Raw genomic sequence first — 72089 nt, 5'->3', positions numbered from 1 at the left:
TATTACAATGGGTGTAATATTACATATTACAATGGGTGTAATATTACATATTACAATGGGTGTAATATTAAAAGGGTGTAATATTAAAAGGGTGTAATATTAAAAGGGTGCATGCTTCTGGGACTGCAAATTGGTGCAACTATTATGGAAAGTAGTATGGAGGTACCTCAGAAAACTTGGAATGGAACCAATATCTGACACCGCTATCCCTTTCCTCATTTTATACACAAACAACTTAAAATCAACATATTACAATGACACAGCCACCTTATGTTTACAGCAGCTCAACTCATAACAGCTAAACTATGGAACTAACCTAGGTGTCTTTCAACAGATAAATGAATAAAGAAAATGTGGTGTGTATGAGTATACATATACGTGTGTGTCTGTGTGGGTGTGTATATATATATACAAAAAAAACAATTTTACACACACATATATGATGGAATGAAATTATGACATTTGCTGGTAAATGCATGGAGCTTATCATGCTAAATGATAAGCTCATCCCAAAAAAAAAAGGTTGAAAATTTTCCCTGATATGCTTATGCTAATCAGTGTATGAGAAGGTGGGGGAGTAGGAAAGTATACAGTTGCTTTATATTGCATAAAGGAGTGAAGAGAGAGGAAGGAGTATATTGGGTAGAATGGATAGTAGAATGAATCAGACATTATCATCTTAAGTACATATACAAATACATGACTAGTATGATGCTACATCCTGCAAGACCAGAAACATGAGAAATCATACTGTATTACGTATGATATGTCAAAGTGCATTCCATTGTCATGTAGAATTTAAAGTTGATTAAAGAAAATATACCAATTTGCAGAAAAATATGACTATAGTATCTGCCCATAAATGGATTCACCTGGAGACAATCATGCTAATGAAGCTAAACCAGTTTACAAAAAACAATGGACAAAGGTTTTTTTTCTGATATGTGGAAGCTAACTCACAACAGGAGCAGTGATAGGAACAGAAGTACAGTAGATTAGACGATGGGGAAGGGAGGGAAAGGAGGGGGCATAAGCAAAGGAAAGACAGTGGAAAGACTCTGACACAGCTTTACCATGTATACATAAGGAAACAGTGAATCCCACCTCCATGTACATCCTAAGAATGCAACTCTAAAAAGATAAAGTATAATTATACAAATAGGGACTATATCAAAATGAGTTTTATGGGCCAGGGTTGTGGCTCAGTGGTAGAGCACTTGCCTAGTATGTGTGAGGAACTGGGTTTAATTCTCAGTACCGCATATAAATAAAATTAAACAGTTCCATTAACAACTTTAAAAAACTTTAAAAACGGATTTTATAACTAAAACAACCAATAAGTGAAAATTAATAAAATGAAACATTTCCTCGGTCCCTTTAAACATTTTAATAACACTCAAATCAACATCAAATGAATGGAAAGTAAAAGGGCTTTTAAGAGTGGGTATACTCTCTCCCACTTTTCTGCCAAATGACGACACAACTATTGGGACAGACTTTTTCTGGCTTCTTACCTCCAGAACTGTGGGAAGTAATTTTCTATTCTTTATAAATCTCATAATTTTCACTATTGGAAATTAAAATTAACAAATTTCAATATTTAGACTAATTATCTAAAATATAACAATACCTTTGAAACCGGAGTTCGAAGACGAAGCTCCATGGCTTCTGCTGGCAGGTAGGCGCTGCCCGCGAGGGGCAGGGAGGCCTAGCTCTTCATGGCGGGCCATTCCATCCAGGGCTGCAGCAGACCCCAGCAGATCCTCAACCATTTCTTCTTTCGGCAGCCTCTACGAAGTCGAAGAACCATCTCCGGGAAACAAAGCAGGCTGGAACTTCCTCGGGACTCCGGCGAGGCGAGGCTCCTGGGAGGCTCCTGGGAGGCTCCGGCGAGGCGAGGTGAGGCGAGGCCCCGGCGAGGCTCCGGCGAGGCGAAGCGAGAGTCCTGCGAGGCGAGGCCCCGGCGAGGCGAGGCTCCGGCGAGGCGAAGCGAGACTCCCGGCGAGGGCCTGGCGAGGAGAGGCCCTGGCGAGGCCCCGGCGAGGCGAGGCCCCGGCGAGGCGAGGCCCCGGCGAGGCGAGGCCCCGGCGAGGCGAGGCCCCGGCGAGGCGAGGCCCTGGCGAGGCCCCGGCGAGGCGAGGCTCCGGCGAGGCGAGGCCCCGGCAAGGCGAGGCTCCGGCAAGGCGAGGCTCCGGCGAGGCCCCGGCAAGGCGAGGCCCCGGCAAGGCGAGGCCCCGGCAAGGAGAGGCCCCGGCAAGGCGAGGCCCCGGCAAGGCGAGGCCCCGGCTCGGGCTCCGGCGAGGCAAGGCGAGGCTCCTGTGAGGCGAGGCCGAGGCGAGGCTCCGGCGAGGCGAAGCGAGGCTCCGGCAAGACCCCGGTGAGGCGAGGCTCCGGTGAGGCGAGGCCCCGGCGAGGCGAGGCGAGGCCCCGGCGAGGCGAGGCGAGGCCCCGGCGAGGCGAGGCTCCGGCTCCGGCGAGGCGAGGCTCCGGCTCCGGCGAGGCGAGGCTCCGGCTCCGGCGAGACGAGACGAGGCGAGGCTCCGGCGAGACGAGGCGAGGCTCCGGCGAGACGAGGCGAGGCTCCGGCGAGACGAGGCGAGGCTCCGGCGAGGCGAGGCTCCGGCTCCGGCGAGGCGAGGCTCCGGCGAGACGAGGCTCGGGCTCCGGCGAGGCGAGGCTCCGGCTCCGGCGAGACGAGGCTCCGGCTCCGGCTCCGGCTCCGGCGAGGCTCCGGCTCCGGCTCCGGCTCCGGCGAGGCTCCGGCTCCGGCGAGGCTCCGGCTCCGGCGAGGCGAGGCTCCGGCTCCGGCGAGGCGAGGCTCCGGCTCCGGCGAGGCGAGGCTCCGGCTCCGGCTCCGGCTCCGGCGAGGCGAGGCTCCGGCTCCGGCGAGGCGAGGCCCCGGCTCCGGCGAGGCGAGGCCCCGGCTCCGGCGAGGCGAGGCCCCGGCGAGGCGAGGCGAGGCCCCGGCGAGGCGAGGCGAGGCGAGGCTCCGGCGAGGCGAAGCGAGGCTGAGGCGAAGCGAGGCTCCGGCGAGGCCCCGGCGAGGCGAGGCCCCGGCTCCGGCGAGGCAAAGCGAGGCTCCGGTGAGGCGAGGCTCCTGTGAGGCGAGGCGGCCCCGGCGAGGCTCGGCTCCGGCTTGGCGAGGCAAGGCCCTGGCGAGGCAAGGCTCCGGCGAGGCGCGGCGAGGCTCCGGCAAGGCGAGAGGCGAGGCTCCGGCGAGGCTCCGGCGAGGCAAGGCTCCGACGAGGCAAGGCTCCGGCGAGGCGAGGCGAGGCTCCGGCGAGGCGAGGCGAGGCTCCGGCGAGGCGAGGCGAGGCTCCGGTGAGGCGAGGCGAGGCCCCGGCTCCGGCGAGGCGAAGCGAGGCCCCGGCGAGGCGAGGCGAGGCCCCGGCGAGGCGAGGCGAGGCTCCGGCAAGGCGAGAGGCGAGGCTCCGGCGAGGCTCCGGCGAGGCTCCGGCAAGGCGAGAGGCGAGGCTCCGGCGAGGCTCCGGCGAGGCTCCGGCGAGGCTCCGGCGAGGCTCCGGCGAGGCTTGAGGGCAGTAATCTGGACGGCCTCACAGCTTCTCTTCCCAGAAGAACCTCCAAGGGGTTTATATAGCACTTGGTCCAATGCTATTGGTCCAAACTTATGCTAATTAGGACTTGAAGGAAGTACCAATGCTATTGGTCCAAACTTATGCTAATTAGGACTTGAAAAAAGTACCAATGCTATTGGTCCAAAGTTATGCTAATTGGGTTGGACACATACTAATGCCATTGGTCAGTCTCTTTTTAATATTCATAGTAGATTCATTCATAGAATCAGCCCCAAATTCCCACGCTGACAATGAATGAATGGCTGGGAATTGATCAATGGCAAAGCCAAAAAGTGCTTGCCTCTCATTCCCAAAGCCATGGGTTTGATCCCTGTTCCAAAAAGAAAAATGAAAAACAAATTACAGATAAATCTACATCAGCAAAAAGGAAATAAACAAACTATCAATACATAAATCTTATTCAAAAACATACCTGCTCTGAATTCTGCAGATCTCTGTCAAGTGTCGCCTTACCCTTTACCTCTTCAAAGCAATTTTTCCAAAAACTTGAGAGTCATGGACCATGTCTTAGTTATGTCTCTTTTGCACCTATGCCAGAGGCGACGTGGATGTGTGGGATGTAATCCTGCTGAGGATCAAGGTCTGATTTGGGGCCAGCTTGGGAAGCATTACTGGTGATATCAAATAATAGTTATTTATTAAAATTCAAATTCATGCATGAAAAAAGTGATATAGAACAAAAAGATGGTATGATTAAAGGTCAGCAAGAAGCAAATAGGGCTGAGGTTGTGACTCAGTGATAGAACCTTTGTCTCCCACGTGTGAGGCACTGGGTTTGACTCTCAGTACCTTCTATGAACAAATGAATAAAATAAAGGTCCAGAGATACCCACCGGAGCTCAGGCCCTTCCCAGATGCACTGGAGCTGCAGTGGGATGCTCAGGCCCAGCCCAGAATGCTTCTACTCACTTGCAGACACCAACCAGAGCTCATGTACAGTCCAGATCTGCCCCCGCTGACCTGGGCAGGAGGCCAGACACAGGGTAGGCCAGCGTCCATCCCTCAACTGGGAGACCTGCACCGAGCTCAAGTCTGGCCCAGGACCACGTCCCCACACTGGCAGACACCTGTTGGAACTCAGGCTCTGCCCAGATCAGCCTCACAAACCTGCATGGAGCCCAGGAAAGGGTAGGTCCAGGTCCATCCTAACACTGGCTGACCCTCCCCAGAGCTGAGCCTTGGGCCATGACTGCCTCTGCCCACCAGCAGACCACTGCAGGAGCTCAGATCCAGTCCAGAGTCACCGTGAGGACCTGTGAAGGAGACGGGGCCCAGGGTAGCCCTAGTCCATCCACTCATCTTGAGACTGGCACCAAAGTTCAGGTTCTGCTCAGGACTGCCTCCACCCTCCAGCAGCTACCTCCAGAGCTCAGGTTTGGACCAGGACAGACTGCCCACCAACAAACCCTCGCTGGTGGCCAATCCTGGCCCATTTCAGCTTCGACGACCTGAGTGGTAGCTGAAGCCCAAAATAGGCCCTGGTCCATCCCACCACCAGCAGACCCCTGCTGTATCTCAGGCACCCACCAGATTAGCCTTGTAGATGGGCACAGGAGCCCAGGAATAGGGTAGCCCTGGGAGCATATGTCCAACGCCACACCACCACCAGAGCTCAGACTCGGCACGGGACTGACTCTGCCACAGGCAGAACCCTGCCAGAGCATATACAAGTCCCAGATCAGCCTCACTACCCTGCACAGGAGCCCAGGCAAGGGGAGGCCCTGTTGCAACCCGCCACCTGCAGAACCCCACCAGAGCTCCAGCTCTGCCCAGATCCAACTCAAAGACCTGGCAGGACAAAACCCGAGTCCAGGGTTGCCCTGTCCTTCCAGTCATCAAGAGGCTTGCATTGGAATTCAGGCTCTGCCCAGGACCTACTCTGCCCACTGACAGACAGCTGCAGAACTTCAGCCCCAACCAAGATCAGCCTCACTGACAGGCACGGGAGCCTAGTCCAAGGTAGACCTGGTACCAGCTGAAATAAGCAGGCCCCAAGAAGAGCTCAGGCCAGACACGGGACCACCTCCGATCAACAAGTGGAGCTCAAATTCGGCCAAGATTGGCCCCGCTGACCTGCTTGAAGGCAGAGGCAAAGATAGGCCCAATGTCATCTCGCCACATGCAAAACCCCACCAGACCTCCAGCTCTACCCAAATCCAACTCCATGATATGGCAGGAGATGAAGTCCTAGCCCAGGGTAGCCCAAGGCAATCCAGTAACCATGAGACTAGCATTCTCTGCCCAAAGGCCTACCCTACCAAAAGTCATTTTGGCAGCCACCCAGATCAGCCTTGCTGACAGGTGCAGGAACCTGGCCCAAGGTAGGCCTGGACCCAACTACCACAAGCAGGCTGTGAGCAGAGCTCAGGCCAGAAACAAATCAGTCTCTGCCCAAAGGCCCACCTCTGCCAGAGCTCATCTGTGCCCCAATCCACCTTGCTGATCCACTGAGAAGTCCTGACAGGGTAGATCCTGTTCCCTCCTGCCAACAGCTGACACCCTGCTGTATCTCAGCATCCAACCAGTTAACCCTTGCAGATGTGCACAGGAGCCCTGGCACAGGGTAACACTGGGAACATATGGTCACCGCCAGACCTTCACCTCTGCTCAGGCTTGGCCCAGGACCGACTCTGCCCACAGGCAAGACACTCTCCAGAGCTCATTCCCAGCCCAGGTCTAGCTGGAGCATCTGCAGCAGAGCCAGGGAAAGGTTAGGAATGTTCCATTCCTCTACTGTCTGAGCCCTGCTGGAGTTCAGGCTTGGCCCAGGACCACCACCACCCTCATGCAGTCCCCTGGTGCTCATAAATAGCCCATATTTTCCTTGCTGACCTGCACAAGAGCCCAGGCAAGGGGAGGCTGAGCTCCATCCTGACAGCTGCAGACCCCCACCAGAGCTCCAGCTCTGCCCAGATCCAACTCGACAACATGGTAGGAGACAGAGGCAGAGCCTAGGGTAGCCCAAGTCCATCAAGTCACCTTCAGACTGGTACCTGAGCTCAGGCTCCTCCCAGAAATGACTGTCCACTGTCAGACAGTCACCAAAGTTCAGCCCCAGTCCAGATCTCCCTCTGACAGGCAAGCAAGCCTGGCCCAAGTGAGGCCTTGGACCACTGCAACAAGCAGGCCCCAAGCAGCCCTAAGGCCAGACACAGGACCGTCTCTGCCCACAGGCAGAGCTCAAACATGCCCAAGATTGGCCTTGTTGACCTGCGCAGGATCCTGTGCAAGGGGAGGCCCAGTTCCATCCCGCCACCTGCAGAATCCCACCAGAGCTCCAGCTCTAACCAGATCCAACTCAGTGTCCTGGCAGGAGACAAAGCCAGAGCCCAGGGTAGCCCAAGTCGATCCAGTCATCATGAGACTGGCACCAAAGCTCAGGCTCTGCTCATGAATGACTCTACCCACTGACAATCAGTCACCCAAGTTCAACCCCACCCAGATCAGCAGTGCTGACAGGTGTGGGAGCCTGGTCCAAGCTAGGCCTGGGATCAACTGGCACAAGTAGGCCCCTGGTAGAGCTCAGGCCACAAGTTCTACAGCCTCACCCCACAGGCAGACACATTCTGGACTCTGGTTCTTCTCCGATCAGCCTAGTCCACCTACTTGGGAGCCTACAAATGGATAGACACAGTGCCATCCCCCCAGTGTCTGATCCCCGCTGGAGCTCAGACTCAGCCCAATACCACCTCTATCTATGGTCAGATGCACACCAGACTCAGGCCCGAGCCAGGACTGCCTCTGCTCACTTGCTGACTCCTGCTGGAGCTTGGGCTCAGCCCACATTATCCTAGTACACCTGTGGGAGTCCAGTAGTAGGCCTGAGTTCATTTCTCCACTGCCAGATAGCAGGTGGAGCTTAGGCTTGGCTCAGGATGGCCTCTCCAACCTGCACGGGAACCTTGGCAAGTGTAGGAGTGGTTCCATCCCACCACCTGCACACCTCACCTGGACCTCAAGCTCTGCCCAGGAGCCAGGCCCCAGGGAAAGCCCTGGTTCTACCTGCCACCACCTGACATCGGTGGTTCTTAGGCTCAGCCCAGGACTTCCTCCACTCATTGCCAGACATCTTTGGGAGCTCCAGATCACCCCAGATCTGTGAGGATGACCTGCAGTGGAAGCCTGGGCACAGAATGGCCACAGGTCCATTCCCCCACCAGCCAACCACTGCAGGAGCTTATGCCTAGATCTGATCTGCCTGGCCAAACTCTCCTGAGCTCATGCTCAGGGTAAGCCTAGGAACATCCCGCCACTGGATGACCTCTTCTGGAGCTCAGGCTCTGTCCAGATCAGCCTATTGCAACCGCATGGGTGTCCTTACCTAGGGTAGGCCTGAGTCCAGCAGACCCTCACCAGATTTGAGGTTCATCCCAGGACTATCTCAGTCCACTGGCAGACACTTTCAGAACTCAGGCAGGGCCCAGGACTGTATGCACCCATCAGCAGACTCCCAATGGAGCTCAGGTAAGGCCAGATCCTCCTCATGGATCTGCATGGCTGCCAGAACCCTAATTAGGTATGGATCAATCCCACCAGGGGAAAGCCCCCAGGAGCTGATGAATAAATAAATAGCCAAAACAATAAATAAATAAAGGAAGGAAGGAAAAAGAAAGAAAACTAGTTTATTCATATTTTTGATTTTATTCACATTTACTTTCAGTAGGACATCATGGATTGACTCTATTCTTCAATGCAAGAGACTTACTTATATTACCTAAGCCTGATTTGGGTGACCCAAATGTTATCCATGCAAAAATTAAACATAATTGTAAAATATTGAAGATTTCTTCCCTGACTTTCACCAATATCAATCATATTCACCAGAATACCCCATCTGAAAAAATTTGATTTCACATCTGAAATTTGGAAATAGAACCAGAATTCCCAAGCTGGCAAAGGGCTCTCTACATGAGGCAAAATTGTTCCCAGTTGGTAGAAAACAGTATTTTGATGATGTTCCTTTGGGTTTCCGAACAACTCACTAGAGGTTAATCATATACAAAGCTCGTAAAATTCAAGAAAAAGAAACAAACACCTTAATAAAAATGGGAAAAGACAAATGTAGGCTGTTTATAAAATATCACATACCATACACTTGAGATGGCATTTCATGTCAATATAGTAATCCAAAGAATATATAAAGTACATTTGTGTGTGTGTGCATATCACATAAAAAGAATAAAGAGAATGAGAAAACCTAATGTTGACAGTGTTGGAAAACGGAATTGTCATGCTCTGATAATTGCAATGAAAAATTGTCATAACCCTTCTGCAGAGAAGTTTAAAATATATACCAAAATTTGAAGTGCACACTTTCCTTTAACCCAAGAATTCCAACTCAAATAACTTATGTATAGTTATTATGGCAAATTTTTAAATTTTACCATGAAATTGATCATTATAATCAAGGTCCCCATTGGCTAGGGATCAGACCTCAGGTCCCTGGGGAAAATCATTGGGTACCATTGCATTGCTCACACCCATGCCTTTCCTGGGGGTTGCTTACAATCATAAACAGCCCTCCTTCCAGAGATGTCTCTCTCAGCTCTTGGGCCATAGTTTCACTGGATTGGTAACATTTTTCCCATTAAACTCTAGGACATTCTTATATATTTTGGAAATTCAGATTCAAGTGTTTCCTCACATCTACAGGTTGTCTCCTGCGCTGATTTTTGTCCCCTTCTGTAGTATGGGCAGATGTTGTCCATTATCTATTCTTGCTTTCGTTGTCTGTGCTATAGATGTTGTATCAAGAAAGATAGAAAAAAAGAAAGAAAGAAAGAGAGAGAGAGAGAGAGAGAGAGAGAGAGAAAGGATGGAAGAAAGGAAGGAAGAAAAAAAGAAAAAAGAAAGAAATCATTGCCAAGACTAATGAGAATGACTGGACAATGAAGGTTTTTTTTCTCCTGTTTTTTTCTAGGAAATTTGTAGCCATAGGTCTCACACAGGTCCGCCTTGCCGACCTGCACAGGAGATGGTGCCCAGGGTAACACAGGGTCCATTCCTCCACCAACTGACCCCTGCTGGATCTAAAGTTCTGCCTAGATCTACATTGCCAACATGCCCAAGAGCCAGGGGATAGGGTAGCCCGGGTCCATAAAACCTCTGTGAGACCTCCACCAGAGTTTAGGTTTGGTCTGGACAACCTGCACCCACCAGCCAACCATGCTGGAGCTCAGGAATGCCTTCGCCCACTGGAACTCTCTCCAGAACTCAGGCATGGCCCAGGATCTTCTCTGGCCACAGACAGATAGCATCTGGGGCTCAGTACTGGCCCACATCAGCTTCTATGACCTGAACGGGAGCAGGAACACAGGGTAAGCCCTGGTCTTTCACACTACTTGCAGACCCCAGCAGGAGCTCAGTCTCTGCCCAGATTGACCATGCAGGTTTGCAAGGGAGCCTCAGCACAGGTTAGGCCCAAGTTCATCCTGCCAACAGGATACACTGCCTGGAGCTTAGCATGCACCCAGGATTGCCTCTGCCAACAGGAAGACATGTTCTGGAGCTCATACACAGCCCAGGTCCTCCTCAACAACCTGTGCAGGAGCAAGAGTTCAGGGTAGGCCCAGGGTTATCCCACCACCTGCAGAACCCCACAGGAGCTCTTGCTCCTCCTAGATCTGCCTTGCTGACATGCATGGGAGCCCATTGCACAGGATAGCCCTGGATCTATCCCGCCACCAGGAGATCCCCTGCAGGAGCTCACGACTGGCCCAGATCTTCTTTGCCAACCTGCATGGCTGCCAGGGCTCAGATAAAGTGCAAGTCAATCTCTCTGCCAGGAAAGTCCCCAGGAGCTCAACAAGAAACAAATAGCCTAGATAGATAGATAGATAGATAGATAGATAGATAGATAGATAGATAGATGAATCTAGATTATGCATATTCCTGATTTTTTTTTTGCATTTCCTTTCAGTAGGACTTCATGGATTGACTCTATTCATTAATTCAAGAGATTTATAGAACCTAATCCTGAATTTGGTGGGCCAAATGTTGTCCATGTAAAAATAAATCATGATTGAGAAATATTGAAATTATCTTCTCTGACTTGTCAACAATATCAACCATATTCACCAGAATATCTCATCTGAAAAACTTGATTTCACTCTGGAAACTTATAAGAAGAACCAGAATTTCCAAGCTGGCAAAGAGCTCTATACATGAGGCAAAACTGTTGACAGTTGCTTGAAAACAGAATTTTGGTGATGTTCATGTGGGTGTCTGCACAGCTCACTCACCAGAGGTTAGTCATACACTGAGCTCCTATAATTCAAGAAAAAGTAACAAACAGCCTATTAAAAATGGGAAAAGACAAATGTAGGTCATTTATAAAATATGACATACTATAAACTTGAGATGGTATTTCATGTTAATATAGCTATCCAAAAAATATATAATGTGTATGTTCCTTTCTAATAAAAGAATAAAGAGAATGAGAAAAATCTAATATTGACAGGGTTGGAAAATGGAATTTTCATGCTCTGATAATTGCAATGCAAAATTGTCAGAGATGTTTCAGAACATTTACCAAAATTTGAAGTGCATGCTTACCTTTTGGCCAAGAATTTCAATTTAAGTAACCTATTTATTGTCATTGTGGCAATTCTTAAATTGATCATTGTAACCAAGGTCCGAACCAGCTGGGAATCAGACCTCGGGTTCCTGGGGAAAGTCACTGGACACCATTTCTCTGCTCACACCCATACCTTTCCCAGGAAGGTTGCTTAGGTTAATAAAGACAGGTCTCTTTGCAGAAATGTCTCTTCCAGTCCTTAGCCATGATTTCATTGGATTGGTAACTCTTTTGGCTATTAAACCCTAGGACATTCTTATATATTTTGGAAATCCACAATGTGAAAGCATTTCCTCCCTACTGCAGGTTGTTTTCTGCCCTGACTTTGATTGTCCCCTTCTGCAGTATGGGAAGATGTTATCCAATATCTATTCTTTTTTTTTTAAAGAGAGAGTGAGAGAGTGAGAGAGGAGAGAGAGAGAGAGAGAATTTTTAATATTTATTTTTTGGTTCTCGCGGACACAACATCTTTGTTGGTATGTGGTGCTGAGAATCGAACCCGGGCCGCACGCATGCCAGGCAAGCGCGCTACCGCTTGAGCCACATCCCCAGCCCAATATATATTCTTGTTTTGTTGTCTGTGCTATAAATGTTGTAACAAAAAAAACAAAACAAAAAGAAACAAGAAAGAAATCATTGCTGAGACTAATGAGAATGACTAGACAATGAAGGGTTGTTTTCTCCTGTTTTTTTTTTTCCCTAGGAAGTTTACAGCCATAGATCTCACATTTAAGTCTTCCACTCACTTTAAAGTGATTTGCATGTGGCATAAGATAAGCATCTTGTTTCATCTTTTGGCATGCGGGCATATTATTTCTCACTAAATTTTTTTATGGAGTTGTTATGGTTTTATATCCATAAGATCACCATATGCAAATAGAGACATTTTTTACTTCTTTTCTGATTGGGGTGTATTTTCTTTCTTTTTCATTCCTAACTACTCTGGTTAGGGCTTCTAGTACTCTGCTGAACAGAAGTGGTGAGCTTGGGCATTCTTGCTTTGTTCCTGATCATACATAAACAGCTCCCACCGCCACTGAGGATTATATTATGAGGTTTTCATATACGGCCTTTATGGGGTTGAGTTAACTTCTGGCTCTTTCTAGTTTATTGTGTATATTTGTTATGAAGGTGTTGAATTTGATAACCATGTGATCTTCATCCTTGTTTCAGTTGATTTGGTGTGTGACAGATGACTGTTATGAGGTGCTCAGGGAAATGAAAATCAGAACCTCAATTACACATCACACCACATGCTACAGCTCTGTGTTTTCTTATCAAAAACCCACAAAAGACATCAAGTGCTAGTGGAGACTAGGGGGATTGGAACCCCTCTATTGGTGGGAGTGAAACATGGTGTGGCTGCTATGGAAACTAGTATGGCAGTTCCTCAAAAAAATTGAACTAGAACTCTCAGGAACTGGCCACACCATTTCTGTGTATTTATTAAAAAAAACCTGAAATTGAGTTTTGAAAAAGGTATTAGCACTTCCACCTTCATTCTAGCATTAGTCACAGGAGTTGGGATGTGGAAACAATTCTAGATGTCTATCAAAAGATGTATAGGTTTACAGATTATGGCTGATCACACATGAAGCTTCAAATAAAGAAATAATACTTTCAGTCCAGGACAACACAAGGGAGTCACAGATGACCGAAAGAAGTGGGCCAGTTCCACAACAAACACTGCGGGACTCCACACACATGATGTCTGTAAGATGGTCCAACTCATATACACAGAGAGTAGAAGGGGAGTTGCCAAAGGTGGGGCATAAGGACATGTTAATCACCAGAGATAAAATTTCAGGGATGCAGAGGATGCAAATCTAGAGAGCTGGGCTTGTAGATATCCAGGCCGCACTGTTGTGACCTGGAAGTTAGTGAAGGAGGCTGCTTCCGTCTTCAATATTCTTACCAAATTCTAACAATAAATAAATAAATTGAAGTACATTCACTTCCACAGAGGCCTTGGAATATTTTCTAAAAAGAACCCACTATCTACTTCAGAAATTAAGTTCCTTCGTGTATCCATTGGTGTCTACGTATTTTCCCCAAATTTAACAAAGATGTTTGGTTATAAAAGATTGTTTTTACAAAAGTCATACTGTGCATAATTTTAACTGGGACACACATCAGGCTGGGCAAAGCTTTCAACAATGAGAAGATACCCAAGTCTGAGTATTCAGAGTGCAAGGGTTACAGGGAGGGCAAAGATTTGTTTGTGACCTTCCTGCCACACACACCATTGAGGCCATTATGTTCCCAGCCAGGGGAACCAAGGCATGGGACACATAGAAATCCAATTTGGCCTGATTGGCTCAAGTGTCCATATGCAGAGGTTTCTAGAATTTTCTTAATTATTTTCAGTCAGAACCAACATGGACCTGGGATTGGTTATGGCCAGATCCACTCCATCCATCAAGGCATAGGATGTGTCATCATTGTTGGTCACCCAGAATCCAGCAGATCCTCAAGCACAATGTCTCCCATGTGGAGCCATCATGAACAATGGCAGATGTGCACGCCTTTACCATTTTGCATGTCGTTTTCTCCCTGTTTGCTGCTTTTGTGAAAGCAGGGATTGAGTTCAATTCATCTCAAAATGTAAGAGCCTAAAAAATGACCAACCTGTAAGTGTGGATAAATAGCATTTTTGTTGATTTCTTCCTGAGCAAGACTTCATCAAAGCTCATTCTGAAGAGAAAATATTATAACATTGGGATGTGCTTGGCTGCAGTTATAGAATATCCAACAAACGGTGTTAGGATTTACAAGATATCTTTTTGTCCTATATGAACAAGACTCCTGAAGCCCTGAGTTCCTAGGGATGGGGTGGTATCAGTGTGATATCACTGTAGATTCAGGGTCTTTCAGCATTCTGCTCTTGTCTTCATCTCTTGCCTGCATCCTCACAGTCACAACATGGATGCCGCACTCTCACTCTTCAGTTCCTAGAAGGGAGAGTGAGGCCTCTTTAACTCAGCTCAACATGCAGACTGGTCTTAGTAACTTCACCAGTGAGACCAATCACCTTTCCCATCTGAAAGCACCCCTCATTCACCTGCCACCCTGTTACCATCTACCACAACTCCTGATTATGTCCTTCACCACATAAATCTATCCCAATGTGAAGTTAATCTTTTCAATGTGAAAGAGGTTACTAACCCAAAGGGATCCTCTCTGAAGGTGAGTCTTCAGCCTGTGACCTTTTCATGGAGAGGTAGGTGATCAGAGAGGCCATTGTGCCACATCTTCACAGGCAGAAGTGGAAGGCTGGTGGAAACCAGGCCATACCAGTCCACAAAGTGAAACTATCATCATGAACAAATTTTAACACAGATCTTTGATCCAATTTTAGAAATTCTGAAGTTTGACCATGTTTAGTCCACATACCTGTGCATGGTGGCAATCAGCTGGAGCAGAGTGGCAGATCTGTGTGCTCTCCAGTTTGCCACAGTCCCCACCTGCCTGCTGCCCTGTGTGCCATCTCATCCCTCTGCTCATTCATGTTCCTGGTCTGGCCCTGAAGGTGACTGGGCTTATGTTCCTATTTTGGTGTACAAAGAATGTTTTTCAAATTAATTTTCCTTTACTCTTTTGATCTGGGCATAGTGAGTAGATATAGTTTTGTGATGGGAGCTATGAGGTTAGAGAGGTAGAAACATCCCCAAGGTCAAACAGGTCACTCCCCATCTGCAGGGGTCCTAAGCATGTACTTAAGTTTCCTGCAATTGCAGGCTCCTTCCACCATGTGCAGAGAGACAAGAGTCAGAGCCCAGGTGGAAGACTATTTGGTTTTGCAAAAGGGGCCCAGTAGAAAGGAGCAAGGGACTCACAGGGAAAGATCATGGTCAAAGACAACCAGGAGCAGCCAAGGTCAAAGCCAACTTTACCCAACTTCAACAATTCCAAGCAGCTTCTGCTCCAGCTCCTAACACAACTGATCCCTGTTTGTGGCAGTATGTGGGGCCCAGAAAAGTACAGAAACAAGACACATGAAAAGAGAGTGACAGAGACAGAGAGAAGTGCGCAAAGGAAGACAGGCTGAAAGGGACAGAAAAAGAGACTGAGGGTGGGAGGGAAGAGAACACCAAAGAGCAGGGGGAGAGAGATGGAGGTTGGCATAGGACAGAGTTAAAGAGCTTCAGAGAGCTGGGTGAAATTATGCTATTGGGACCGATACTCCAATACAAGAAGCTGCTTCCATCTCCCAGGAACTCATGGACCTTTTTCCTGGGTTCCCAACCCCTGACTCACAGGACTGAGAGTTTTGTGCACATTGGATACCACAGGCCTATGTCTTCCCAGGGTCCCGTCTGCCCATCCCATCTTTGGCCTCATCTCCAAGGCTGTCAGGGATTCCCTTGCTGGATAGAACAGAAATCCCTTTCTCCCGCACTCTCCCATGGGTAGAGGGAATCCCTGGGAGGTGCTCCCCACAACCCGTGACCATTACACAGGCTCTGGGTCCTGCATTGTGGATTCAGAGCAGATGCTCTGCCTAGGAAATGCAAGGGAACATATGTGCATCTGTGGTCTCCATGGAGAATTGTGAGCAGGGCAACCTCCTGGGTACCTGGGCAGTAAAGCCTTTTTTCCCCTTTTGTAGTAGGGACTGAAATCAGGGAAACTCAACCATTGAACCACATGCCTAGCCCTGTTTCATATTTTATTTAGAGACAGCTTCTCATTGAGTTTCTCAGCACCTTGCCTTTGCCTAGGGTGGATTTGCACTTGCTATCCTCCTGTCTCAGCCTCCTGAGCCACTGGAATTATAGGTGTGTGCAACAACAACAAGCTAAGATTTTGTCTTTGCCAAGTCACTTGTTGAATGCAAACACTATAAGTAAATCTGCAGGTGTCCTGAGGGAAAGAAGCTGCCCTCCTGGCCCCATGGAGCCTAATGGGCCAGAACACCCTTTTGGAGCCCTTGATGAAATCTCTGGGAACATTAGGCACAGGATTTGGTTGACTGAGGCTCAGCTCCCGCTGCTGTTTTTAAAATAGGCGAACACCAGCTAGGGTTCTACTATGAAGGCACCACATTTGCCCTGAGGAAAGGAAACAGTCCTGGGTGGCTGGAACAAGAATCAGATAGCATGTTATGGAGGCAGAGACAGGAGACTAGGCTGTGGGAGCTTGTTTGTTTATCCAGGAAAACCCAGAGCCTTGCTATGAATCAGCAGTGAACTTCCCACACTGCCTCTCCTCTCACAGCATTCACTGGGTCCTCAGCATGTTATCAAGTAAGCAATATGCTTCCAGCCTAGGAGACAAGCCTGTACACTGAGTTCAAGATTCGAAAGGGTATGTGCCATTGGAGCATGCAGAGAGCAAAGATAAAGGCGTGGGGAGCTGAAGACAAGGATGACCAAATTACAGCACAGGGAAGAGTGGCCCAGGAGGGAACAATCAGGGCAAAGGTTCAGATTCCACCTTATGCAGAGTCTAAGGCCTTCAGGATGGTTCCCAACCTCTCAGGATGCTTCTTGGCTTCCAGAAGTTGGAGGACAGCATGAGGTGACCTTGTAACATCTGCTTCCTCTTCCAAAAGCAGGGTGGGTGAGGGGTGCAGAGAACTCCTAAAGCCCCCCCTTGAGATAACTTGTCCACAGCCTGGTGACTAGGATCTTTGTGCTTTAAAGCCACAGAGCAGAAGGCTCCATGAAGGTCACTTAGGCCAGTATTTCCCACACATGGGCATCCACCTCTTCCCACAGTTTGTGGTGCTGCTTCCTCCCAGGGCACATCACCTACATTCTCAGTCTTAGGCCTCCTCTCTAGTTAACCTGATCATGACCTTGTTGCCAGTTCTTTTGTTCTGACAGTTAATAAAATAAATGCTTTTGGACAACCCCATGAAACATTCCTGTTTTAGTCAAATCTTTGTTGTTGTGACCAAAATATAGGGCAAGAACAACTTAGAGGAGCAAAAGTTAATTTTGTCTCATGGTTTCAGAAGTTCAGTCTATGGTTAGCCAACTCCATTGCTCTAGGACTGAGGAGAGGCAGAATGTCATGGTGGAAAGATGTGATGGAGGAAAGCGACTCTGGACATGGAAAAAAGGAAGCAGGGAGAGAGCTCCATGCACCAGGGACAAAATACGATTGGCAAAGGCACACTCCCATTAACCCACTTCCTCCAGCCACACCATAGCTGCCAAGAGTTAAGGCCTAGTTAATCCATATCAGTGGATTAATTAGTCCACAACTCATAATCCAATCACTTTCCTCTGACAATTCTTGCATTGCTTCACACATGTCCTTTGGGGGAACACCTCATACATAAACTATAATAGTGTCCAGAATGGACCCTTGAAAAACTCTTCCCTGGACCAGTCCCTGAGTTTAGGCACAACTGAGGCCCAGAAACAGGAAAGGATTTACACAAACCACGTGATTAGTGAGCCACACACTGTCCCAACTTCCCTCTGTCCTCTGGGCTGTATCATTCCATAGGCACTTGACCCTGAGGGTATCCAGTCTTTGTTCTTCAATTCCTCTGTGAAGCTGTCTCCTCCCCTTCATCTCTCCTCTCTGTCCCTCTCTTCCTATAGTCCCCCTCTTCATCCCCCTACCTCTGCCTTGTTCACAGCTTTAAAGTCAAGTTGGTTTGGAAGCTTGGTTCTTTCTTATTTCAAACCACTTCCCAGGTCAAAGAACAGCAATCTCACCTTCTGCTTATGAAGGGGAAGAAGATCCTACCTGCTCGTGAATGGTTTTAAGCAGCTCATCATGTCAGAATCCAGGCACTTCACATCCCTCAGAGCCCAAGGCAGGCTGTGTAGGCACTTAGGGACTCTCCAGTTACTCACTAAGGGAACAGGTATATATGAGACCTTATTCAAGTCCCTAGAGAAGAGGTTTGAAGATAACAAACTTGTGTTTGGGTGAGCTGGGATTCCCCTGGAGCAAAAGGATAATTCACAAACAAGCAAATGAAGGCATCACTTACAGCAAAATGAATAGACAAATACTCTTCACAGCTGTTTATGAATGGATTTCTTGTCATGCTTCAGGTCTGGTTTCCCTCTGCTTTCTTCCCGCAGCCCTCCTCAGCTCCTGAACCTGTGATGCTGCATGCTCTGGCCCGTCACTGAGAGCTGCCCTGCATGGGTCACCAGCACCTCAGATTCTCCATGGATGAAAACATATGTTTATGTTCAGAAAGAAGCACACTGTGTATGTGTTTCCTGCACTGCTGAGAAGCCAGTGTGTCCTGTGCATGCTGCTGATGGGATGTGTGTGTGTCGAGTGTGTGGTGAAGGGCATTGATTTGGGAGTTGAAATTATGTTTTCTTCTCCAGGATAAAGTAGTGATTGAGTGGCACTTTTGTGTGCCTATGCTTCTTGTATGTGTTATGCACACATTGAAGATGAACATATGTATGCATTGAAGGGTGTGTATATGTGGTTTTCTTTTTTTTTTTCTTTGCTATGCATGTGTACAAGTCTGTGTGAGCAAGAGAGTATGATTGTGTTGACATTTTTGTAATTAAAGAGGGTTCAGGCTTCTTCTGGCCACACACACCCAGTGTGCCCCCCACCTGGGACCAAGAATGCAGAGCCCCCAGGTCTGGGGGTCCACACGCCTTCACATCTCTTTGCCTTCTTGGTTCGACATCACTGGTGATCTCCTCCTCCTCTTTCACCATAAGATTCCCTAAACCAAAGGAAAAAAAGGAACCAAGTCCATTCCATGCATATCCATCTTCTGCCTCTGCCTTAGTGATGCATGCTCACATGACACTCTGGCAAATCTACTACTATAGCCCTAGTCCCTGCATCCAGCATGGTGTGTGAACCTCTTCCTTGCACTCCCCAGGCCTGGATAAACCCCCTCATTCATCCCCTTAACCAGCAGCCTACTAAAAACTAACACAATTTATGTATTATAGGCATAGGGCATCATGCCCAACACATACGTATCATTTTGGAAAAAAAAAAGTCAGGGATTTAGCATCAAAAGGTATCTTCACACAGTGAATTGTAAACTCTGAAAGATGGCAACTGGGAACAGAGTGACAGAACTCAAAAGAGAGATAAGGAAAGACTTGCATAGATAAAACACTTGATAATGTTACAAAGGTCACATTTCTATTTTTTGGAGAAAGACATATGATTCCGTAAAAGGTAGTGGGAACATTGTGAAGAGGCCTAATGATGTAGTTAACAACATGAAATCCAATCCCTATCTCAATCTTTCCATCCAAAAAAACTCCAGATGCTCTGATACACTAAATGTATAAATCATCAAAGTCCAGGAACAAAATAAATGAATGTTTACACAATGGAGGAAGATTTCTAAACCTCAATGTGGAAAGCAAGAAGGCAAAGTTGGTTACTAATGCGAGTTTTGTATGTATCTGGAGGTGTAATGTGTGTGGACATGTACAAACATACACCAGCACACATTGCTCTTGTACTTTGGTGGTGTTAAAATAAATCTTTGAAATAATCCAATTCCTACAGACAGGAAGTAGAACGGTGCTTACTGGGATGAGTTACAGGGAAAAGTGGCAAGAGAGTATTTAATGAGGACAGGTTGAATTTGTGAGTAGAAAAGTCCTGAGGATGGACAAATGATAGTGATGGCTGTATCTTAATGAGATTCTCTTTGGTGCCATAGAACCATACTCCTTTTTAAAAAGTTAACATGTTAAATGTCTCATATAATGAACATGTACAACTGCAACTGTGTTAATTTTGTTTTTAAAATACCAGGTACAATCTTTTTCTGAAGATTTTTTTTTCTTAGCTGTTGTTAGATCTTTATTTTATTTATTTATCAAAGGTGCTCAGAAAGGTACACAGGGCCTTGGACCTGCCAGCCAAATGTGCTTCGGCTGAGCTGCAGTCCCAGCCCAAGTGGTAACTTACTAAAAAATAGAGTCTGAGATATAATCACACAGGAATATGTTTACAGATATGTAAAAGTATTTTTAAGAAATAAAACACCAGAGGGGATAGGGTTGTAGCTCAGTGGTAGAGTGCTTGGCTAGCATAGGAGGGGCTCTGGGTCTGATCCTCAGCACCACATCAAAATAAATAAATAAAATAAAGGCATTGGGTACAAATACATCCCCCACTGCCCCCCACCCCCCAAAAAAGCCCTTTAAAATATATAAAAATCATATAAAATGATTACAATGGACCACATCAGGGTATAATAAAAAACTTTGCCACAGTCACAATGAATGACTTGTTTAAATTGAAATTCTTGGGCTAAAGATAGGCATGCACTTTAAATTTAGGCATATTTTCTGAAACTTCTCTACAGAAGTGTTATGGCAACTTTGCATTTCAGTTCTCAGAAGTTGACAATCCATTTTCCAACACTGTTGAGATTCGATTTTCTCCCTCTCTTTATTCTTTGTATTTGACAGGCAAAAACACACATGTACTTTGTGTTTCCTTTGTATTACTAGATTGTGACGTGGAAAGACCTCTGGATCTTTGGTATGTCATCTTAAAAACAGTCAATATTGGGTTTTCCCATTTTTCTCAGTTATTTGTTTCTCCTCATTGACTTGTATGAGCTAGGTATGTGATGAAGCTCTGGGGAGCTGTGCAGACACCCCCAAGGAACATCACCAAAATACTGTTTTCTAGCAACTGGCAACAGTTTTGCCTCTTGCATGGAGCCCTTTGGCAGAGTGAGAATTCTGGTTCTTCTTATCCATTTGTTTTCCAAGAGTTTTCCAAGGCTCCAGCGGGTGTCTGCCTGTGGGCAGAAGTGGTCCTGGGTAGAGCATGGACTCAGGCTGGGTTCCAATGTGGCAGGATGAACCCAGGCCTATACTGGGCCCTGGCTGCATTACAGGTTGGCAAGGCGGATCTTGGCCAAGCCTGAGCTCCTGCAGAGGTGGGCCGGTGGCGGTAGGGACCTGTGGTATCCTGTGCCAGGGTCGTCGTGGAAGATCTGGAAGGGATCCTGAGCTCCTGAGGTTGTCTGGTGATGAGTGGAGGTAGTCCTGGGCCGAGCCTAAGGACCTACAGACTTCAGCAGGTGGCAGGTAGAACCTGGGCCTTCCCTGAGGCCCAGCTCTTGGGCATAGTTTCAGTTGCAGCAGGGGTCGGCCGGTGGTTGGATGGAAGGTGGTGTACCCTGGGCATGGTTGCCAGGCAGGTCGGCGAGGCCTTCCTGAGCCAAGCGGAAGCTACAGCAGCAATCTGGCGGGGGCAGGATGAACTCTGACCTACCCTGTGCCCAGGCTCCCTTGCAATTGTGGCAAAGTGAATCTGGCTCGAGTCTCAGCTCTGGCAGGGGTCAGCAGGTGGCTGCATGGATCAAGGCCCCTCTAGAACTCCCGCGCAGGTGGAAGAGGCTGATCAGGGCAGAGCGGTGAGCTACAGAAGAGGTCAGCCAGTGGTGGGATGGACCCGGGCTTACCCCTGAGAACGAGCTCCCTGCAGTTCAGCTGGGCGGATCAGGCCTGGGCCTGACCTGTGCAAGGGTCTGCAGGTGGCCGGATGGAACTTGGCTTACCCTTGCCCAGGCTCCTGAGCAGCTGGCTTGGCTGATCTGGAAGGAGCCTGAGCTCCGGAAGGTATTCCCTGTGGGCAGAGGTGGTCGTGGATCTGGCCTGAGCTCTGTTGGGGGTCAGCCTGTGGCAGGATGGAGCCAGGCCTACCTTGGGCCAGGCTCCCATGCCTGAAAGAGAGGCTGAGCTGGGCTGGGGCTGAACTCTAGCAGGTGTCTTCCAGTAGGCAGAGTCAGTGCAGGGCGGAGCCTGAGCTCTGGTGGGCCACTGAGAGTGGGCGGAGTCATTCCTGGGCTGAGTTGGAGTTCCAGCAGGGGTCAGCCTGAGGCGGGATGGCCCTGTGACTACCCTCTGCCCAAGCTGGCCTGTAGTTCAGCAGGGCGGATCAGGCCTGGGCCTGATCTGCACGGGGGTCCCCTGGTGGTGGGATGGAACTGTGCTTACCCTTGCCCAGGCTTCTGCGCAGCAGGACCTGGCTGATCAGGTAGGAGCCTGAGCTCGGGTAAAGTAGGCGGAGTCAGTGCACAGCTGATCCTGAGCTCTGGTGGGCCACTGACAGGGGGTGCGGAGTCATTCCTGGACCCAGCCTGAGCCCCAGGAGGGCTCAGCCTGAGGCAGGAGCTACCTTTGACTACCCTCTGCCTCCTCATGTCATCCTGGGAGGTCTGGGCCAATCTTGAGCTCCCAAGGATGTTTGCTGATGAGGGAAAACAGTTTTCCTCTGTTGGATATCCTTGAGGACTCCTCAGCACAGGAAGAATGACAAGGCTGTTGCAACCAGCACGACCAAACTTGACATTCCAGCTAGGGGTCAGAAGAGAGAATCAGCAGATCACAAACACACTCTGGAAACCAGGGATGATGTGATGGTAAGCAGAAGCCCACAGGTATGCTTGGGCTCAGTCCGCCAGCCAAAAATCCTTGTGAACAGGAGGACAGTAAAGAACACTAGGTGGTTAACAAAGGCAGAATATTTAGGAAAAGCTCGCTCCACCAGATTGGTGTTGATTCTGGAAAGAAGACAATGATGACAGGAGCATGTGGATGCACAAATTCATGTGTCTTGTGTGTTATGAATAAAGGGCTTGAACCTGGTGTCCTGTCACGTGGAGGCTGAGGCAGAAGGATTATGAGTTCAAAGCCGGCATCAGCACTTAGCAAGGCCATTAGCAATTCAGTGAGGCTCTGACTCGAAATAAAATACAAAAAAAAAAAAAAGTGCTAGGGATGGGGCTTGGTGGTTAAGCACCCCGGGCTCCATCCCCAATAAAATAAAATAAATCATGTGGTTGAACCCAGAGAGGAAGATCCCACTGAAATACATTCAAATAGCTATATGCAGCATTCAGATATTGTTCTCCTAAGTCTTTGAGTTCTAAGTAAATAAAACTAGGAAAATAAAGAATCACATCCTAATAGGTAAAGTGTATTCTTTCAGAGAGAGGCCAGTGTTGACCAGCTATCTACTTTCCTCATTTCAATTTCTATAAAATCTTACTTCCTGAAGGTATCATGAGAGAAAACAAGGTATAAAGTCATGTTGCAAAATTAGGTCACAAAGTATACATGTGTGAGATGTGTGTGTGTGTGTGTGTGTGTATGTGTGTGTGTGTGTGTTCAAATTTGTTATTTGGTACCAGGGATGGAAATTCAGAGGCACTCAACCACTGTGCCATATCCCAAGCCCATTTTGTATTTTATTTGGAGACAGAGTCTCATCTCACTGAGTTGCTTAATGCCTCACAGTTCCTGAGGCTTGGTTTGAACTTGTAATCCTCCTGCCTCAATCCCCCAAGCCACTGGGATTACAGGCATAGGCCATCATGCCCAACACATACGTATCATTTTGGAAAAATAAAAGAAGTCAGGGATTTAGCACAAGAGGTATTCTTCACACAGCGAATTGTAAACTCTGAAGGGTGGCAACTGGGAACAGAGTGACAGAACTCAAAAGAGAGATCAGGAAAGACTTGCATAGATAAAACACTTGATAACATAACAAAGGTCACATTTCCATTATTTGGAGAAAGACATATGATTCCATAAAAGGTAGTGGGAACATTGTGAAGATGCCTAATGATGTAGTTAAAAACATGAAATCCAATCCCTATCTCTTTATGTATGTCAAAATAAACTCCAAATGCTGTGATAAATTAAATGTAGAAATCATCTGTGTTTTGGAAGAAAATAAATGAATATTTGTACAATACTGTATGATTTGTAAGCATAGATGTGGAAATTAAGAAGGAAATGTTGGACTGGGGATGTGGCTCAAGTGGTAGCGTGTTCACCTGGCATGTGTGCAGCTGGGGTTCGATCCTCAGCACCACATACAAACAAAGATGTTGTGTTCACCAAAAACTGAAAAATAAATATTAATAAAACTTTCTCTCTCATTCTCTCTCTCTCTCTCTCTCTCTCTCTCTCTCTCTCTCTCTCTCTCTCTCTCTCTGTCTTTGTATAAAAAAAGAAATAAATGTTGGTTACTAATGCATGTTTGTATGTATATTGATGTATATGTGTGATGTACATGTACACACATACTCCTACACATATTGCTGTTGTACTTTTGTTGCATTAACATAAATCTTTGGTATAATCATTTCATGGAGACAGAAGGTAGAATGGTTGTTACTGGGGTGAGAAACAGGGAAAAGTGGCAATTTAGTATTTAATGATTTCAGGTTGAGTACAATAGTACTTAGGATGGACAAATGAATGTGATGGCTGTATCATAATGGGATTCTATTTGCGCCATAGAACCACACTCTTTTGTAAAAAGTTAAAATGTTAATTTTCTCATTTCATGAACAGGAACATGTACAACTTAAGCTGTAATAACTTTTTTTAAAAAAATGTGCCACCTATATTCTTTTTTTAGATTTTTTTCTTAGTTGTTGATACATCTTTATTTTATTTATTTATAAGTGGTACCAAGAATCAAACCCAGTGCCTCAGACATTCCAGGCAAGTGTGCTACCACTGAGCCATAGTCCCAGCCCATGTAATAACTTTTTAAAAAATGTGTCTGTGATATAACTATATAGAAATATGTATACAGATATGTAAAACTATTATTTAAGTAATAAAAATCTAGAGGGGCTATGGTTGTAACTCAGCGGTATATTGTTCGCCTAGCACATGTGAGGCCCTGTGTTCCATCCTCAGCACAACATTAAAAAAATAAATAAAATACGGGCCTTGTGTCCAACTACACCAAGAAAAACTATAATGAATTGTATTTTATATATACCTGTAACATGATTACAATGAACAATTTCATGGCAAAATTTAAAAATTTACCACAATATATAAGTTATTTAAATTGAAGTTCTTGGGCTATATTTAGGCATTTATTTTAAATTTTGGAATATTTTCTGAAAATTCTCTGCAGAAGAGTTATGACAATTTTGTATTGCAGTTATCAGAGCAGGACAATTTCATTTTCAAACACTGTTGACATTATATTTTCTCATTCTCTCTATTTTTTGTATTTGATAGGCAAAAATACACATGTACTTTATATTTCCTTTGGATTACTGTATTGTTGACATTGAAAGTCATCTCAATCTTTGGTATGTCATCTTTTATAGCAGCCTATATTTGGCTTTTCTGATTTTTATTGGGCTGTTTGTTTTTCCTTATTGACTTGGATGAGCTCTGTATGTGATTAAGCTCTGGTGAGCTGTGCAGACACCCATAGGAACATCACCAAAATACAGTTTTCTAGCAACTGGCAACAGTTTTGCCTCTTGCAGAGATCTCTTTGCCAGTTTGGAAATTCTGGTTCTTCTTCTAAATTTCCAATTGAAGTCAAATTTTTTCCACCACCCCGCAGGGGTCTGCCAGTGGAGAGATGCTGTCCAAGGCAGAGCTTGGGCTCAGGCCTGGGTCAGTTGGCTGAGGGATGGACACAGGCTTATACTGAGCCTGGGCTTAATTGCAGGTAGGCAAGGTGGATCTTAGCCAACCCTGAGTTCTGGCAGACATATGCCTTTGGGGTGATGGACCTGAGACTACCTATTTCCGGGGCTTCCACCACAGGACATCCTTGTAGATTTGGGTCCATCTGGAGTTCCCAAGGATGTCTGGCAATGAGCAGAGGCAGTCCTGGGCCCAGCCTAAGAACCACAGATATCAGGTGGTAGTAGGTAGAACCAGGGCCTTTCCTGGGGCCTGGCTCCTAGACAGAGTTGAGCTCCAGTGGAGATGTGCAGGTGGTGGTATGGAACCAGTCCTACTCTAGCCAGGGTTCCTGTGAAGGTCTTTGAGGAAATCCTGAGCCAAGCCTAAGCTCCACCTGCTATCCAGCAGTGGAGAGATGAACTCGGCCTACCCTGGATCTGAATAGGTGTACTAGGATAATCTTGGCTGAGCCCGAGCTCCAGCAGGTGTCTGCGAATAAGCAGAGGCAGTCCTGGCTTGGGCCTGAGCTCCCGTGGGCATCTGATGATAGGTGGAGGTGGTATTGGGCTGGGTCTAAGCTCCAGCAGGGGTCGGACGGGTAGCGGGATGGAACTGTGCCTACCCTTGCCTGGGATCCCACGCAGGTGGACTAGGCTGATCTGAGCTGAGCCTGAGCTCCTGAAGGTGTCTGACTATGGGTGGAGGTGGTCCTGGGTCTATCCTGAGCTCTGGTGGGGATTGGCCAGTAGCAGGATGGTCCCAGGCCTACCTTGGACCAGGCTCCCATGCTTGTCAGCGAGGCTGACCTGGGCTAGGGCTGGACTCTGGCAGGTGTCTACCAGTGGGCTGAATCAGTCCTGGGCTGAGCCTGAGCTCTGGAGGGGTCTGACAGTGGGCAGAGTCAGTACTGGGTGGAGCCTGAGCTCCTGAGGGAGTCTTCTGTGACTGGAAGCACCCAGGCTATCCTGCGCCTCAGCTCACATGCAGGTCAGGAAGTATGATCTGGGCTGAGCCTGAGTTCTGGAGGGGTTTGCTGCTGGGTGGATTCAGTCCTGGGCTGAGCCTGAGCTCCAGTGAGGGGTCTGGAGCTGGCGGGGATGGACCAGTGCTACCCTGTGCCTAGGCTCCCTTGCATGATGGCAAGGCCTATGTGGGTAGAGCTTGAATTCCTGTTTAGGTCTGCTGGCTGGCGGGATGGAACCTAGCCTAATGTGGGTTCCAGCTTCTGCAGAGGTTGCTGAGGTGGATCTGGGCCATGTATGACCTCTGGAGGGGGTCTGCCAGTGGGTGGAGTCAGTCCTGGGCCTAGCCTGAGCTCTGGTGGCCTGGCGGTAGCAGGATGAACTCGGGCCTACCCTGTGCCCGGGCTCCTGTGCACATTGGCAAGGTAGATCTGGACTGGGCCTACCCTGTGCCTGGGCTCCTGTGCACATTGGCAAGGTAGATCTGGACCCATCCTGAGCTCTGGCGGGGGTCTCCCAGTGGCGGGAAGGACCTGGGCTTACCCTGTGGCATTCTGCCTCCTGTTCAGGTTATTGAGGCTGTTGTGCTGATGGACTGAGCCCCCCCCCCATGGGTGTCTGGCGGTGGGCCCAGGTGGTCCTGGGCTGAGCGTGAGTTCTGGCGGGAGCTGCCAGTGGGTGGAGGCAGGCCTGGGTTGAGCTTGAGCTCTGGTGAGGGTCTTATGGTGGCGGGCGTTTGGATCCGGGGCTACCCTGGGCTGGGGATCCCATGCATGATGGCAAGGTGAATCTGGGCAGAGCCTGAGCTCTGGCTGGAGTCTGCAGGTGGCGGGAAGTACCAGGGTTTACCCTTTGCTCCTGCTCCTGCTCAGGTCCTGGATGCTGGTCTGGGTCTGGTCTGACACCCCATGGGTGTCTGATAGTGGGCAGAGCTGGTTCTGGGCGATGCCTGAATTCCAGCGGGAGCTGCTAGTGAGTGGAGGCAGTCCTAGGTCAAGCCTGATCCCCAGCAGGGTCTGCGGGTGGGCGCAGGCATTCCTGGCAGAGCCTGCAGGCTGGTGTGGGGGGGTTCCACTGTGGCAGTATGGACCCAGGGCTACCCTGTGCTTGGGCTCCTGTGCAAGTGGGCGAGGCAGATCTGGGCAGAGCTTGAGCTCCAGCGGGGGTCTGTCGGTGGCAGGAAGGACCGGGGCCAACACGGGGCTCGGGCTTTGCTCAGGTTTTTGAGGTTGGCTGGTGTCTTCCAATAGACAGACTTTGTCCTGGAGAAATCTTAGCTCCAGTGTTAGTTGCTGGTGGGCGGAGGCAGTCCTGGGCCGAACCTAGGCACCAGTACCAGTCTCCTGGTTGACTGGATGGACTCACGCTACCCAGAGGTCAGTGAGGCAGAACTGGGCAGAGCTGGAGGAGTTGGGGTACTGCCCGTGGCAGGATGCAACCAGTCCTATCCTTGCTAGCTCTCCTGTTCACATCCTCAAGATCTTGGAGGAGCCTGAGCTCCAGCCGGGGGATTGCTGGTGGAGGAGGGAGCCAGGCTTACCCTTCCATGTGTCTCCTGTGCAGGCAAGCCAGGAGGACTTCAGCAGAGCCAAGGTCAGCCAGGGGAGGGATGGAACCCAGCCTACCCTTGCCAGGGCTCTTGCACAAGTCATCAAGGCAGATCTGAGCCACATGTTAGCTCGGACAGGGGTCTGCCTATAGGTGGAGGCTGTCTTGTGTCTGGCCTGAGGTCTACTGGGGGCCTACTCGGGCGGGGTATTGGTCCCAGGCCTACCTTGGGCCAGGCTTCTGCATCTGTCAGCAAGGCTGATCTGGGTTGGGGCTTAACTTTAGCAACTGTCAGTGGGTGGAGTCAGTCTGAGCTCTGGTGCCAGTCTCATGGTGACTGGATGAATTTGGGCTCAGGCTCTGTCTCCTGCCAGGTCCTCCAGTTGGATCTGGGCAGAGCTAGAGTTCTGGTGGGGTTCTTCAGGTAGCAGGATGGAACCCAGCCTCCCCTTGCCCGGGCTCCTGTGCCTGTCAGCTAGGCTGATCTTGGCCATGGATGAGCTCTAGAAGGGCTCTGCCTTTGGGAGAAGGCGGTCCTGTGTCTGGCCTGAGCTCTGCTTGGGGCCTGCTTGTGGCAGTTGATCCCAGGCCTACTTTGGGCCAGACTGAGCTCTGTTAGGGGTCTGCTTGTGGCAGTTGGTCCCAAGACTACTTGGCCAGGCTCCCGTGCCTGTCAGTGAGGCTGATCTGAACTGGGGCAGAATTTCTACTACTGTCTGTCAGTGGGCAGAGTCAGTTGTGGTTGGAGTCTGAGCTCAGGTGCCAGTCTCTTGGTGCCTGAATGGACTTGGACTACCCTGGGCTTGGGCTCCGTCTCCTGCCATGTTGTCAAGTTAGATCTGGGCAGAGCTGGAGCTCTGGTGGGGTTCTGCAGATGGCGGCATGGAACTGGGTCTCCCCTTGCTGGGCTCTGGAGCAGGGCAGTGAGGTCAATCTGGGCCATGGATGAACTCTGGCAGGTTTCTGCTTGTAGGCAGAGGCTGTCCTATGTCTAGCCTGAACACTGCTTGGGGCCTGTTTTTGGCAGTTGGTCCCAGGCCTGCTTTGGGCCAGGCTCCCACAACTATGGGAGAGGCTGATCTGGGCTGGGGATGAACTTCTAAGTCTGACTTCCAGGGGGCAGAGTTAGTCTTAGGCGGAGCCTAAGCTTGGGTGTCAGTCTCATGGTGACTGGATGAACTTAGGCTACCCTGGGGTGGAGTTCCATCTCCTGCCAGGTCGTCGAGTTTGATCTGGGCAGAGCTGGAGCTCTGGTGGGGTTTTGCAGGTGGTGGTATGGAACCTGGCCTCTCCTTGCTGTGGGTCCTTTGCAGGTCAGCAAGGCCGATCTGGGATGTGTATGAGCTCTGGTAGGGGCCTGCTGTGGACTGAGTCAGTCCTGGGGCGAACCTGAGCTCAGGTGAAGGTCTGGTGGTGGCCATATGTTCCCAGGGCTACCTTGTGCCCGGGCTCCTGTGCACATCTGCAAGGCTTATCTAGTGGGAGCCTTAGAATCTGGGGGGGGGGCGGGCTGCTGGTGGCAGAAAGGACTGGGGACTACTCTGGGCTCCAGCTACCATTCAGGCTGATCTAGGCTGTGATTGGCCACTGGGGAGTGTCTGTCTGTGGAAGTCTGTCCTGGTCCAAACCTGAGCTCTGGAGGGAGCTTCTGGTGGGTGGAGGCAGTCCTGGGCATGACCTGAGCTTTGGTGCCAGTCTCACGATGAGTGGATGGATTCAGGCTACCCTGGGCCCCTTCTCCCGTGCAGGAGAAGGATGGATCTGGACTGGATCTGAGCTCCTACAGTGGTTTGCCAGTGGGAAGAGGCAGTCCTGGCCTGAGTCTCAGCTCCAGGGAGGGTCGGCCAATGTTGGGATGGATCCAGACCTACCTTTTACCACACTCCATGGAGGTTGGTAAGGCTGATCTGGGCAGATCCTGAGCTCCAGTGCGTGTCTGCTGGTGTGTGAAGGTGGTCTTGGGCTGGACCTGAGTTAGGTGCAGTTCTCCTGGTTGAGGGATGCATGCAAGCCCACCCTGTGTCTGGCCGCCTGTGTATGTCGGTGGGGTCATATCTGGACTGTACATGAGCTCTGGCAGGTCTGCTTGTGGCAGGTGAGTGAAAGCAGTCCTGGGCTGGGCCTGAGCATCCCGCTGGTGGCAGGATGAAATCAGGCTACACTGGGCCCCAGCTGCAGTGCATCTGGGAAGAGCCTGAGCTCTGTAAGGTGTCTCTGGAACTTTATTTTATTCATTTGTTTGTATCTGGTACTGAGAATCAAAGCCAGGGCCTCACACGTGCAAGACAAGAGCTCTATCGCTGGGTCACAATCCCAGCCCTATTTGCTTCTTCTTCACCTTTAATCATAATATCTTTTGGTTCTATATTATTTGTTCATGCATGCATTTGAATTTTAACAAGTACTTATTATGTGATATCACCAGCAATGCTTCTCAAGTTGGCCCCAGATTAGACCTTGATTCTCAGCGAGATTACATCCTACACACCCAAGACACCTCTTGCATAGGTTCGGAAGAGAGATGACTAAGACACGTTCCATGACTCCCAACGTTGGGGAAAAATTGTTTTGAAGAGGTAAAGGATGAGGGATCATCTGACAGATATCCTGAAAAATGCAGAGCAGATATGTTTTTGAATAAGGATTCATATAATGATAAAGTTTGTTTATTTCCTTTTTGCTGGCGTTCATTTATTTGTAACTTTTTTTCCTTTTTCTTTTCGGATCAGGGATCTTACCCACCGCTTTGGGAATTCGAGGCAAGTGCTTTGTCCCCTTTGCCATTGAGCCACTTCCCAGCCCATTCATTCATTGTCAGTGTGGGAATACAATGCTGTTTTTGTTATCATGGCTCTGTAGTACAGTTTAAGCTATACTATTATGATATGTCTTACTTCACTCTTCATGCTAAGTATTGCTTTGGCTATTCTGCATCTCTTATCTTTAATGTCTTGGTTGCTTTTTCTAGTTTTGTGAAGAATTGCTTTGGTATCTTTATATGAATTGCATTAAAATTTATGCCCAAGCACAAATTAGTTAAAACTATGAAAAAGAATCCCAGTTCACCATGAACAAAACTGGTCACTGGTATCTGTTGACCCAGCCACTATCTCCTCGGTGGTGGCTAAGCTGAGGTTACTCCTCACATTTTGGTGTTAAGGGTGTCTTAGAGTTGAGTCTACTCTGCATGTTGATGCTAAGGTCTAGGTTCAGGCATACTTTGTCACCACACAGCATGGGATACTTTTTTGGGGGTTTTAAACTTTTAATTTTGTCTGGAAATTTCTTTGGGTCCTTTAATCACTTTGCTTGATCAACATCTGTGTGCTAGGCACTATACGGTGTGGAGTACAGAGTGAATATGCCAAGTCCATGCTTCCATGGAACTTAATGAAGTTAGTAGGATAATTATAGCATCTATATCTACCTCAATGTTACTGTGAAACTTAGAAGACAATTTGTCTGTTAATAACTGCAGTGCTGAGGACTGTAATATTGTTGAGGAAATTTGTAGAAGATTTCATCAGGCACCACATTGTTTTTGTCTGGAAAGTCTGAGTAATGTAAAGTTGTTACTTTTTCTGTAATAAAAACAAAATTTAACACACTTCATATCTGAAGCCGGTGAACTTCAGGGATTCCTGTGGGTTGCCTGTTTCCAGGTCAGATACAGAGTCCTGTGCTAACTCAGTACAGGTTTGGAGACCCTTGAAGCCTCTTCTATTACCATGAGAGCCAGTGCATCATAGTCAGCGGCCAATTCCAAGTCTCCAGCTCACATAGATTACACATCAGTGGTGCTGAAGTCCCCCCAATCAATTCATCTCCTGCCTTCACACACTCCCTAGCCACCATTTAGCTGGATGGACCCTGCTCCATAATGGGAATTTTCTAGCCTTTGCCTTAATTGTCCAGAGCTCTTGGAGAGGGTCCTGGACTTTACTAATCCCCAGAACTTTCTTTGTGTCCTCTTCACATGTCCCCATAATTATTGGCTCTGAGCATGCTTTGTGCAGATGGTGGTGTACTGCAAGCTCATACCACATTCATTTTGTGTCCTCTTCCTTATAGCACATAACAAGGTGCTGAGAGTTGGTCTGAAAAATGACCCAAAACTTCATGACCATACAGTTAGGAAAACCTAGGGGTTGGAGGTGATGATAGTCTGGAGAGAAACCAATTCCTCCTAGGGAAACACAGGCACAATCAAACTTCATCCTGCACACCAAAACCAAGTAATTCTGGATGGATTTCAGAGAGTTAAAAAAATGAAGGGAAAACAGAAGTAGAACATAAAATTGAATAGTTTTTCAATTTCTGCTTGGGATCCAGTTCTCACTGTCAGATCACACTGTGCTCTAGCTGGGGATCATGAATATATCACATGAAGTGAGAGATGTAGAAACACATCTGCAGTTACTTGTCTTGTTGTGACACATTTCCTTAGTCTTTTATGGGGAAAAATTACACATTTCCTTTAAATATTGCTCCTAATGAATGCTGTGCTAGGGCTGTTTTGCCTCAGCCAATAAAGACCTGAGCTTTGTTCAGAGGGATCCAGATTTTTAGAAAAAGGCTAAGCAGCAGCAGCAGCAGCAGCAGCAGCAGAGAGAGAGAGAGAGAGAGAGAGAGAGAGAGAGAGAGAGAGAGAGAGAGAGATCAAATTAGTTGTCAGAATAGGACTCCACTGTGACAATAAATGCTGAGCAATCACTTCTGGTTCTGTGATTTAGTATCTGTGCTGCCTCTCCACCTGGTGGTCTTTAACTGATAAGCTGGCTTTTGACATTGGCCTGCATGAGGACACCACAGGTGAGGACTTGGGGATGGTGGAGAGCCTGGCTGGGTTGGATGATTGTGTGAGACACCACGGATGATGCATTACACCAATGTGCTCGTGGGTAGGGTCAGGAGAAAGTGGTTTCTTCTTGCCATATTGATAGAGGGAGGAAGTCTGAATTTTTCCTAATGGCAATCCCCAGGTAATTTGTTGGATACTCAAGCTAGGTTTCAAACTCTATTCTTTCATGAGTTTGGAGGGGAAAACTAGTACTTACTATTCATCTCACTGGGTGTTAACTATCATATTGTGCACTGGTTAGTTTATAAAATATCACTGCATATCTCTCATTTTAATAAGATTTGAAGTATACACATGTAAGGTCCTCAATGTCAACAAACAAACAAAAAATAGAGAATGAGAACCTCCTTCATTTCTCTGCCCATAGGCCATTGTGCTGAATTTAATATCTGTTAAGGAGATATGCATTTCCATGTTTTTGAAACAAAAATAGGTATATATTAACATACTTATACTTTTGGAAAGTCAAAATAAGGGAACTCTTCTCAGTTCTCTGAGGAATTTAGACTTAATTGATAAACCTCTGTGAACTATGTGTCTTTGTTTTTTTTTTTTTTACAAAGAGTATGCATGGCTTTTGTAATTGAAAAGCCATGAGACCAAGTAGAAAAAAATAATTGAAGTAGCCCAATTTTGTTCCTTTCAGGAGAGGATTCAGTCCATCGTCTCACTCTTTCCAGAAATGCTTTCTGCTGGGTTGTGAGTGTAGCTCTATGGTGGAGCTGCTGTGAAACAGTGGTTGGCAAATAGTGGTTACAGTATAAATGCTTGTGTGAGTGAATGCAAAACTAACTACAACTCTAAAATGTGGATCTGGTGAATAAAGATAAGGAATTCTGCCAGGTAACCTGCAAATAAGAGAGATTGTGTAAGGAAAGTGTCATGAAGCACAGGCTACATATTGATGCTAAGGATGCTTCAGAAATATTATTGGATTACTCCTTCATTGACTCATGCAAAATTAACTTTAATTGAGTGCATACAGTATGTTACTTGGTGCTGGGAAAACCAGGACAACTACCCCTGAAGGACAGGAGATTTTCTACCTCAGGGGCAAGTCTTTTGGGATAAAGGTCAAGGCAAGGTGTGGATCCACATCTGAGCTACTCTTTTTTTTTATGGTTGTTCAAAACATTACAAAGCTCATGATATACCATCTTTCATACATTTGACTCAATTGGGTTATGAACTCCCATTTTTACCCCAAATACAAATTGCAGAATCACATTGGTTACACATTTACATTTTTACATAATGACATATTAGTGACTGTTGTATTCTGCTACCTTTCCTATCCTCTACTATACCCCCTCCCCTCTCCTCCAATCTTCCCTCTCTACCTCCTCTGCTGTTGTTCAATTCTCTCCCTTGTTTCCCTCCCCCTTTCCCCTCACAACTTCTTATATATAATTTTGTGTAACATTGAAGGTCTCCTACCATTTCCATACGCTTTCCCTTCTCTCTCCCTTTCTCTCCCCCAACTCGTCTTTGTTTAATGTTAATCTTTTTCTCATGCTCTTTTTCTCTGTTCTGTTCTTAGTTGCTCTCTTTATATCAAAGAAGACATTTGGCATTTGTTTTTTAAGGATTGGCTAGCTTTGCTAAGCATAATCTTCTCTAATGCCATCCATTTCCCTGCAAATTCTACAAGTTTGTCAATTTTTTAGTGCGTAATACTCCATTGTGTATAGATGCCACATTTTTTTTTTATCCATTCATCTATTGAAGGGCATCTAGGTTGGTTCCACAGTCTAGCTATTGTGAATTGTGCCGCTATGATCATTGATGTGGCAGTATCCCTATAGTACGCTCTTTTAAGATCCTCAGGGAATAGTCTGAGAAGGGCGACAGCTGGGTCAAATGGTGGATCCATTCCCAGCTTTCCCAGGAATCTCCATACTGCTTTCCAAATTGGCCTCACCAATTTGCAGTCCCACCAGCAGTGTACAAGTGTACCCTTTTCCCCACATCCTCGCCAACACTTATTGTTGTTTGACTTCATAATGTCTGCCAATCTTACTGGAGTGAGATGGTATCTTAGGGTGGTTTTGATTTGCATTTCTCTATTTGCTAGAGATGGTGAGCATTTTTTCATGTACTTGTTGATTGATTTTATGTCCTCCTCTGAGAAGTGTCTGTTCAGGTCCTTGGCCCATTTGTTGATTGGGTTATTTGTTATCTTATTGTTTAATTTTTTGAGTTCTTTGTATATTCTGGATATTAGGGCTCTATCTGAAGTGTGAGGGGTAAAAATTTGTTCCCAGGATGTAGGCTCTCTATTTACCTCTTTTATTGTTTCTCTTGCTGAGAAAAAAACTTTTTAGTTTAAGTAAGTCCCATTTGTTTATTCTTGTTATTAACTCTTGGGCTATGGGTATCCTATTAAGGAATTTGGAGCCGGACCTCACAGTATGTAGATCGTAGCCAAATTTTTCTTCTATCACACACAGTGTCTCTGATTTGATATCTAGCTCCTTGATCCATTTTGAGTTAACTTTTGTGCATGGCGAGAGAAAGGGATTCAGTTTCATTTTGTTGCATATGGATTTCCAGTTTTCCCAGCACCATTTGTTGAAGGTGCTATCCTTACTCCATTGCATGTTTTTAGCCCCTTTATCAAATATAAGAAAGTTGTAATTTTGTGGATTGGTTTCTGTGTCCTCTATTCTGTACCATTGGTCCACCTGCCTGTTTTGGTACCAGTACCATGCTGTTTTTGTTACTATTGCTTTGTAGTACAGTTTGAACTCTGGTTCACACTTCCTGCTTAGAATTGCTATACCTCCAGATTCACACTTCCTGCTTAGAATTGCTTTTGCTATTATTAGTGATGGTAGATGGAGCTAACAGAAAACGACCTACCATGTCAAGACATAAGGTCACTGAGTTTCCTTACACCTGCAACAAACAACTCACTTTAAATCTTTAAAAAACGCCATTTACAAAATTACTAAGAAATAGAACAGGTATAAATATAGCACACTATGTACAAAAGTATATCCACCAAAAGCTGTGAAATATTGTGGGAAGGAAATAAAATCTAAATAAATGAACAGATCACCTTTTTCATTATTTATAAACTAAATATTTTTAAGATGCCAATTCATCTCCACTTGGTCAATACAACATTCCAAATCAGACTTTCATTAACCTCTTTTATAGATTTTCACCAAATATTCAAAACCTAGAATAGCCTACACAATCCTGAATAACATATTTAAAGAAATAATACCTTCTCATTCCAGTGCGTATTATAAAGCCCCAAGAATTCAGGGTGAGCATAAGGAAATGATAGTGCATCAATAAATAGAAAAGAATACAGACTTCACACATAGACCCATGCAAAAAAAAGTCAAAGGAGCAATAGCAAAGAGTGCTCATTTATTTTTTATTGATTGTTTTAAAAGAAAATCAATTAAAGTGGAATGCATTACAATTTTTTTCTTTTTTAGAATTTTAAATATTTGTTTTAATGTTTTTATTGTTTTTTAAAGAATAAATGACAGCAGAATGCATTCTTATTACATATACATATCAGAGTTTTTCACATTTCTGGTTGAATATAAAGTATATTGACATCAATTTGTGTCTTCACACATGCATTTTAGAGAATGACATCTATCACATTCCACCATCCTTGCTAATCTCCTGCCCCCTCCCTTTTCCTCCCACCCCTCTGCCCTATCTAGAATTCATCTATTCCTCCCATGCTCCCCCTCCCTACCCCACTAAGAGTCAGCCTGCTTATATCAGAAAAAACATTCAGCATTTTGGGGGGGATTGGCTAACTTCACTTAGCATTATCTTCTCCAGTGTCATCCATTTACCTGCAAATGTCATGATTTTATTCACTTTTATTGCTGAGTAATATTCCATTGTGTATATATGCCACATTTTTTTAATCCACTCATCCACTGAAGGGCTAGGTTGGCTCTACAGTTTAGCTATTGTGAATTGTGCTGCTATAAACATAGATTTTTATGTTTAGATGTGACTGTGTTCTGTAGTATGCTGTTTTTAAGTCTTTTGGTATAGACCAAGGAGAGGGATAGGTGGATAAAATGGTAGTTCCATTCCCAGATTTCCAAGGAATCTCCATACTACTTTCCATTTTGCTGCACCAATTTACAGTCCCATCAGCAGTGTATGAGTGTACCCTTTTCCCTACATCCTTGCCAACACTACTTAGTTTGTCTTCATAATAGCTGCCATTCTGACTGGAGTGAGATGATATCTTAGAGTAGTTTTGATTTGCATTTCTCTAATTGCTAGAGATGATGAACATTTTTTCATATATTTTTTTTATTTATTGTATATCCTCTTCTGAGAAGTGTTTGTTCAGGTTTTTGGCCCATTTGTTGATTGGGTTAATTTTGTGTGTGTGTGTGTGTGTGTGTGTGTGTGTGTGTGTGTGTGTATGTGTTTAGCTTTTTGAGTTCTTTATATACCCTAGAGATTAGTGCTCTATCTGATATATGAGGGGTAAAAATTTGTTCCAAGGATGTAGGCTCTCTGTTCACCTAACAGATTGTTTCTTTTGCTGAGAAGAAACTTTTTAGTAGCTACACTAATGAAGAAGAGAGAAAACTCAAATATCCAACATACATGATAAAAAAGTTAATATCACAGCAGATACTACAGAAATACCAAGAAATTATTTTAAAAACTTATATCCAATAAAATAGAAGACATTAAAGGCATTGACAAATTTCTTAACTCATGAAATTTGCCCAGATTGAATCAGGAAGATATACACAATTTAAACAGACCAAGTGATGAAATAGAAGACACCATCAGAAGCTTACCAACCAAGAAAAATCCAGGACCAGATAGATACACAGCTGAGTTCTACAAGACCTTTAAAGAAGAACTAATACCAATACTCTACAATTTATTTTAGGAAATAGAAAAAGAGTAGCACTTCCAAACTCATTCTATGAGGCCAATATCACCCTGATCCCAAAACCAGACAAAGACACATCAAAGAAAGAAAACTTCAGACCAATATCTCTAATGAACATAGATGCAAAAGTTCTCAATAAAATTCTGGCAAATTGAATACAAAAACATAGCAAAAGGATCGTGCACCATGATCAAGTGGGATTCATCCCAGGGGTGCAAGGTTGGTTCAACATAAGGAAATCAATAAATGTAATTCATCACATCAGTAGACTCAAAGATAAGAATCATATAATCATCTCAATAGATGCAGAAAAAGCATTTGACAAAATATAGCACCCTTTATGTTCAAAACACTAGAAAAACTAGGGATAGAGGGGTATATCTCATCATCATAAAGGCTATCTATGCTAAGCCTCAGGCCATCATCATTCTAAATAGAGAATAATTAAAGACATTCCCTCTACAAACTGGAACTAGACAGGGATGCCCTCTTTCACTGCTTCTATTCGCTAAAACACAAGATACTTGCTTTGATGCATTTCCCCTTGCACTTTATAAAATTGTGACGTTAAACACCTGTGTATCAATGTCCAAACATTTAGTGGAGATCCAACAGGGGGCAGCTGGGAACAACTCAACAGTGATCTCTGAGCTTTCTGTGCTGTGCCCTGGCTGCCAGCAGGGGGAACATGAACCCACCTTGGCAGTTTCAAGGACAGAGAGCCTGTTTCCCTCAGGAAGGGCGCCATCCATTGCAGCTGGGGAATGAATTGAGGGGAGCTCACTGGAGGAAAAAATCTCCTATATGCAGCATCGATGGAAGAGAAAGGAAGTTGGTAGAGGAGGGGGTTTGCTTGGCTTTTCCCTAATATTTGTTGACAGCCTGCAGAGAAGATCTCATTTCTTTGAATGTTCCAATATTGAGTTACACTTTTCTTCCTGACATAAAATTTTATGAAAACTTATTTTACAGAAATATCAATCATTGCAGGGATTAAAAGGCAGAAATCAACATGCTGTGTTTTTTTGTTTGTTTGTTTTTTACAAATTCAATATGGATAGATCTTCCAAACAAAAGTTGAATAAAGAAACTACAGAGCTCAATAACATGATCAATAACTTAGACTTAACTGAGATATATATATATATATATATATATATATATATATATATATATATATATATTATTTCAACCTGTATCAAGAGGATACACTTTCTTCTCAGCAGCACATGGATCCTTTTCTAAAATAGACCATATATAATGCCACAGGGAAACTCTTAGCAAATACAAAGGAGTATAGATATTACCATGCATTTTATCAGATGATAATGGAATGAAATTGGAAATCAATGACAAAATGAAAAATTAAAATTTCCCCATCACCTGGAGACTGAACAATATGCTACTGAATGAACTATATGTTACAGAAGACATCAAGGAAGAGATTAAAAAATTCTTAGAGGTAAATTAGAACATAGACACAACATATCAAAATCTCTGTGTCTTTAGGAAAACTCTTGACACAGATTCAGAAAGGGACCAACATATGCAGAAATTACAAAATTACAGGACCTGTGGTCAATGAGTTGGGATGATATCAAAAGCTTGGTCTTTATCTCCATTGCCAATCAAATAACAAGCACAAGGTTTTGAGAAAAAGAAAAAAAGGTTTTCTTGACTTGCTAGCAAAGGAGGAACTTGGGACTGCTGCCCCAGAGGTTGTGATTTTCTCTGCCTGGAGTAATAGAGGGCTTTTAGAAGAGGAACACAAGGGTGAGGAATCCAGATATTATCAGTAGATATAAATCATTAGTGTCCATCAGGTGTCCTTGAGTGACTCATTGCTCTGGACCTCAGGTATAGAGTTCCTCCCTCCCTCCCTCCCTTCCTCCCTTCCTCCCTTCCTCCTGGACAGTGAAGAACAGCATAATTTAGTACAGGACAGGAACAATTTTGGTCTGTTTATCCTGCTGATATGGAGTGTGAGAGGCAAAACAAGAAGAAAATGAAAAAGAAAAAGTTTTACAATAAACTGCTTGTGGTTGAGCAGCAAAGTTTATACTCAAAGCATGAAGTAGACCCCTGTTACAGGGACAGGCCAGACCCAGCAAAATCATGTTGGAGCCCAAAGTAAAAAGGAAAGTGTGTGCTCATGTGTCCACCCGTCATTAACTTATATCATTTATTTTTCCTACAGTGTTAAAGTAGTTACAAATATCTTTAAAAACAAGTGCGTTAAAACTCATGTTCCTTCAAGTTTAAGTATGTTATTTATAGAAAACCATTTTACTTTTACTTTCCTGGATTTTATGGAAGCAACCTTTCAATAATGTGTTTAAGATAACTTCTTTGTGTATCTGACTTTGAGAGCCACATTTAGTCCATCTTTTTGGTCAAAGAGGAGATAGCCTTATTTGTACTCAGTAGAGGAAAAGTATTATGTGGGAAAATGAAATTCAAAAAGTCAAGCTGATTTCAAAGTATCTCAAAATAATTCACAACACCAAGGACACCGTAACTATTAACATTATTCATACAGAGTCTCCTCTGTGGGAACATTTAGACATAGGTTTCATAACTGTGTCTGAATGGGATTTGGGTAGAACTTTATAACAATATTGGATGATGTTCTTACTTTACTGGTGTTATATATTGATATGATCTTTTGTCTATTCTGACCTTTTTAAATTGCAATACTTTGTATAAAATTATACAAAATTATTCAGTTTTTTTCTCTATGTGAAATGAAAAATCAACTCTACTGGTTCCAGTAAAGAATCAATTTTTAACATGATTAAAGTCATTTGTAAAGACTTAAGTAAAATATCAGTTGAGACTTTTTGCACTTAAGTCTAATCCATTATAATCTAATGGAAATCTTAAAAAAAAAAAAACTGTTCCAGAATAAGTTCAAATATACCAGGTACAAATATGTAAATTCAAGGAGCTCACTAACTATGCTATTCCAAATAGATGAAGAGCAATATTGATTTTATACTATGGTTCTATGGAAATAAATTAAAACCTGTTCTTTCTCCCTATATGCTTGGATTCATAGGCAGTTAACAAAATTCTCCATTTCATTCACTTATTGACTAACTAGCTGGTTATAATGTCTCAAAATCCCACTCCTCCATAGTATTGTCTCTCCTTTTTTCAAGACCAGAATTTTCACCTTTTTTATTTTTTTAACAGAGGTTTCAAATCGATCACTGATGCCTTCCCCTGGGTTTTGAGTACTTTTCTCTTTGAGATTCTTTTTCATTATTCAGTTTATCCTCTCTGAAACATTTATTTCCTTCTGAATGAATTTTATGTAATTCTTGAAATTTATGCCACATATTTAAGGGAACTCCAGAAGGATACTCTGCACACGTATTTACATTTGGCTTTGTTTCAATTTTATTGTCCATCTCTTGGGAAATCTGAGAGTTTAGAAGTAATAGCCAAAGGGAAACTGGCCTTGTGGTTATGGAATTGACTTATCTGCAGTTAGTCTAATAGTGATGTAGAAATAAAGAAAAGAGGAAATAAATAAATATACAGTGAGAAAATAGAGGAATAGAATGAAGTGTCCAATGAAGACAAGGAGTTCAAAGAAAGAATCACTGGGGAATTAATATTTAATCTGAAACTCAAATATAGTGAACTTGGTTTGAGAGGATGTACATAGACATCAGAGTGGAAATGAATTATTACATTAGTTATTGTAGTGCTCAAAGTGGAGATATCAATTATCTTTTAATTAGTTCTTTTTAGTTATACATAATAGTAGGATTCATTTTGACATAATTATAAAAGCATCCCTTATCTTTGACCTCTTTCAGAGCTGTGACCAAGGCCAAAATTGAACTCATTTATTGCCCTTACATTTCCATAGGACTCATTCAAACCCATCAGGGCAGGAGTAAAAAAAAATATTATAGGGATGTTCTTGTGCTAATATACCCAAGGCATGTATTTCCTCTATGTCGCAAGCCATCTGAGGGCTATGTGTGGACTTTGTCTGCATTACAGTCTAGTGGATAGTAACATCTGGTGTCTGGGAACTTCCAGTGGACATTTCCTTTGTGTAAGACTGCCCAGAGATATTGTGAATTTCTATCCTTCTCTTCCATGTCCCACATGGCACCTGAGATGGGTGTTACCTGCCAAGATGCCAATCAACCTGATGAACTGCAGGGCAACATAAAGCAAGACTCTGCCCTTGAAACTTTATTCCTGCCTTTGATGTACCCCCCCACTGGAGCCATTTTCTTTGTGTAGCTCTAACACCTGTGTGGACTAAACCTATCAGGGCTCCACTTTTGAAAACATATTTCTGATTCTTTGTCTTTTGTACTTCACTAACTATTCTACACTTTAATTTCTCAGGTGGCTTACACCCTCCTCAGCAGGAAGAACAACTCCCCAAAAAGATGCTGGCCATTCCCCATGCCTGTACAATGAGTTTGTTTAGAAAAGCACTTGAGATGTTCCAATTCCCAGTCCCATAAGACAAAGCTTTTATTAAGTCACACAATGTCTTTAAGATTAATCCTAAATTATGGAGTACAGTGATGTCAGATTCTCAATATCCAGGAAGGTATATTTGGGAATTTAGAACATTTATGTACAACAGCAGGACACAACCAAATAACCCCTGAACGCCAGAGAGACAGACCCCAAGCCTTTCCAACTTGTAGGAGTTTACACCCCATCCTCTGTCTTGGAAGTGTGCCTACACTCTTTGAGCTGGTGGCATAATGACACAGAAGTTAAAGCCACATGATCAACATAATAAAACTTCAGTACTCATTCAGATTATGTCCAAGTCACAGCTGCCACCACAATCACATAAAATAGGATCAGATTATTTAAATACACTTGTGGAAAAACAAAGACCATTGTTGCACTCCTCCAGTGGAAGCATATTGACCTTCTTTTCCTCATTGGACTTCTTGTATCTCCTTTGCCTTCTAGTGTAGCTTGAGAAATATGAAGTGGCCAGTAAAAGGCTCAGGAATGACTATAGACATCTATGACACTGCCTCATAGATGCTTGAAGAGTGGTCCTTCAGTTCTGCTGTGAATGGTTAATTATCAGGACCAGTGCAGATTGCTGCATGAAGTGCCTGCTTCATCCATAACTGCCTTAGGTCTTGGAGTTCTTCCATGGGTTTCCATCACAGGGTGCCACATTGGGACTCCGCCACATTGTCCCAAGCATAGTTTCAGGAAGCTATCACCAAGAAAAATAAAGAGATGGCAGTGTCCTCATTTACAGTTTAATATATACAGCTTAATGTAGGGCAGGTGGTGACTGATGTGCTCTTACTCTGTTTACTCTAGTAGGAGTATATCTTCAGCACAAGTGTCCCAGATCCAAAAGAGCCATTCTGTTGTACTTTCTATAGCTTTTTGCCTAAACTTATTCCCCAGTTCTATCAGCAGAATATCATCTCTCATGAAAATATGCATGTGCTGGTGGGGAGGGGGCATATCTTCACCCTTCTCTCCCAATGACCTTGGCTAATGTGTCTTGGCCTTTTCAGTTATGACTATAAACTCTCTGTCACTTGGCACTGACACCTAAATTGGCTCATCCAATCTGCTTCTGCTTCTTCAGAGATATCAGATTCACAAGTATCTCATTTATGGAAGTCCATTCCTGAACAGGTATTCCAAATTGAAAAATCTATGATAACCAGTCACCTCCCTTTCCCTTGAGTAATGAAAGGGGAGAGGAGAGGGCCCAAGTGCAGCCAGAGGAATCATGGTGGGTGAGGAGCAGGAGGAGGGTCACAGAGAGACAGATGGGCTGGGCAAAAAGTAAAGAGTATCACCATTTAAGCCTCTGGAGATGCAGGGAGACTTAATTGCCATGAATCCAATTCCTAAGACAAAGGAATGAAGACCTTGTAAGAGAGGACCCAGGTCTTCATTGCCTGAAACTCTATCTAGTGTGTTGGTGATACTCTCCATTGAATTTTTAATTTGGCTTATTAATTCTTTCCTTTATGAGGATTTCTGACTCATTCTTCTTCAGGATCTCTATCTCCTTATTGAAATAGTCTACTACTTCTTGAATTTTCTCTCTGATTTCATTTCTTATGCCATCTTTTACCTGATAGATTAGCTTAACCATGAATTTTATGAAGTCCATCTCTGACATTTCTTCCACTGTGGTGTCAATGGAGTCTATTGTCCATAGTTTCTGTGTTATTTGGGATCATTTGTTCCCTTGCTTTTTTATATTGTTGGCTTATTAATTCTTTCCTTTTGAGGATTTCTGACTCATTCTTCTTCAGGATCTCTATCTCCTTATTGAAACAGTCTACACATCTATCTGGATGGGTCTGATGCTGTAGAGTTTTTACCTTATGAGTTTATAGTGTTCCTCTATGTCATTAGTACCTCACAGATTGGAGTGGGGGGAACCCAATCATAATAGTAATGTATGTAAACATTATGTAGCAGTAGACTAAATCCTTAGATCCTATTTGGCTAGCTAATGTTAATTGGTACAATATGTAGATAGTGGGATGAGCAATTTCCATTAGTAAAAACCACAAATAATTATGCATTATATGTGGCTTAAAATCAAATAATAGGTGTTGTCTATGGTTTCCACCATATTAATTATTGCTATGACATTTATGGTAGGTGTAGTTGTTATGTATCTCAATTAGTTTTAACAAATATTAAAGATAGAGTTGAGTATGAGGAAAGAAGGAGAGAAAAGAGAGTCAAAAACTGTTTGCAATTTCAAAGGGTGAATAGGGCAGACACAGTGGTACTTAGGATATGTTGTTAATGAGAAAATGAAGAGAAAACAGAATAATTTAAAGGGGGAAAGAGAGATTGAAATATTGGTGTCAGAAATAGAAAAAAAAGAGAATAGGAGATAAGGGAGACAGAGTAGTGGCAAAGTCGATACATAAAACAAAATCAAAATCAGCTAATCAGAATTGCTAACCCTGAAAATACAGAACACGGGAAAATTACGTCTTCAGGGGGAAAAAAAGAAAAATGAAAAAAAAAAGGCTAGAAATGAGGAAAGAGAAACAAATATGAATGTATGTAGGAGTCCTGGATCATTCAGTACACAAACAAAACAAAAGCCCTTCACAGATGTAGAAATACAAATGGTCAACAAATATATGAAGGATATATAAAGTAATTTTCAATAACTATTAGTCAGAGAAATTAAAACTAAACTGAGATTTAATCTCACTCTATTCAGAATGGCAATTATCAAGAACACAAGCAACATTAAAAGTTGGTGAAAATGTGGAGAATAAGGTTCACTCACATTGCTGGTGAGAGTGAAAATTGGTGTAACCACTCTGGAAAACAATAAGGATATTCCTCAGAAAACTTGGAATGGAACCATCATTTGACCCAGTTATCCAACTACTTGGGTTATACCCAAAGGAGTTGAAATCAGCATACTGCAGTGATACAGCCATATCAATGTTTACAGCTGCTCAATTCACAATTGCTAAGCTAACAAACCAAACCTGGTACCCTTCATCAGATGAATGGATAAAGAAAATATGGTATATATACACAATAGAATATACTCGGCCAAAAGAAGAATGAAATTGTGGCATTTTCCAGCAAATGGATGGAAGTGGAAAATATCATGTTAAGTGAAATAAGCCAATTTAAAAAAAAATGCCATATGTTTTCTCTCAGATATGTGGATGCTAACCCATGACAAGAGAGGGTAGGAAAGGGAAGTATAGGGGTTGATTGGATTAAGCAAAAAAAAAATGAAGGGAAGGGAGAGAGTTGGTATAGGAAAGACAGTAGAATGAATTGGATTTATTTGCCTGTGCTTATATTGGAGTACATGACCACTGTAACTTCACATCATGTACCACCAAAAGAATCGTATCCAAATTGGAATGGGTTGCACTCCATGTATGTATAATACATCAAAATATACACTACTGTCATGGGTATCTAAAAATATCAAATAAGAAAGAAAATAGAAGGGAGATCAGTGGAGTAGAAGAAGGAAACAGAGAATGAGGGAGAAAGACAGGAAAAGAAGCAACAGTCAAATGAAATTGACTGAATTATGCCATGTTCACATATGGATATACCATGATGAATTTCACCTTTGTATATGCCTACAAAGCACCATTTAATATAATAAATATGTTGAATACAAGTAGAGGAGGGGAAGTGGAACAGAGGGAGGGAGGAGGGACAGATAGAGTAAGCACTGAGGACTAAAGTGGAGCAAATTATTCTCCATGCGTGTATGATTTTTGTCAAAATGAGCCCCACTATTATTAATTATTGTGAATAACTATAATGCACTAATAAAACATTTTTAAGATCGAAAACATTAAATGCTATGCTATGCAAGAAAAAAACAGTAGGGGTCCAGGTTTCTCCCATGAGCTACTTACTCCTTGGATGGCCATGCTGTCCCCAGTTGGCACAGTCCTGCTGCTGGTTGGTCGACTCTTTCTCAGGCTGACACAGAGGCAGCAGTACTCCCTGAGCCAACCCCAGGCCACTCCACACTGCCATGAAAGTGGGGAAAGAAATGCCTGAAAGAAGAAAATCTGTCCAACCCTCAAGGCTCCTAGGAGCAGAAAAGTAGTGCTGCTGAAAATCTTTCATCAGGCTGATCGGGGAGCTGTTGTCCAGGTATAGCTGCTAGAAGGAGGCCACAAAAAGGAATAGGCCCATGCCATGGCACCAAGGCTGCTGTGTTATGGTGGAGAGGACCACCACCTCCTAAGCATTATTGTGTTTCTATGGAAGAAAACCAAGGCACCCTGCAGAAGAAGGTTCTGAATATGAAGAAGAGATGGATCTCAGAGGATGAAGTGGAGGCCTTGCAGGGTAATAATCTGACTGTGGGAGCCTGCACCATCATTCAGACTGCCCCTTCTCCTCCACATCTGTGCATCTCCCAAGCCTGCTGCAGATGATGCTGTGGGTACCCACCCACTGTACAAGCAGTCTTCCAGTCTCCTACTGCCTCCCAGAGCAACTCTGGCCCATGCTCTAATGTGCATCATGGATCTAGGGATCTGCCATCCAGTGGCATGACATCAGCCCCTTGACTTTCATGTGGTAGGCACAGTGGGTGAAGGGACCAAGAGCACCTCTCTAACATTCCAGCAGCAGAGCAGTTACTCACCATCCCAAAATAGTCTGCCAGGTATAAATTTTCATTAATAAAATATTTTTCTAATTTGGTAATCAAGGTGGCTTTTGGAAATATTTTGCCTTCACAAATTTGACCTCAACATGATCACTTCTACAAAGCCCAAGTATCAGAAGAATCACCTATCATGAGCTGAACATTACTTTGCCTCCAAAAGACAAGTGGAGAATATTACTGATGACAGAAAGCATTCTGAATCCAAGGCCTGGCAGGGCCACTATAGGTACCTGACTGACCTCAGAGAAGATGTGGGGCTTCCTATGCTCTTAACAAAATTCAAGGAAGTGAATGGAATCTGCAGGAAGGGGTGGGGCTGGTGGCAGCATGCCCTTAAATGAGGGAATGGCTCCCTCTCCTCAGAAGCCCAGGGGCAGCGGTTCAGGCTGTCGCCTTGTAGGAAGATGCCCCTAGATGTAAGGTAGAATCCAAGACCTGGAGGTGTCGCTTGAGGGGTGTGGCAGGATCTGAGTTGCCATGAGGTTGGGCTTTCAGCAGCACCCGCACCACTCTTCCATGTCCTAGTAACCACTAAATGTCTTTCGTATCTCTCTTGATGCCCCTGAGGAGAGGGCTGGCGACACATATGCATTTGGTGCCCAAAACAGCGCCCTGGCCTGGCATCAGGAGCTTTTGGAACCGGCAGCCAAGACTGAAGATCACTGTGGGATCAGGCTGCAGTCCCACAGTTGGCATATGGTAGCCCCCATGGTGCCACACACCTGCGAGAAAGTGAAGAGTCCCCAGTAACTAAGAAGTGCAGGCCATCAGTGAAGAGTGGGCCTAGCCTTTTGCCCTGGGGCTTTCTCTTCTCCAACCATTCTTCCCCACCAGATTCCTACAAGCCCTTTCCTGTCCCCTGTTCTAGCCATTCCTCCAAAGAACTGGACTCAATGTGCATTTGGACAATGGAAGTTGGCGGTGTCCTAGCCCAGCTGCCTCCATCTCTTCACTCCTCTCTAGAATAGACCCCCCCCCCTCACCACCACCAAGTGCTCTGAAAGGGCACTCTCCTCAACAAGTGCTGTCTCGGACCAACAGGCCCTCTCAGCTATTGCCCGCCCATTGGCCTGACCTGCCAGCCTCCAGCTCCTAGGCAGGATCACCCTGCTGCCCCAGCATCTACCACTTCCCCAAGAAACCTGTCATTTTATGCATTGCTCATCTGGCTGCTACAGAGGCCCTCTCCTGCAAGCGGTGCACTTTTCTATGTGGATCCTCCTGCCACCCTCCTATTGGGGACCACAGGGAAAAGCACGAACTGTCCACTGGTAACAAGAGAAGGTTCTGACCCTCCAGAACCTCAGGAACCTCCTCCCAAGCCTAGACCTTTTGTCCTGCCTTCACCACTGAAGCAGGTCCATCATGCTGTGCAGCTCAGGATGCTGGGTCACATACCTCCATTTTCCTTGGGAAAGCAAAGAGGTGAGGGCCCAAGAAAACCAGAGGAACTGATGGCAGCAGCAGTGGAAGTGGCTGTGGTGGCACAGGACAGAAACTTGCAAGAGGAGGAGGAGAATTGAGGAAGAGGAAGAAAACAACAAATAGAAATGCAGGACAATTTGGAAATGGTGTCCCTAGCAATGGAGGAGTAGCACCCTCCAAGCCTCTAGAGACTCAGGAGTGTCTTGCTGTGTGGAGGCTACTCCTGGGTTTGAAGAAAGAAACACCATACAAGAGAGGGACCAGGTGCCTCCAGTGAACTTCTGCTGAGGGCCATTGCCAAGTAGGAATGACGCATCGAAACTTCCTTGCCAGTGTACCCCATGTTAAATGGACTTGCCTTGGAAATTTGCTTTGATCTTGCATGTGTGTTTGAGAAAGGTGACCCTGCTCAATGACCAGGGTGGATTCAGGATTAGGGTGTATCCTGCAGGTTTTAGGAAGTATCCGGGTTTAAGATAATTTGGGTTTAGGGCATTCCCGGTTTAAGACAATAGGGGTTTTAGGGAAGTTGGAGGTTGAAGATTATTGCTGCTGGGATTAGGGTGTTCCTGCTGCTTGTTCCCATTGAGTTCTTCTGAGATTCAAATGGGATTTGGAAAAAAGCTTCCTGGAGTAGGTGAATTGTGCGGGCAGATGTTAGATTTCCCCAGAACATGTTTGTAGAGGCCGGTGTGAGTTCGGGAATAAAGAATTGCTGTTTGAATCTACAAAGCTGTGAGTGGCTCGTGATTCAGTGCCAAGCCAAGACATTGGCAAACTTCTCTGATAGCCATGCTGCCCCAGGTAGCACAGCCCTGTTGCAGGTGTGCTGACTTTGGTGCAGCCTGACGCAGAGGCAGCAGTTCTCCCTGAGCAGCCCCAGTCTGCTCCGTGCCTCCAGAGAAGTGGGTGAAGTAAGGGTTGGATGAAGACCTTCTGCCCTGTTCTCTAGGCTCCCAGGAATCTGGAGAGGGGTGGAGGGGAAAGTCTTCAACTAACCCATTAGTGAGATATCTTCCACTCATTGCTGCTAGCAGGAAGCCTCCCAATAGAAACAGGCCCCCACAAATGACCCTGTAGCTACCACTGCCAGTGGCATTGAGGTGAGCTGCCACCTCAATGTTCCTATGGAGGAAGACTTAGGACCCTGCAGAAGAAGTTTCGGTCTCCAAAAAGAGCAGTATCATGGAGGATGACATGGAGGCCTTGGTGGGTAAGACAGACTGTAATGGCCTACACCACCACTCTGAATTCTTTCTCCCCACTTGTGGCCCCTGCAGGGACTTTAGATCCATGGCTCCACCCACTGATGCCTCCCAGGTCCCAGCTATTCTTGCTACCACCAATGGGCAAACCAGGCTTCTTCCCCTGATCCTGTCTGCCTACCTTCCCTCAAACCAATTATTGAGGAAGAGGTTGTCTTTGTCTTCTCCTGCTACCCTCTTGATCTCTTGAGGCCCAGTCCCAGTGTGGGTGTCCTTGCTGGTGAGTATCAACACTCTACTCACTTGGCAAGAGCTGCCACACACCGCATTTCCCTCCTCCCCATACCTCATATCCTGGAGCCTTTCCCTTCAACCTGCCTCCTGAGAATGAAATCCCCAACCATCAAGTGTGTGGATTTTCCTCCTTCTCTTTTTTCATTCCCAGATCTTCTTTAATCCCTTCCACCAGCAAACCTGTTAGCATTGGCCAGCCTTCTAACTCTGGCAAGGAAATCTGTCACCTCTAGAGCCAAAGCATCTGTACACCTGATGCAGCAGCCAACTGTCCATCTGAGATCCCTGCCATGGACACTATACCCTCTTCTATGGCAGTGATTGTAATAATTGTCCCAGGCTTAAGTAAGCAGCTCTTGCCATGCCCCCAGGTTCATAATCCTATGCATCATAGGCAGGTGGAAAATGGACCATTCTCTACCAGACCACCTACTTTTAGGGTCTCCTTTCCCAGCTCCTATGATCAACATAAGTCTGTCATCGATGGTGCTATGGATTCCACCCATCTATCCAAGGCTGTCATCTTCCAGTCCCTTCTTGTCTCCCAGAACAACTACAGCCCATTCAACAGGTTGCTCGCTGGTTATGAAACCTCCCACCCAGTGGCAGCATTGCCTCTCTCCCTTCATCTACAAGTTGACGTGTACTGCTGGTGCAGGGACCCAGCTCTACTCTCCAGCATCCTAGTAGTGCTGAAACCACCCATCAGCTCCCCCCCCCCTGCACACACACACATTATACATACTAAGGATTACAACTAGGGCTGCTGGTGGCAGTGACTGACTGCACAACTCTTTCTCTTTGGGCAACACAGAAGCCCAGCCCCTGCTGTGGGAAAAAGCTTTCTTGCAGGTAACAGCTGAGTGACAGCACAATGCAGCCAGGACCTGTGGGTACCACATCACTGGAAGCCATTTTGCATACTAGCCCACAACCTGACAACCCAGGTGTTATGCACATGGGCATAGCTAATAGGTCGGACTTGGGACATGCCAGCAGGATGACAAGCTCCAGAGAAAGCACTTCAATCTTTGCTAGCACAATTCCTGGCCCAGTGGGGTTCATGGGAACTGGGGCTCCTAAAGTTGGAGGGAACTATGGGTTTAGCATAACCACATCAGCATCTAGGTTCGATTCTGGACCCCACTTGCAACCAGGGTGGATCTAAGGCAGACCAGTGTGAAGCACAGAGGAGAACTTTGTGGATACTCAGCTTGACCCTCCTGGCTTGTCAGCTACCTTGGCTGATGGAAGCTCTGGTCCATTTTCCCTGGCCTTGTACCTGGTTAGGGTGTCCTCTGCTAGTGACAGTGGCTTCTTTTTCCTCACCTGTTTGCCTCAGTAGCCATCCCCTTTCCCCAGTGATGTGCATACAATCCTCTTTTTCTAGTTCATCTGTTTCTGTTCATGCAACTTTCTAGTTCTTTGACTAAATGGTGGAGAAAGAAGTGGCATGTGTGGGTGGCAATATGTGGACCCCCAAATTGCACAAGAATCTGGTCCCAGGGAAAAGTAAATGTAGCAGCCACCTTTATGGAAGTCTGTGGGAAGACACTAGAGGAATGCCAACTAACAAACACAATGTCTGTATTCTTAAGTGATATCCTTTGGTCCAAACTCTACTGTCCCTAATTTTTTAAAGACACAGTAAACAGATATATAATTTGTTGATGGGATTGCTAATTAGTGCATCTTTTCTGGAAGAAGTATAGAGCTTCCTAAAAAAACTAGGAAGGAACAACCATATCAACCAGCTCTCCCACTCTTTGATGTATAACCAAAGGAACTAAAATCAGCATACTGCAGGGTCCAAGCACAACATATTTATAGGACTACTACCATTAGTGAGCTATGGAACCAACCTAGGTGTCTGTGAACAAATCAATTGATAAGGAAATATGATATATGTCTGTGTGTATATATATATACACACACACACACACACTCACACACACACTTTATACATGCTATGGATTATTACTCAGCCATAAATAAGAATGAAACTATGGCATTTTCAGTAAATGGTTGGAACTAGAGGTCATCTTGCTAAGTGAAAAAAGTTGAACCAAAAGTTGGTTCACAAGCTGAACCAAAGTAAGGAAAAAAGAGAAGAAAAGAAAAATTGTGTGTTGGAGAGTGTTCCATGAAAATAGAAGAGACATCAGTGAAACAGAGGATGAGGATTGAGGGGAGGGATGAGGAATGAGAGAAGAACAGTGGAATGATTCTGACCAAACTTACTATGTACACATATTAATACTCCACAGTGAATATCACTTTCATTCAAATCCACAAGGTACTAAAAATGATAAATAAACCAAAGAAACATCAATAAAATACAGGAAAGGGATCATAGGAGAGAAGGAGTATAAGAAAAGAAAAATACTGTGAACTGAATTGGCTCAAGTTATATTCCATGGTTGTGCAGTTATATCAAGTAAACAATTCCTCATGCTCCTTCCTGTGGCCTGCCCTCCATCTTTGTCCAACGCTACACCTCCACATCCCCAGGGTGCTGTGCATCTGATCTCCATGACTACAGATGTGTCAATACTTTTTAAAATGTATGAAAATGAGTATAAACAAAGTGGTCTTTTTGTCTTCCTTCAACAATCATGATTTTGAGAGGAAGACCATGTTTTTGTTTGTGTCAGTGACCTTTGCATGTGTTTTTCTGTGTAATATTCCATTGTAGGAGTGTACCAAGGCAAGTTGATCACTGAGCTATTCGTGGATATCTATGTTGTGATTTTCAGTTAGTAAATGTAAAGCAAGTGTGAATGTCTCTTGAAAGATATTATAAGAATATACAAAGGAATACAAGCCTATGTCATAAGCTAGAAGTAGGTTTTAATTTTAAGTGGCTGGATTTTCTGCTCTCAGAGGGATTGTACCAAGCCACTAATGATGCAGAAGTGTTTTATTTCCTACACTTTCTCACCAACGTTTTGTACAGTCAGACATTTAAGATTTAGCCCTTGAACTGCTATGCTATTGTGTCCTCTTGTAGTCTCAAATTTTATTATGATAATAATTTGATTATGATAAGTAAATTTTCATGTGACTATTTGATGTGTGTATGACTTTCTTAATGATATCTCTTTTCAAAGTATTTTGCCATTGCTTTCTATTTTATTTTAATTTTCTAACATTTGGACTTGGATTGTTTCATATGGTATAGAACATTTTTATATGATTTGCAAACATTTCTATCAATCTCTGTCCTGCTCTTTCATTCATACAGAGATATCTTCAAATATCTCTTTGTCCTCTACACAGGTGGCTGGGGGAGAAGCATGAGGGTCTCGGGGGGGAAAGCATGCAGAAGAGTCTGGATCATGCTGAAGAAAGGAGCCAGGCAGGCTGAGCAAGTTTAGGGCTGGCTAGTTTGAATTAGGAATGCAGGCGATGACTGCAAGTCTGAGTCCAGTTATCTGGCACCTGCATGATGTGACCAGGGCATGATGTGTCTTGAAGGTAATAGCCCTAGAGGCATGGTTGAGATGGAGGTTTTGGACTATATTTTGGTCAGATTTTTCATTGCTATGACCAAAAGACCTGACAAAAACAATTTTAGAGAAGGAAAAGTTTATTTGGGTCTCACAATTTCAGAGGTCTCAGTCCATAGAGGGCCCTGACTTCACTGCTCTGTGCCCTAGGTAAGGCAGAACACCATGGTGAAAGAGGTGTCATGGAGGAGAGTGGCTCAAGACCTGGCCACCAGGAAGCAGAGATAGGCTAAGCTCAGCTCAAAGAATATGTACCCCCCAGGTGTGCCCCCAGTGACCCACCTCATCCAGCTGCAACTACTGCCTACATTACCCCCTTACCTCTTCCCAGTGGACTATTGCATGATTAGGTTGAAGCTCTTATAACCCAGTCATTTCACCTCTATACTTTCTCGCATTGTCTCACACCTGAGCCTTTCATGTTTAAACCCAATAGATTCCTTGGTGTGCCTATGAAAGGCACACTACAGGCAAGTAGAAGCTTTACCACCTCGAGAAATTGGCTAGTCTTTGGAGGGGCAGATTCTCTAAGAGCCCAGATGTCAAAACATCAGGAAGAAACCTGGCTAATCCAGGCTTCTCTCCTGTGCCTGTCCCTAATGTCACTTTCCTGCCTGGTCTCCCAGAAGCTGCTCTCTCCAATGTGCATGAACCTCACCCTCAACTCACCTATAAAACCCTGACTTCTGCCAGCTCCTTGTCTGGATTCGCCTTTTATGGTCCTGGAGCCTCCTGGCATTTTGGTTCACCCTACATGGATCCCGCAGCTGTGGCAACTTCTGTAAACTCCCACACACCTCAGAGAGGGGACCCAGACTCAGCTGCCTTTCTGCATGAACACTCAGAGCAGCCTCCATGTCTTTGCTGTAGCTCAGGGAGCACTGGAAGCAGCACTCAGCCAAACTACCAGCCTCAAGATGCCACAGTCACCTCTGCCTTGGGGACCCTCCTTGGCTGTTTCTAGGGACAAACATTTCAGTCTAGCGTCTGCCTTTCACCTCAGGTCCCACCCTTGCATTTTGCTGACCCATTCCCCATATCGTCTGAGTGTCTCCTTGACTTCTGGAAAAATCAGGATCTGGGCCCATCTTATTCTTTCCCTTCCTTGGCCCTGGAATCACCCTCTGTTCAAGAAGCCTGTTTACTTTTTGTAGAAAATAGCATTTAGAATCCAAGATGTGGGGTGGAGGTTGCAGATGTGCTCACTGATATTAGAGTATTAATGCTTGAACCTGCTCAGTGGAAAGAGCAAGAGAATACATATAAAATACACAGTTATGTGGTATATAATTATATATAGCAATGTAGCATTCTAACATATGCAACAATACAGAATTGTAACAATTTTAGCATGTTTATGTATATTAGATGTTTTGTGAATTTTTATTATTTATTTATTTATGTGTGGTGCTGAGGCCCAAACCCAGTGTCTCACACATGCTAGGCGAGCTCTCTACCACTGAGCCACAATCCCAGCCTCTATTTTGTGAATTATTAAAATATAGTTCTACATGTTTATATTTATATAGTCATCTACACAGACACTGGGAAAGTTTTCCATTCTGGTCAAACCATTCAAGATGCATCCCAGCTTTCTAATTTTCTGAACACACAGCTCCCTTATCCAAGGGTGAGTACCCTGGCTTCCATTGTTCTCACTGGGCTCTCTCTCATGCACCACCTCTCCCAGGATCCTGCCTGGGTCCCATCTCTGCCACCCTTCCTGCTCAGGTGCTCTCACCCTGCTGGGGCGCCCATGATCTGCCCCATGTGGCTGAGCTCCTGCCTGGACCATGCTGTGAGCCATCTCACAGTTTTAGGACTTGAGTGTCAAAAAGGGAAGGCAAGAGAACAGGGTGGAGGAAGAGGAGTTCTGTTCCATATTCCTCATGTCATTACTATGATGTGGCTTATTTATTTCATGTCTTTTTTTATTGTCCGTCTCTCTCAACTAGAACATAAACTCTCCAAAACCAGTGACTTTTTCCTGTCGTTGCTGAGAATTCTCCTACCAGGAGAGCTGATGGCCAATATCTGTTTCTCCTAAGATCTACACATGGAAGATGAAAGTAAATTAAGGCACTTGTTTTTCTTTGAATTAGTGAGATTTAAGTCTCTATGATTAAGCAGATAGCAATCAGTTTGATTTCACATTTCACTCAAACAGGCTGTTTTTGACTTGCAAAAAGCTAACACTATTATATTGCAACTTTGGAGTTACTGCCACCACAATAAAAAATGCTTGTATTTCTTGGTATTTAATGATAATAATGTGCCACTCAAAAATTTAAGAGTATCTTACCTATAATATCCCCCAAAAGATTACTCAGTCATATAGATTCAGTCAATATAATATTCAGTCAATATAATTTTAAGCCAACTAAAGATTTATTATTTTTACAATTATGATATACAATTTATTTTTTCTCATCCATGAAACATACATATTGCCTTTTTGACAGGATTGTACCAAAGAAAAACTGGTATAAATAGAAAATTTTTTTTCTACCTGTCAGGGAGATGAGTCACATAATTCATTATATGGAAGATGTTGGTTTGTTTATTTTCCCATTTGTGGTGTGTTTGCTTCCAGAGGGAAAAGCTTTTGACTTGGAGACATTCAGCATGCAGCAGCATGTCCCATGTGATATGCCAGTTGCTAAGGTAACTGCATTTTCCTGAAAACACCAAGCTTAACAGGAGCCTGAATCATCAGTGGGCAATTTTCTGCTATTACATTCACTGAAATTTTCTTTAGCCTTCAAACAAACACAAAATGTTCAGGTAATTCTGGATCCTTTCTTTGACCCTCCTTCTCTGTTTTTTTGACATTCAAAAGCACAGACACAGTACCGTCTATTAAACAAGAGACCTATAATGACCTAAGGAATTGTAAAACATAAAACATCAGGTTCTACTAATTAATAATACATGATAATTTAATCTGGATTGGACAGATCTCTGAATAAGAATTTGCTAAGCAAAGAAGCAGAAGAAATTGAGTTGCAGGGCACCTAAGATGTTAAACTATTAATTTCAACTTTAAACTACTTTGCAAGTAGATCTATCTCCAATAATCTGTGAACTTTTTTTTTGAAAGAGAACTTTAAAACATGGAATCTTTACTTCAGAACATCTTATTAAAAATAGTATAACACTGTGTTCCTACTGTGCATATGTATTATATTCACTTGAAAGTAATTAATATGAAAATCTATTTCCCCAGTAGTTCACATATTTCCTGATTTAGACTCTTCATTCCACCAATTAGCAATTTTTTAAAAAAATATGACTATTATTGAACAAAGCAACTTAATAAACCACATGAAATTTTACAGGTTTGGTGACACTTCATGAAATTCATGTAATCACACATCAATGATTGTTTTCTTCTGGATAAAAGTGTACTTTAAAATTCTAAATGTATTTTTCTCTTCTGTTTTTTTTTTTAATTTCCTAAATATTTTTCATCACAAAATTTAACTTCACTTTGAAACTGCAGATACATATTTTCTGAATCAACTTATTTTAGGAGATGGCAATCACATTTTATAAAGGAAATATTACTTAGAGACACACTCAAACTGATATAATGACATAGAAAACCAAGTCAGAGATTAACAGTATCTGTAGGGCCAGCCTCTGCTCCTCTCTGCAGTGAGCCCAGGGACTACCTGGCAAAAATCATTTTTCTTCAATGCACTGAGGTTTATGATAAGGTCTATATTTTAGGGTTCCAAGAAAGTCAATCGAACAAACTCTACAAAGAAATCAACATAGTGCTTAACTTATAATGTATAGACGGCTATTATTTCTGTTGTCATTATTAAATACACTGGAACGCTAAGCTGATTTAAAAATCCTTTGGTGAGTTCCAGATAATATGGTGGATGTAGTCTTTGGAACTAGGGCACTGTGGATCTCACTGAAAGCTCTTTTAGCTTCCTAGGGATGCAGACTTCACCTGGGAGTACTCCACAGGTATCTGTTTTTGAAAGCTTGATACCAGGGTTATAAGGAAACACAGGCTCTGACTAGTGAGGTTTGAGGGTGAGGCTTGAGCTTCCCATGATTGACAAGACTTCCCAGTCTAAGTCAGCTTATGAAAACTCCCATGTCGTGGTCAACAGGGGGACACTGGAACACAGGTTGACATTTTCTTGATGACTCAAGCTGCTCCTGTGACCCTTGTGTGCAGTGCTGCCATCCAGCCTTCCCGGGGGATTTCTGAAATGCCCGGGGCCAGTTTGCTCTGGACAGCTGTGGTTTTCTGTTCTGTGTTTTCTTGGACTCCTTCCTCACAGTCAGCTGTCACTTCTGTGCTTTTAGCAGCTTTGACCTTGTCTCTGAGTCATGTAGAAAGAAACTGGGTTCCCAAGGGGGAAGAAAGGCTCAAGCCAGCAGAACCAGTGACAGTAAGTTCTCACCCAGAGTTCAACCAGCTGGACCTAGAAGAACCACTCGGCTCCTCCTGTGGATTTTGTGCTTGGAGGTTGGAGGGTGCTCCAACTCTATCAACACTAAATGAGACAGCTCACAACACAGTGGGGGTCCCTGGTGATGTGGATGTAAATGCTTTTCTAGTCCTGAGGAGCATTTCACTTGGTAGGATTCTGGGGTGCCTGTCTGGTCACTCTCAGAGCCTGAAATAGGGGTGAGTCATATGTGTTGTGTATCAGTTCATCTGGTGACTCAGACCTGCTCTCTAGAGCGACTTTTCACCTGCTTTTCTTCAGATAGCAATTTGTTTTTTCTTTGCACTGGGGATTGACCCATGGTCTCCTGCATGCTAGGCCAGCGCTCCATGGCTGAGCTAGTCCATGCCTTCAGGTAGTAATTTAATGGGTATTTCAATTGCACACAAGGTCTCTGCATCTTGGCTTATGCTATGCAGTCTGATGCAGGAATTAATTAATATAAACTTTCTTTTAAACTTCTCCTGATAAAGGGAATGTATGGTTTATTGATTAGACTACTTGTCACTTGAAAATACTGCACACTAAGTTCAGTTGCCTCTCAACACTGGAAAGCTTTTTCTGTTCAGATGTGCAGCAGTTTTCTTCTGAGTTTTCTTTCCCTTTTTTTGTCAACACTACCCCTAATTTATCTGTATTACTCACCTTATTATTTATATTATCACATTATTTTTGATAAAAAAGATATCATTTATTTCACTTAATATTTTATTTATTTCAATATCCTCAGAGCCTAATTACTTAATTCAACCTACACCCATTATGTTTTCTTGTCAGTCCTTTGGTAGATTAGAGGCTAGCAGAATGCATGGCACCTGGAGTTGTTCGTTATATGTTTGGCAGAGACCATGAGAATGAGGGTATCAGGCCCAGTGCTGAAGAACTTGAGGTTCTTTCATTGCTGTTGTGATTTTTGCTAGTCCATAAGCTTATTCACTTATATTTTGTAGTTGGTTTGAAGTTTTCCAGGAAAATATGGCTACAACTTTCCCCTGACTACTAAGTCATGACAAGGTCATCATCTGCTTCTGAACAGTTCTACATGGAGGGCAAATTACTATTGTCTCTGGCACCAGGAGATGACTATGTAGTGTTCCCCGACACTTATGCTAGTGCGTCACATGCTCAGGATACCTTTTCTGAGATAACCACATTATTTCTCCAACTATGAAAATCTCTGTTCTGAAGATATTCCTGGTGGCTTTCACAGCATGTTGATTATGTAACTTAAACTTTGAATTGTGAAACTGCTCTCTTTCAAGTCATGGAAGTCCTCAGTGTTTTCCTCACTTATTCATCAGAGAAATGACTGGAAAAAATGTGTAGATTTAGAGAATGATAGATATTAAAAGGAACTCTCCCTGTTGCTTGCTAGTTCACATCATGGATCAAAATTTAAGATCCATATCTGGGTCTATTCTAACACATGTGGCATCTTCTTCCCAACTATGTTGCTTAAAAACACTCTTGTTAGATGATCACTAGGAACAGTGCTAAGAAAACACATACAAATACCATGTCTATATATCAAGAGGGTGTGTGAGCATGAGGCAGAGTACTGTCAATGACAGAGGTCCTGGGAGCCAGGAAGGCAGTGGAAAGAGGCTTAATTCAGATATTTAGCGATGGAGTATTTTATGCAGTTCCTAGTGCAGGCTGGAAGACATATCTCATATCTTGACCCCTGGAACCTGTGAATTTGACCTTAAGTGACTAAGAAAAAGGGGTCCTATTAAATACAATGCAGTGTGATTAAATTAAATGTACGTTAAACTAACGGTGCACGTGGTTGGGTAAAGAACCCCGAGATGGGGTGATTATTCTGGATTACATGGGTGGAACCCATATAGTCACTAGTGTCCTTAAAAAAGAGAGACAGAGGGAGGTTTCAAACATTAGAGGGGCCATGAGGACAGCGCAGAGGGAGCCTTGAAGACACTGGCCTTGGAGGTTGGAGAGCCGAGGCCACCAACTAAAGAACACCACAGCCTGCAGAACTGGGAGAGGCAGGATTTGGACTCTCCCCCAGAGCTCTAGAGGGAGCACAGCTCTGCCCGCACGTTGATTCTGCCCAGCCATACTGATGGCAGAGTCTGGCCTCCAGACCTGGGATAGAACAGCCTTCTGTCACCACCGTGCTTGTGACAATGTGTTACAGCAGTGCCAGTGCCTAAATTTACATCAAGAAAATAAAAGGCACAGATATGTCTTCATGGTCTGTATGACTCTGAAAAGTAGTGGAGGTAGTCACACCCACTAACCTCCTCCTGCGATGCAGACACTGAGTACATTGTGTCTTCTCACATTTCTGCCTGACAAGCAGCCTCAGTGGAGTAATGGCCTTCACCTTGGCGTAGACGTCAGCTGATGGTATTGCTTAGACTTCATAATGTAGTGGTTTGGGTTTCACCCTGAGTGAGAGATGCATGATTAGTTAATAATAATGATAGCCTTTGTCTCAGATGACATAGGTTTTTCCAGTTTTTCTTTTATATTCAAAGTAGATTTACTTAATAAGCTTCCAGTTAACTTAGCCTGTGAGCATAGATCACTCAAAGGCTAGCAGCACTCTGTCAGGAACAAACACAAGGGGAGATCTGAAGATCAGACTCTTGTCTGTGTCGATCAACAAGCTGAGAGAGAAAAAAACAGTCATTTCCCAGGGAGGAAAGATGCAGTCAACAGAAAACCAGGGTCACCATTCACTGCCACCAGGTGACCAACAGCTGCTGGCCCCTAAGTGCTTGGGAAAAGGCAGAATTGGTCACAAATGATCCTTAGAGAGCAATGCACCAACACTGGAAGTCAGGAAGAGACACAGCAGAGAGTAAGATACTGTGACTGGCAGGTGTCACCCGTCTCCGTCAACTCCCACCCCACCAGGCCTCAGTACCGCTCTGACTTCCCTTCTGAAGACACCTGTCCCAGGGACAGTCATCACAGGATTCTGAGGCAGGAGAAGTAGAAATGATTTTCTTAGTGGCTAAAAACAGTGTTTGAGGGAGGAGAGGAATTTTATCACCTCTTTCTCTCCACCCTGATGGAAGGCTCACCCTCTCCCCATTCATGACACTACCCAATCCTATTGCTTCCCTTCCCCCAGGGTCCTCCCACATCGGTCTGCTCTCTCTTGGAATCAGCATTTCCTTCACAGACTGACCCAAGGACAGGGGTGGCGAGCTCTTTCTCCAGGGCAGAAGTTGGACGTGTGCATTATGGGCCTCCAGCTTTTCCTTTCCTTTTAGCCTGCAGGACTCACCGTCAGGAGTGACGTGGATCCAGCTCCTCAGGGACCCATGGGCATGACCCACCTGCCCTCCACTTTACCTTTGTGTGTTACCTAGGATTCCTGGAAATCTGGGAGGTAGAATGGACTCTCCTACTTTGTTTAATTTATCTCTGGCACACTGTACTATCTCCGTAAATACCAGGTTGGTCACAGGAAAAGTCACCTGCCTTTCGTTTCACCTTCAAAGCCCATGAATTAAGGCCTGGACAGACTAAAACACCTGGGTGAAGGGAAGGAACAAGCTCCAAGGCAGGCCAAACAGACCCTCCCAAGAACATGAACCTTGGACAGATCTCATGACGACTGAGCAAACCCTGGCACTTGTTGGATTCAGGGACAACACTGTAAACTGCCCTGGTTCCAGCCTCCAATTTTAATACATTCTTTATTTTGCCGAAGTTAGCAAAATCCATTTGTCTTACTTATCATCAAATTTTTAATTAATTCACCTAACTTGCAGATTGTTAGGAAAAATTAAATAGGACACTGAATATAACAAAGCATTCAGCACAGTCCCTGCCACAAGCACCCAGTGAGTGTAAACTACACATATAATTAAGGACAGTAGTGAACATTACACCAGAATAAGTACCAGAGCTTAAAGTCATAAAGCAATGATCCCAGGCCTAGTCATAAAGCTGATTGTGATTCCTGCCCCAAGAGGACTGTTCATGGTTTTAAATGGCTGTTGCTTGAATTCCTGTTAAATATGAGGGTTCTGTCTTGTAGTGTTCACTTCCCATGCTAGGACTCATTGTACCTACTCTTTCTCATTAGATAAACAAGGATAATGTGCTCAGATTAATCCAGTTGGAATTAATCACATTAATTTGCTGGAAAAATAACAAATTTGGGGTACATTTCTAAAGACTCCATCTCACCATTAACTATTTCCCTTAAGAGATTAATAACATCAGGTGACGATCCGGCTCCTCTGACCATCTGGGTTCAGCACTAATGGCTGCTGACAGGTTCTTTCTGTTGCATTTTTAAGTTCAGCATTTTAAGAACCAGCAGTTTGTTCTCTATTATTTGTGATTCAGTTCACACTTATTCCATAAAGAGAATTCAAACAAAGAAATTCAGAAAAACTATCAAGGAGATACAATACCAGGGCATGTCCATATGCTTTAATTATAATGTAGATTTAGGTTTAAAAGTTAAGTATTTCTAGATAAACTTAATTAAAAAAAGATAAAGCAATTAAGTAGAAGAAATGGAATTCCAGGATTTGCCTCCTGGGTAATTGGTGGAATGGAAGAAAGACTAAAGACTCTTCTACCCAGACTCAGCAGGTGTGTCCCACTTTACAAACCAATTAACAAACATTTTAAGAGGGACCTTTGTGTTCAGTCATTGATGTGGATGTTATAGAAGTTGCACGAGATGTGTGAAAGAAGCCAAAAAATATACTCAAAGGATTAGTTGAAGATCCAACTTCACCACCAATTAAAATGTTACATTTGCTACTTCTTAGCTGAAAAATGGAGTGGGGGTCATGGTTCAACCTCTCCTCCGGGGATGCTGGAGCTTGGTCAATAACTAAAAATTATTCATTACAATCAGTTGAAGAAATGAGAAGTGAAGATGTCAGTCAGCTTTCTGTCGCATGACAGAGTACCAAAAAGTTTAGCTTGACTTGTGGTTTCAGAGGTTTTGGTCCATAGGTACTTGGACCCATGGCTTTGGCTGATGGCCAGGCAGAAAATTATGATGGCTGGGAAGCAAAGTGTAGGAGGAGCCAGGTCCCAGCACCCGCTTGGAGGACACGCCACAGTGGCTGAGCTCCCAGCAAGTCCCACCTCTGAAGGCTTCACCCACTCCAGTAGCACCAGAGGCTTGTGTCCAACCTTCAGCGCATGGACCTTTGAGGGTCATTTAAGATCCAAACCACCACAATGAGCTTACACATTAACTCATGGAAGTCATTAGCAAATAGAAGGTAACGTTTTATTCTCAAGTACAAGCCGGTGGGAGGGACTGCTTCTGGAACTGCACAGTCTGGAGCAGAGACTTACTGAGCTGATACAACTTTAACCAAGTGTCTACTACCTCTATAAGTGTCATCATTTCGAATCATGTTGGGTATATTGTCCTCCAACCCACACCAGATCTATCAGAAAATCCTTTAGCTTTACTGTCCAAGCCACTCAAATCTGTCCACGCTGCACTACCTTCACTGTAAGACCCCCAGCCCAGGTTCCAAAATCTCCCGCCTGGACAAGAGAGCATCCGCCCAGCCGGTCCACTTTGGCACCAATTTTGGCACTTTTGGTCGTGATTCTCACTGTGGTCAGTGACTGTTGGAAACACAAATCTTATTTAAACAGTCTCCTCTTCCCAACCCTCTAGTAGATTCTCAAGTGTTTCGAGTGAAGTTGAGTAGCTTATCCGGGGCCTGGGATCTGCAGGGCCTGACTGCCCTGTGTGCTGTTCTCCCTCCATTCCCAGTTCCAGCCCTCTCCTCATCAGACAAGTCCTGACATCAGGAGCCCTGCAGGCTATTCCCACTGCCTAGGGTCTTGAATTCTACCTCACAGCAGCGATAAAAGCACCGATATGAAAATTAACTCCTGGACAATTGCAAATGGCCAAAGAGGAGCTGAGAAAGCAACATAAGAATACCAACATCACTCAGGCTGTCTTGGTTGGCTTGGGCTGCTCAGAGCTGACTTGCCTGGATGGCTGAGAAACCATCATCCTTGGAGGCTGAGAAGCCCAAAGTTGAGGCTCTGGCAGATTCTGCCCCTTGCTCACCCCCCTTCCTGAGTCACAGACACTGCCTATTCATGTGAAAGGCCCCAGAGAGCTCTCTGTGGCCTCTTTATGAAGGCACTAATCCCATCCATGGGACTCTGCGCTCACGAGCTGGTCACCTCCCACAGGCTCCATCTCCTGATACTGTCACTCTGCAGGGGGTAGGGACAGAGACATTAGGTCTACAGCACTGGGCAGGGTGAGTCTATGAAATGCCAAACACAAAACCCTGACTAGAAAGAGAGATTACAAAGTGAAGAACACAGAAATAAAAGAGCTTCTGTTCATCAGCAGAGACCACTAATAATGAGAGTCACACGTGGCCATACTGTGTGCTCTGGATTTGTGCAGTCCTCCAGGTAATGTCTCCCTACACACACACGAACACACACACACACACTCATATACACGAGCACTCATACACACAGGAGCACTCACACACACTCACACACATGAGCACTCATACACACACATACGAACATACACACACACATAAGCACTCACACAGGCTGCTCACTTGAAGGCGCCAGCGACTGGGGGTGCCATGAAGAGAGATGTCATGGGCCAGCTCAGGCCCAAGTTCCCTGAGGAGGAAGGGGAGCTTCCTGTTGGAGGATCAGGCAGGAAGATGTGGTTGGGTGCAGGGAAGCCAGCGGGGAGCCAGAAAGTCAAGGCCAGTGCAGGGCCCAGTCTCTGTAGCATGTGGTGACTGTGCTCCAAGGCACATGGCCATCTAGTCCTGTGGGGTAGACTGTTTGAAGGAACCCAGCCTCTTTTTTCTTGATATTCTCTTCAGTGTGTGCTTCTTACTGTAAAATCTCATTTTAAGAAGTTAAATCATGAGAGAGAAGAAGACAACTAAGAAGGGGGAGGAGGAGGAGGGTGGGGGAGAGGAAGAGGAGAAGAGAAGGAGGAGAAGGAGTAGGAAGTAGTTGAAGTTGTTACCAGGGCACGGTGGCACATGCCTGTAATCCCAGGGGCTGGGGAGGATGAGTCCAGATGATTACAAGTTCAAAGCGAGCCTCAGCAATTTAAGGAGGCCTGAGCAACTAACTCAGTGCGACCCTGCCTCTAAATAAAATATATAAAAGGGCTCGGGGTGAGGCTCAGTGGCTCAATGCCCCCGGGTTCAATCCCCAGTATGAAAAAAATAAATAAAACAAGAAAACAAAAAAATACCAAAAAAACCCAGAAGTATTACATGATTAGACCCAGTTTTACATTTTTTTTCTATTGGATTGAATAGAACCAAATCACAGTCTTATAAAATCTGATTAAGCTAGTAGGACATAACAGCACCACAGTGCTGCCCTAACATGATTGCTCACTAGTTCAAGATTTGTAATCAGTAGTACATATTAGAGGGAACAGCTAATAGTTTATAGAGTTAAGCAAGTTAACCATGAAAGAATTCCTTGAATTTCTGGCAAACTTTAGCAAAGAAGGACTCCATAATTTCACAATCAATCGGGACCTCTCCCCTATAAAATAATAAAAAAGGAGAACAAAATGTTATACCATATAAGGTTATCTCTCCCTCAAGGCAAGAATGTAACTCATGAATGTAACCACTGGAAACAAACCCATCTTAGTTTCTAAATATCTTGACTCTCAGCTTTAAAACAAAAGCAACTCATTGTAAATATTTAGCCAGTGGTTATTAAATAGACCAGCTCAGCGTGACTCTTCCAGCTGGAGCAGAACAGATTTCTTGCTGCTCATGTTACTGTATAAACGTTCTTCAAATAAGGCTGAGAGGCACGCCCCTGGCTCTTTGCCCGTTGAAGGCCCTGTGGGGTCCCAGCTAAAGAGACATTCATAGGGAAGGTTCAGCTCATCTCCATCACCTGAGTTTTCACTTATGGGACTCAACAAAGAGGAATGTTCCTTTCCCATGGTGACAAGACGTGCAGGTGTTATGTGACTAGCCATGCTCACAGGGGTGCCTCCAGGAGCACCCCGCCAGCTTGCTAGAGCTTAGTGCCCGTGTGCAGTGTGACTTCTCTGTCACGTGCAGTGATGAACGCTGTCTTCTAAATACCTTCTAAATTCCACTCCTGTGGAATTGACACAATGTGTTCCTCGATTGAGATAGCCCATCACCATAAAGTTAATCTTTCAAAGTGTGCAACTGGGTGGTTTTTATACTTTACAAGACTGGAGAATGGTCACTATGTGATTCCAGAATGTTGTCACCCTGAAAAGAAACCACAAGTCAATGAGCAGTTATTCCTTACCTCCCTGTCCCCTGGTTCCTAACCACTGATAATCTGCTGTGTTATGGTCTTACCCATTCCAAAAATTTCATCTAGATCTTATCATGCAATGGGTAGTGTTTGGTGTCTGGCTCCTTCCCCGTGGGATGATGTTTTCTAGGTGTATTGCAACCCATGCTGGCCCCCACTCCTTCATGGCTGAATCCAACCCCTGTGTGTGAATAGACCACATTTTCTTTATTAATTCATTGGTTGTGGACATGGAACACTTCCTTTATTACGACTGTCGATTGAGCTGTGGTTGGCATACTCTGTTTTGATGTCAGCCTGTTTTCAGTCTCTGGGGTGCATGCTAGGTGGAGCAGTTGGCACGTGGCTCCTGTGTTTTCCTGAGGACAACCTGCTGTTCCCAAAGCAGGTGCTCCAGTTTGCATTTCTATTACCAGTGGATGAGGGTCTCATTTTTCTGCATACTCATCAACCTTTGGTACTTGTCTGTCTTTTTTTTTTAAGTTGTATTTTTAGTTACAATAACATTAGGATTCATTTTGACATAATTATAAAAGCATGGGAATATAATTTTCTCTGATTCAGTCCCTAGAACTTGCATTTTCTTTTTTTTCTTTCTTTTTTTAAAGAGAGAGTGAGAATGAGAGAGAGTGAGAGAGTGAGAATTTTTTAATATTTATTTTTTAATTTTCGGTGGACACAACATCTTTGTATGTGGTGCTGAGGATAGAACCCGGGCCGCACGCATACCACACGAGCTCACTAATGCTTGAGCCACATCCCCAGCCCTCCAGAACTTGCATTTTCCCTCTCCTCCTCCCACCCCTAGTTCTCTTCCCTCTACTTTTCTGATCTTCTGCTATTTACTTATTTGCTTTCTTTTTTTTTAATTAGTGTCTTGTGGCTGTACCTGATGTCGAGTCACTGTGGTAGATTCTCCATAATAGGGTCTAAGTTTGTCTTTGAAATAGTTTCTTTGGTAGTGTGACCCTAATGTTTTCCCTATATTATTAAATCCCACAAAATGTAAAGCATAACTAAATTATTTACCAGATGGTTGTTTTTAAAATAAAAGTCCCCTAAATCATGTGTCAGTGGCCTCTCTGTGCAGTGGATTGCGTGTCATGAGGACGGCTGGAGTAGTGAAGTGTGACAAACTATCACTGCTTTTGCCCAGGTAGACTTGGGGTTGGGGAGGTGTGTTGTACAGAGGACAGAGTGAGTCTTTCCAATTGAGGTGGCTCTGGGTTCGACTCTTAATATAAGCTCTAAATCTTGCTGGATGATTTTGGGCAGGTTACCTAACTGCTGACCTTATGTTCCAGTGTGCAGAGTGGGGTGAGCCTTTGTTTTGCAATGCTGATGTCACGGCAAAGCCTCGCAATAGTGTCCCTAAACCCCGTGGCAACAGCTGGCCCTCGCAGTGATGCCCTGGCTCCACCAGACCAGCTCTGCAACCTCACATAGGCGTTGAGCTTTCCTCTCCTTCTTTGCTTGTCTGGAGACTGTGATAATAATAGTACCCACCTCAAAAGCTCTTTGGAGAATTAAAGAAAGGTAAGTCAATTCATGTAAGTTACTTACAACAAGGTGTGGCACACAGTCAATGTTCAATAAAACTTGCTGTATTTATAGTTATTTGAAAGAGCTACTATAACATCTTATCTTGGAAATGTCTATGGAGAAGAAACTGCGTCCCTCATGCCTAGATTCTGGTGACTATTGGCAACTGATGGTCAAATGCTTGACTTTTCTTCATTTGTTATTTTTCTTATTCTTTCTTTGACACCTATTTTGTATTCGTAACCCCTTAGATCAGTTTCCTGAATTAGAACTATGTAAATAAAGTGTCCTCTATGTGGCTTGGAAAAATGTTGAGAGAGGGTTAGGAAAAGTCGATCAGTGGGACCACCTTGCAGCTGGAGAGCAGAAAAAGGTTCTGGGTGACTGCACAGAGGGGGACCAAGGACAGCAAAGATGCACTGTCTAGTTTAAAAAGCTAGAAGAAAGGATTTGGATAATCAATATACAGATTATACAGATAATCAATGTTTGAGGAGATATGTTTAAGTCTATTTAAATATTACATTTTTGTATATGTATAAAAACATCGTGTGGTAGCCAATTAATGGGTACAATTTTGTGTTTTTATGTATCAGCTCAAATACATGAAGAGAAAAACATTTTCTTCTCCCAAATTGTTACCTCTACAGTTTTTAGCATTAACCTTCAACTTGGCTTCCATGACCAGTGCCTTCATGTGCTCCCAGGAAGAGGTGAGACCTTGGGCAGTTTCCTGGTCATGCTGTCCAGGTAGCGTTGAGGTGGGAGATCATCACTAGACCTGGCATTCGACACACCTGAGTTAGGTCCCAGCTCAGACACCTACCAGCCATATGATGTGAGAAGGGGCAGTTATTCACGGTGAATTTAATTCCATGATATATGAAAGGCAGAACTGGAAACAAAGCCACACATCTTCCACTGTTCTGCACCCCACCACCACCCGGGAGAGACCCGATGCACACACACCTGGTCCTAGCTTTGGTGAAATGGTCAACATCCACTGTTGTAGTGACAACCTGTCTGAGCTCCAATTCTGGCCATTGTGCTTATTACCGGGTTGAGTGACCTCGTGATGGCTCCATGTCTTCATCTGTGAAGTGGGGGTGGTGACAAGGCTCACCTCTGGGCTTGTGGGGCATTGATCATGTCTATTCACGCAGGGGCTTGGCAGAGCTCTGGCAGGCAGTTCTCATTTGAGGATGTAACACTGAGGCCCACACGACCACAAGAAAATGATGTAGGGTGACATAAATGCTGAAATTAGAGAGTGAAGCAATTAATTGCCAGAATGAACAATGCTGAAAAAAATCCAGTATTCTGTGAAAGAAGACCGTGAAGAACATGCCTCCTGGTCATATCTTGATAGGCCAGACTCACCAAGTACTGAATCCTTTATAGTTTGTTCAGAGCCCTGTAACTGCAGGCTGCGCTGGGGTTCACTGTGGTCTATCTGTTTATGAACATGGCATGATTTGGTAAATTTCATTCCCCAGTTTTTCCCCATGTCTCCTCCTCCCTCTCTCTTAGTCCCTTTCCTCTGCTCTTTTGGTCTTGCTTCTATTTTCTTGAGATCTTCCCCTCTTTCAATTCCCCCACACACACACACCTTTATTTTCTTTCTTTTTCTAGAGTGAATTACATACACGAAATCCTAGCTCCCTTTGGGTAGCCTGTGATTGCTAAGTTTCTAAAATCAGAGTGGTATAGTCAAACTGATTCACAAATGTATGAGTGACTTGAAATTTATTGTTATACCAAATATTTAAAATCAACACTGGGAATTATTCTTTAAATTATTCTAATAAATATTTTTTTCACTTTGGTAGAGTTAGAAAACCAGAGTTTTTCTTATATCACTTGCTCTTCAGACAGTGGGATTCCAGGCTGTTCCATGTGCTATAAAATCAAACATTTGAAAAATAAGACAAAAATGGAAAAAAAAATATCCTTCTGATTATGCTTGATCCTTCCCAATATTTCTTCCTCTTTCCCTGGGGAGTTTTAAGTGGGAAATGCAGTTTTCCAATCTTTAGTTGCAATGATAGTTTTACTGCAGTGACTGTTTTGTGCATTAGTTAAGTTTGCAGGCTGCACTTAATGCCTCAGTAAATTTACAACCTGAGCACTTAGACAGGCTTCATGCTTCCCTTCAGACCAAGTGACAATCAGACACCCCCCATGGCTGCTGGGTGAAGTGCACCTCCAAGACTGAGAGTGTTGGTACAAAAAGAGATGGGGTGATTTTCCCCCATTAAAGAGTGAGTATTACTCAAAGAATCGATGCAGTCGACATATATAAAACAGGGCGTATTGTACCTGAACACTCAGTAAATTTAGGCCTCGAATATGCAGTACAAGAAAAAAATTCAGTATAATGAACCTGTCAATCTATTAGACTTTAAAAATGTTTACAATAACTCATGTTTTTTGCTTCTATGTTTCAAACTCTTTGAAAGGAACACATCGTTCCCAGGAATATGTTTACATTATAAGATGCATGAAATAAATGTGAAGTTGTGGGCAGCAACACCACACCTTTCCATATTCCTACCAATCCTGTGATGGAAGAGCTCTGGGAGTGTCTGCCAGAGAAACTAGCTGCCCCTTCCCTATCCTGCCCCCTCTCCTTTCCTTCCCCACCTTCCACATTCTCAGTTTCCCAGATACTTTTACCACAGACATACATATACCAGAGGAACCCGCAGCACCATTGCTTCAAATACTTTTAAGCCTTATATGAAGCATGATGCTTAAAACATACATAACCCACTTGAATCTAATGTATGAAATATGATATGTCAAGAGCTTTGTAATGTTTTGAACAACCAATAAAAAAATAAAAACAAACAAACCAACCAACAAAAAAACATACTATCTGTCTCACTTTTGAAGTTATTTGCTTCAGGACTTTTTTTTTTTTTTTTTTTTTTTTTTTGGTGCTGGGGATTGAACCCAGGGCCTTGTGCATGCAAGGCAAGCACTCTACCAACTGAGCTATATCCCTAGCCCAAGGATTATTTTTAGTTTCACTTCTAAATACTTTATATATAGAAAACATTGTTTTCCCCAGGTTGTTCACATTTTGCTGTCATCTGCTATCTCTTCTCCTATTGTATTTTTCAGTTAGTACTTAATTCTCAGGCATCTCCTGGTTTGTAGAGCTCATAGATTTAGTCAATGAAGTGAGTCATTCACAGTCTTACCCTTTCCTTTCCAATGTTCATATACTTTGTTTCCTTTGCTTTTTTTTATTGCCTGGGCTAGGACATCCACTGTGGTCTTGAACAGAGGCAGTGGTGGCCTTTTCGTGTGCCCTGGCTTACTATTTTTATACATGATGTCTGTTCCTTAGTAAAATGCAGAGGGATTCTTCATTAACTACCAATTTATTAATATTTTCTATTTCTTCTTGCATCAATTTCAGTGAGTGGCCTGATGAGGACACTGTTTGCTGCTCCCCAGGTTGGCCTTATCCCCAGCCTTGGCGTCCCTGAAGGGGTGGAATTACTGGCCTATGCCGCCCGCACTTGCCCAGACTTTCTAATTTTGCTGGTCACAGTCTCTATATTCTGTTTTTAGTTTTGCTGATCTCTCACTTTTAAACAGAGTCAAGTTAAATGCTTCCACAATGATTATACATTAGACCTACTTTACTTTTAATTAAAGAGGTTTATTTTAGATTCTACATTTTGAGATTATTTATTCAAGTGCATTCAAGGTTATGGTTATTTTTATTTGATTATTTATTTTTTAATTATGTGGTAGTTGCCTTTATTCCTTTCAGTTATCTTAATTTTTGACACTAATAGAGTCATTAACTTTTTTTTTCTGCTCAGAATTGTATGATTTACCTTTTTATAATTGCTTAATTCTAATTTTTCACCTTCTAGGTATGACTCTTATGAACCATATCTGGCTATTAAAACAATCTAAACACAATATCAGTTATCCATGTGCATTTTTGATCTGTTCATATTTATTATAATTGATTTACTATGACTATAAATCAATTTGAATTTTTCAATTGTATTTCCACCATACCTTCATAGCATATTCTATTTTTTTCAAAATTCAGTCTTTTGATTTGAATTTTTAAGTCCTTTCTTAGCCTGGAAATTTCTTCCATTTCTTTTCTACTTTTCTTCTCTCTCTCCTTTTTTTTTTCTTCTTATTTTTGTACTGGGGATTGAACTCAGGATTACTCTACCACTTTTAAATTTTTAAGACAGGTTCTCACTAACTTGCTTAGGGTGTAGTTAAATTGCTGAGGCTGACCTTGAACTTGCAATCCTCTTGCCTCAGCCCCCTGAATGGCGAATGGCAGGGATTACAGGTG

This window comes from Ictidomys tridecemlineatus, chromosome 14 (assembly GCF_052094955.1).
Source record: "Ictidomys tridecemlineatus isolate mIctTri1 chromosome 14, mIctTri1.hap1, whole genome shotgun sequence".
Lineage (NCBI taxonomy): Eukaryota > Metazoa > Chordata > Mammalia > Rodentia > Sciuridae > Ictidomys > Ictidomys tridecemlineatus.
This window is presented reverse-complemented; position numbering follows the sequence as displayed.